Raw genomic sequence first — 72,089 nt, forward strand, 5'->3', positions numbered from 1 at the left:
TGCTCCTGCGAGTGCCCCCTCTAGCCGGCAGCCTCACTTATCTAGCCGCGCTCCAGCGCCGGTCTCCTCGCTTCAGTACGTGCGTCCCCGCCTCCTAGGGCACGCGGGTGCATGCCGCCAGAAATTTAATGGACCAGCACACTACTAATTGGCGCTGGCCATCTGACAACTTATAAATTCTCAGCCTCTTCCTATGATTCCTGCCAGATCATTGTGCTTCAATACAGAGAAAGCTGTATTCCAAGCCCTTTGCAATTATCCTGATTTCCCGTTGTGACCTTGATTCTGTCCCTGACCACAAGTTTGCCTTACAATTCTGCACTACGCCTTGGCCGCCACTGAGGACAAAGTTGCGCCTGTGGAACAACCAAGTGCAGGCTCTGGTGAAAACCGGGTAACACTTAGACTCCGGTCCCAGGTGTTGGCTTACGCCATCGTCCGGAGTGGTCCAGAGGATCTGCTACCTCTGATCCTGACAGTTATGCTACAGTTTGTTTAATAAATGTTCTTATATTACTGTTTTTATGCACTAAACATAAGATCATTTAAAAATTATAAACCATTGGAGAAGCCACAATTTCTATACATGATGATAAGGCTAAAAACTAATTTGCGGTGAAGGATGACAAAATTTGCCAGTAGCAGGCCCAAAATTCCTAGTGTCAGCCCTGGGTTGCTTGGCAATGTTGAGGGTACAGAAAAAAAAATTCCAACTGCATTGAAAAATGGGTCCATTCAACATATATTTTTTAGGTTTTTTTTTTTCTGTTCATCTCACCAGTAAGGGAAGATATAGACTTCTATGCTTTTCAGAGTAAACACCAAATCCCCCTAAACGTGTGAGCTAGACACTAGAGCTTCCTTTATGACAAAAACTAGAAAAGTTATTCATAGCAATTGGCTTCAACTGTGCCATGCTTTTGCTTACAAAAGACGACAAAAATCAATATGGTAATCTGTTATGGTCAATGTCATATTTCTACAAAAATAGCACAAAAAAAGAAAATAAGGTCTAATGGCTTAGCAACCGCACAGTTATTTTCAATAACAAAAATATTGTGTGAGAATTACTATTACACTTGATATTTTACAGCAACCTCAAGATTGTCAATTGACTAAATATGTAACATCCACTGATAATAGATAGGAGCAATGTTAATGGAGAAACACACAGATCATTTATTTAAATGATAGATATTTCTGGATTCTTTTAAATAAGAAGTCAAAACCATATTTCTAGTTCATACACATACAAATCTGATGGATATTAGTAGATAAAAATAAATGAAAACAGGGACACACTGTAAGTAATTCCAGACTTCATGTATTTCCTCTGCATAGTGCCACGTGGAGTTCTTAACATCTTGCTGGCCAGCTGTCACTTTGGTATTATATTTCAACTGTTACATTATACAACACACTTATTACTTATTCAGACCCATTTTTTTTCAGTTTTGTCAGGGAGGTAAGACAGAGTAACCCAAAATACTAAGTGCATTGCAATCAGCAATGTACCTGACCTATGAGATTGCATGTAAAGTTTAGTAATTGTACAGCCCGTGCTTCCTTTATTGACTTTAGCGCTGCTAAGGCAATCAAAAATTGCCTATTACTGTACTGTACTATACTATTGTCATAGTATACATTGGATATGTTTGGCTCCAGTTGATATGCATGAAATACAATATTTAAACATGTTTACTGTATCATATTACACTTCATATGCTGTAGTACTACAAATTTGATCTGCACACTGATCAAGTTACAATGTAAAAAAATGTTAAGTTTTATCAAATTTATATGTGGTCCACAATAGCTCTGAAACTGAGCATGTGATAAATATAGCAATAGATGAAGTGGTTTATGTTCATCATCTGTTATGACTATGCTGACAATACAATAAAAGCGCTGTGAAAGGTTGCTGATAGCCTCCGCTGCAGTACTACTACGGTAGATTTTTTTTCATTTCCGACGCTCAGTTGCTCTTTTACTTTCTTTTTTTTCACCAGAAATAGTAACATATAACACCATTATCCTCAACATCAAGTCAAAATTGATGCTGTGAGCGGAATATACTGGTTACTCAGATACAAATAAATATCTATAATGGAGCATTGAAGTGGAACATGGTTACTATGGACACTAACTAGGAAAGATTCTGAAGGTTGCCAAGATGCCTGGAAACACTATGAAACTTGGTAACCATAGCAATCTGAACTTGAAGACAGGAAACAGAGATGTATATGTATTTTTCTTCCTTCTCTAGTTTTGTAATTTGATGTATGAGGGTTAGAATAAATAGTCATAAATACAGTTTGCCTCTTATGTAGCAGAGATACTTTACAGAAGAGTTCACATGTGTATATTGTATATCTCAAAATGTCATACAATGCTGAAAGATGTACAGTACCAGGTAAATTAATTCATGCATTTTCCATTAAAGGTATTGGCTGTGTAACATTTTGGTATGCCAAAAGATCATGGATTCTGATGTGCAGATGGATAGTCTTGCTTGTCACTCTGGAAACTGTAGTTTAAGGGGTGAACAAATATACTTCCATGTTTGCCCTTAGCATCTCTGCCTTAGGCCTAGACTGGCAGGTAGGAATAAAGATTACCACTATGCTTCAGTTTTCCATCTTTCCCCAAATCAGCATATCTAAATGTAACACAACACATGGGCTCAATATGAGCAACTGAATGGACACTTCCTTTAATTGCTTGGGTCTGCCTTTATTTCCAGGTGTCCAGGGCACCTCCAAAACCATAATAGTTGCTCTGATTCACTCTCGTCTTGTCTACTGTAATTCCTACTCATCAGTCTACTAACCGTTCTTCTAACCAGATTCTTCTTTCAATCCAGATGCTACAAGGATGCCTACAGTCAGTGTAATACCCTGCACTGATTGCCCAATACCTTCCAAATAAAGTTTAAACTAATTACTCTCATCCACACAGCTCTCCTTATTTCTGCTCCGACCTACCTCTACTCCCTCATTTCAGTCTATCCCTCAAGTCTGATCTGCCAATGATCTTTAATTCAAATGCCCACTTATATTTCAAGGAATATTCCAAAGCTGTACCAATACTCAAGAATACCCTACCATCAGATTAATACCTTGACACCAAAGCTTCAAAAGTGCTCCTAAAACCCATCTCTTCAGGCAGGTCATTTTCTCCAACTGCTTGTAGCCTCAACTTTATTTTCTCTAGCCAATTTCTATGTACTCTATGTCCATATCAGGTAGACCGATTTGTAAAGTTCTGTGCAGCGCTGCGTAATCTGTGTGCGCAAATTATTATGAATTATTATTAACTTGTCATAGTATGATGGGGGAGTCCCAATTGCAAGGGAAGGATCTATCCCACTTGCCACATAGAGGGGGGAGGAGAAGCAATACATGGACTTTTCCACAGAGCTGTTGGCAGTCCTCAGAATCCTACAAACATGGACACAAAAAAGTAATTCCAAAATACAGATCGGGATGTCAGGATGCACTTACTCCCATTCGAGAATCCCTGCTTCATTATGTCCATTTCTGAGCCCCAACCAAACTGGAATACAGTCCTGGTATTGGCCTTTCTGACAATGGCTAATTGGTGGCCATGCCTGTGTGGTGTACAGTACTGAAGCACAGGTAGCATTAAAAATAGGACTTGTGCTGCAGAAGTGATAGTGGCTGGTGACAGGTTCATTCAGCATTATTCATTTATTTAACCATTGTATCCCTTTCAAAAAATGGCTGGACTATTGCATAGTCACCAAAACCTTCTGCGTCTCCAATACATCCTGATAGACTGTAAGCTCTGTGAGCGAGGCCCTCACTCCCATTGTTATTACTCAGTAAAGTCTTATTTTATTTGTCTATGTCTCTCATAATCTGTAAAGCGCTGTGGAATACAATGGCTTTGTAGCAAAATAATTATTTTTATTTTTGTAGTGGAGATATAAATCTTCATATATGATCAGTTTTAGCAAACAGCCTCACAATGTGATGCCCGATGTGTTGGAACCCCACATTGGTTCATAGGGTTTTTTAACATGCTGGAAGTTGAAGTTTACATGCAGTTACTGACTACATGTTCCATTGACTATAGTACTAATTACAACTGAAAAACAGCTGTGGTCACAAACTGCATAGTCACTGGCTGTTAACCCCTTAACGCTCTGCGCCGTAGCTCTACGGCGCAGAGGTATAAGGAGTGTATGAAGAGGGCTCACAGGCTGAGTCCTCTTCATACAAGGGTGGGGGTTTTTGCATATTGCAGAAAACCCCCACCGCTAATAACCGCGGTCGGTGCTTGCACCGATCGTAGCTATTAACCCTTTCGTTGCTGCCAGCAAAGTCGCCGGCGGCGTTTAAAAGCAGTATATGGTAGAGGCGATCTGACCATCTAGAGTTAATGTACCCTAGAAGGTCTAAGAAATAGTGGGAAAAAGGTATCGCCGCGTCCCAAAATGCCCGATCTATCAAAATATAAAACAGTTTACGGCCGGCGGTGACCTCCGAGGCGGGAAATGGCGCCCAAATGTCCGAAACGTGACTTTTACACCTTTTTACATCACATAAAAAATGGAATTAAAAAAAATTATTAAAATTTCGCACAGACCTCAGAATGGTAGCAATGCAAACGTCGGCTCATTTCGCAAAAAATGCCACCTCACACAGCTCCGTGCGCCAAAGTATGAAAAAGTTATTAGCATCAGAAGATGGCAAAAATTTTTTTTTTCTTTTTTGTACACATTCGTTTAACTTTTGAAAATGTATTAAAACACAATAAAACCGGTATAAATTTGGTATCATCGCGATCGCACTGAACCAAAGAATAAAGTTTAGGTGTTATTTTGAGTGCACAGTCAAAGTCGAAAATACTGAGCCCACAAGAACGTGCCACAATTTTTCCACATTTGGATTTTTTTTCAGCTTCGCAGTACACGCATGTTAAAATAAATAACATTACGGGAAAGTAAAATTTGTTACGCACAAAATAAGCCCTCACACAGGTCTGTACACGGAAAAATAAAAAAGTTATGGATTTTTGAAGTTGGAGAGCGAGAAATGAGCGGAAAAACCCTGCGTCCTTAAGGGGTTAAATTTTAGATGGGATAATCATATGCCCTTGTTCACCATTTTATTTGCTTCAGAAATGGTTGTGCCTATATGGCTCGTTAAGTAGTGGAGGAAAATATAAGTACTCTCCCATAAAGTTAAAGTATATTCCACCAGATACCCCTCTGATTTCTTAGGTTCCACTCAAAAGGGGCATATCTCCACCTATTCACGAATACAAATATTATATATGTCAGAGCTCGCAAATTCTTCTGATGGAATCAGGTTTCAGACTTCTGTGCCTGAAAACCACACCCAGAGTTGCCTTTGATTGACAGCTCCCTTTCTAACCTTTGGGAAAGCAGGGTGTTTGTTTGAGCTCATTCTGTATGCAGCTGTGCTTTGAATGATGGACAGTGCTGGAGGCAGTGTCAATTACTCCCTTATATTCCGCCTCCTGTGATCTCTAGTGCACTTGCTATTCTGTGTATTGACTTCTGCTTTGCCTACCGACCATTCTGTTTCCCATACGATTCTTTACCTTTTCTGCCGTCTTGGTTTTGACCCGATTTGTTCGACTCCGCTTGTCTGTCTGTTGTTTGTCCCTTAGTGTCGTTTATCAAACAGTGTGACTCCACTTTCCCATCTCAGAATTGTGTTGGTTTCTGGGTACCAGTGTAAACACTGGTCTATTTCTGTATTCAGGTTACCACTTATCGGACGCTGAGTGCAGTGTGAGCCGAACCGGCATCGGGGAAACATGGGGTACCAGTTATAACTAATAGCCGGCACCCCAGTGTAACACCCGCAGACGGAGTAAGCTCGTTAAATACCGCGGTCAGCTTTGGGGGGGGGGGGGGGCTTTTCCCCACAATCATCCCCAGTGTTGCCTGTAAGAACTGCCTGTAAGAGCACGTCAGTGACATCTTACAGGCAGAGTGTCAGCTTATGCAAATGCTGACACTGCTAATACCCTCCAATACATCAGTATTGCAGAGTATTATCACGAACAAGCAATGATTGCTTGTTCATGTCCCATAGTGGAAAAAAAGTAAAAAAAAAAAGTTAATAAAATAAAGAAAAATCAATAAAAATGCCCAAAAGCCCCATAACATACAGAGAGACATATAACCCAAAAAAGTCTAAATCATAACACAAACCCGACATATATAGTATCACCGCGTCCGTAGAATAACAGTAAATAATTATTGAACCCGCACGATAAACGCCGTTAAAAAAACCTGTTAAAAACCCTCCATAAATTATGGATTTTACCTATTCAATCCCACAAAAAATGCTGCAAAAAGTGATAAAAAAAAACATATGTACTCCAGAATGATACTGGTGCAAAGTACAACATGTCCCGCAAAAAACAAGCCATCAACCAGCTCCGTACCCAAAAGGTGTAGATTTTTCCCACATTAGGGTTTTATTTGACAAATTTAGTAAAACGTAAGAAAATATATTCATGTATTGTATCTCCGTAATCGTATCGACCCATAGAATAAAGATAACATGATTTTTAGGCTATACAGTGAACACCAAAAAAAAAAAAAAAAAAAAAAATTTAAAAATCCAGCACAGAATTGAAGCTTTTCTACTCCTGCCTTAATAAAAAGTTCCTAAATTATCTACGCGTGAAAAACGCATTGAAATTGAATACGCGCGTGAAAAACTAAGACACTTAACAAACACTGACTGAAAACTGATTACACTCTGATGAAAAATATGCGTTTTTCACTGACCAAACCCTGACGTGATCTGCAACGCAAGTGTGGAAGGGGCCTAACAGTGTTCAAAAGTTATAACCATATAAAGCGACGCCATACAAAATGGCTGCGTCCTTAAGGGGTTAAATAAATACACAAAGGTTTCACAAACTAAAATATACTGTAGCTAAACACAGGAAAAAGCAGGAGAACTTCCAAAGACCATATAGCAATATGAACACCACATAGTAAATGAATATAAAATGCATAATCCAATCAAATCAGGGCCTGGCTTGACTTATCAAGGGGTACATTTACTTACCCGGTCCTGTCGCGATCCCCGATGCGGACTGTCCGACGAGGATGAAGTCCGGCGCGATTCACCAAGAATGTGTCGCTTCGCCGCTGAGGTCCGCCGGAGTTCACCTTCTTCTTTCCGGTGTATGTCCTGTGACACAATTTGAATTTTAAATCCCGCGCTTAGTCCGAGTCATTCGGGGATGTCCAACGGCCAGGCCCCCCCCGATTTGTGTCGCATGACAGTCTGCGCCAAATTCCGATCGCGTGTGCCAAATTGGAAATAGTCGGGAAACTTGACGGAAATGCACTCCGCGGACCCTTAGTAAATGTGCCCCAATATGATTGAACAACTCCTTTAAGTGTTAGGAAAAATATACATTGTAAACAAATCTGCAGTCATCTTAAAAATTCTAAAGTTAGAAAAAAACCCTTTAAAGGACCAAATTGTGACAAATTGTAAGTTTATTTTTGGCATGTTCACATTTGTAAATATCTAGAATGTTCCAAAATATTTCATTATTTACATAAAAAGGAGCCTTCACTCGGTTGTTTTTAAACATGAACAATAGGAAAAGGATACCTTGATTCTAAATCATTCATGGCTGGTTGAACAATAAATAAAAAGCAAATCCACTCATGTTATATATACTTGAGGGAGACCATTCTTGACAAGTCAGGTCAACTGTGCTGCTACATACAGATTTATTCTAGGAAATTCCCATTCTCAAACATTTAGAAGCTTTGTTAAATTTAGAAGTAATTTTGGGAGTCAAAGGGGAAAAAGGAATGTTAAAATATTAGATTAATATTGTATTGTATTTAATGTATCTTAGTGGGAATGTATTGTCAATTTTAATTTGGCTCATTAAAATCAGATTCAAAATATCACTTTTATTTCCAGTTCCATATTTGGATAATGATTATGGGGTTTACATCTTATTTGTGATCTATTAACAGATTTTCTTGTAAAATCTTGCGTTGACCACCTACAAAGGGGTTTTCCCACGAAGGAAAGTTAGGCCCTATCCACGGGATAGGGCCCAACAGTGCAGAGACCCCCGCAGATCGCTGACGGAAATTGCCGAGTGCCACGCTTGGTGATCTCCATCAGCTCCTTATAGATTAATGGAGCAGAGTGGTCATGTGCAGCTGTCTGTTCCATTAGTCTGAGGAGTGACAAGGGGTCAGATGGACCCCTTGTTTTCGCGATCTGCGGGAGTCTCAGTACTGAGACCCCCATTGATCAACAAGTAAAATTTCCTTTCTGGACAAACTCCTTTGAAGGAAATCAGCAACTCGAAATTTTTTTTTTTTAAAAAAAACCCCTACAAATACTCCTGACACTCCGGGATCACCTACAAAAGAAAGTTATAATTAGTAACACAGAGCGTGGAGACAAAATGTCCAGTGCTCCGGGCTGCTGATTATACACTACCCTGCATCTCCATCAGCATTGGTGCACTAGGCAACGTCAAGCGAGAGGGAGGTGCGGGCTACTGCATAATTAGCAGCCCGGAGCACCAGACATCTTGTCTCCAGATTCTGTGTTGCCAATTATAACTTCCTTGATCTAGATGATCAAGATGAAGAGGAGCTTTGTGAATAGTTTTTTTTTTTGTAAGTGCTTGATTTCCTTTAACTCCAAATCTTAGTATCCAATACAAATTGTTCCACTGATTATGGCATAGCTTTTTTTCTAGTTCCCAACACCCCTAATAATCTTTATATAGCATTATCAAATACGACAGTGCTTTACAAATACATAATCAATGTGTAACGGGTGCTCCTGTGACCCATATCAAATTTGTGGATGCTCTTCTGGTCTCCCAGCCTCAAGAAGCCCCTGGTCATCTACTCCGTCCATGGCCAAATCCTCTCTGATTCAGTCTGGTACCGCACTTCTAAGTGCTACCTCGCTCCACGTCTTCCCTCCTGTTGGGTCTTCCATGGCTGCAGCTCCACGCACCTGTGCTTAACTGGAAGATGAGGGAGATTCTTTGTTGGGGATCTGATTGCCAGTCTCACTGTATGGTGATTTCTCATTCAGTACCTGTCTCTTTTGTGGTTTCCAAGACTCTGGAGGGTCTCCCAGCTTCCTTTTCAAGATGACTTTGCCACTGCACTGTGCCTACGACTGCCCTGTTGATCTGCTGCTGGGTATGTCTCCTCCTCGCAGTTGGGCGTACCTACTCTCTGTTCCCGAAACCATAGTACGTAAATCTTCTTCTCTGGCTGGCACAGGCTTCTTCTTTATGACCAAATAGTATGGGTTACTCAGTCCATGTATAGACTATCGCGGTCTTAATAAAGTCCCCGTTAAGAACCGCTATACCTTACCATTGATCACTGAACTGTTCGACCGCATATGTGGAGCCAAGGTCTTCTCCAAACTGGACCTACAACCCCATCCATATAAACAAAGAAGACGATTGGAAGACCATTTTTAATACTTGTGACGGACACTTCGAGTACCTGGTCATGCTTTTTGGACTCTGCAACACACCAACAGTCTTTCAGGAATATGTCAACAACATCTTCAGGGAATTGCTATAAACCTGTGTCGTGGTCTATCTTGACAATATCCTGGTGTTGTCAATGGACCCTGAATCCCATCTGTCCCATGTAGGCAATTCCCCAGACGTTTCAGGGCCAATCGCCTCTAGGCCAAACTTGAGAAGTGCTAGTTCCATCCGAAGAGTCTTCCCTTTCTTTTATTTCTGACAGGGGCCTACAGATGGCTACTGCCAAGTGGTCTGCAGTTCTTCAATGGCCACGCCAAGAAGACTACATGCTATACAGCCATAGCCACAAGTTTTGAGAATGATACAAATGTTAATTTTTACAAAGTCTACTGCATCAGGTTTTATAATGGCAGTTTGCATATACTCCAGAATGTTATAAAAAGAGTGATCAGCTTCACAGCAATTTTTTTGCAGTCAATATTTGCCTAGAAAATGAACTTTTTCCTCCAAAACACATTTCAACTCCATTGCAGGCCTTCCTTAAAAGGAGCAGCTAGCGTTGTTTCAGTGATTGCTCCATTAACACGGGTGTGGGTGTTGATGAGGACAGGGCCGGAGATCAATCTGTCATGATTAAGTAAGAATCCCACCTCTGGACACTTTAAAAGGAGGCTGGTGCTTGGCATCATTGTTTCTCTTCTGTTAACCATGGTTATCTCTAAAATCAGGTGCCGACATCATTGCATTGCACAAAACTGGAATAACAGGAAAGACTATTGCAGCTAGAAAGATTGCACCTCAGTCAACAATCTATCGCATCATCAAGGAATTCAAGGAGAGAGGTTCCATTGTTGCCAAAAAGGCTCCAGAGCGACCGTCTCTTAAAAGTGTTTCAGCTTTGGGATCAGGCTACCAGTAGTGCAGAGCTTGCACAGGAATGGCAGCAGGTAGGTGTGAAGCAAGGCCTGGTGTGAATGACGGCAGCAAAGAAGCCACTTCTCTCCAGAAAAAAAACATCAGGGACAGACTGATATTCTTCAAAAGATACAGCAAGTGGACTGCTGAGGACTGGGGTAAAGTCATTGGGGGTCATTTATTAAGGGCCCGATTCGCGTTTTCCCGACGTGTTACCCGAATATTTCCGTTTTGCGCCGCTTGTACTTAAATTGCCCCGGGATTTTGGCGCACGCGATCGGATTGTGGCGCATCGGCGCTGGCATGCGCGCGACGGAAATCGGGGGGCGTGGCCGAACGAAAACCCGACGTATTCGGAAAAACCGCCGCATTTAAAAACCGAAAATGTGTCGCATAAGGACCGCTTACCTTCACCTGGTCCAGCTCGGTGCATTCCGGCGCGATGAGTTTACTTTCAGCGCAGCAGCGCCACCTGGTGGACGGCGGAAGAACTACCTTATTAAATCCCGGCCGGACCCGAATCCAGAGCGGAGAAGCCGCCGCTGGAACGCGAATGGACCGGGTAAGTAAATTTGCCCCATTATCTCTGATGAATCCCCTTTCCGATTGTTTGGAACTTCTGGATAACAGCTTGTTTGGAGAAGACTAGGTGAGCGGTACCACCAGTCTTGTCTCATGCCATCTGTAAAGCATCCTGCAACCATTCATGTGTGGAGTTGCTTCTCAGCAAAGGGAATCACCTCTCTCACAGTCTTGCCTAAAAACACATCCATGAATAAAGAATGGTACCAGAATGTCCTAAAAGAGCAACTTCTCCCAATTGTCCAAGAGCAATTTGGTGATCAACAATAACTTTTCTAGCATGATGGAGCACCTTGCCATAAAACAAAAGTGATAACTAAATGGCTCAGGGAACAATACAGAGATTTTAGGTCCGTGGCCTGGAACCTCCCCAGATCTTAATCCCATTGAGAACTTGTGGTCAATCATCAAGAGATGGGTAGACAAACTAAAACCAACAAATTGTGACAAAATGCAAGCATAGATTGTGCAGGGATTTATTGCTATTAGTCAGGATTTGGTCCAGAATTGCAGAGGTCCTGAAGAAGAAGGGTCAACACTGCAAATTTTGACTTGCTGCATTCACTCATTCTAACTGTCAATAAAAGTTTTTGTTACTCATAATATGATTTCACTTGTATTTCTGAATGTGATAAAAACAACTGACAAAAACGCATAAAAAACATGATATCATGTTAAAATATCATATTTGTGTCATTCTCAAAACTTCTGGCCATGACTGTACTATGTCCTTTTTATACACTGGAGCCAGAAACTGTACACAATATTCCATGTGTGGTCTGACCAGGGATTTGTATAAGGGCAAAACTATGTCTTTATCATGAGAATCAATTCCTCTCGATACATCCCATGATTTTATTTGCTTTAGCAGCAGCTGCCTGGCTCTGGTCACTAAAATTAAATTTACCCTCCACCAATACCGCCAAGTCCTTTTAAGCTCCAGGTTTTACCAAGTAATTGACTGTTTAGAACATAATTATACTTTTTCTTTTCATGGCCTAAGTGCATAACCTTACATTTATCTACATTAAACCTCATCAACCATTTCTCCGCCCACTCCTCAAGCTTCCACAAATCCCTCTGTAATGCTAAACTATCGACCTCAGTATTTATTACTTTACACAGCTTAATATCATCTGCAAATATTGAAACTTGACTGTGTAAACCCACTACAAGGTCATTAATAAAAAATATTAAAAAGAAGTGGCCCCAATACTGACCCCTGTGGTACTCCACTGGTAATGTCAACCCAATCTGAGAATGTGCCATTAATGACGACCCTCTGTTTTCTATCACTAAGCCAAATACACAGATTTTACCCTAGTCCCAGCAGTCTCATTTTATGTACCAACCTTTTATGAGGCACGGTGTCAAATGCCTTTGAAAAGTCCAGATATAAAAGATCCACAGGCTCCCCCAGATCCAGTCTGGAACTTACTTCCTCATAGAAACCAATCAGATTACTCCGACAGGACCAATTTCTCATAAACCCATGCTGACGCTGGCTTATAAGGTCATGTACAGTGAGATACTCTAACAAACCCCTCAAATATTTTCCCCACCGCAGAAGTTAGACTCACAAGTCTGTAGTTTCCAGGATCCTTTTTTGCATATTGGTACCACATTTGCTATGTGCCAGTCCTGTGGAACATTACCAGTCCTCAGTGAATCTTCAAATATCAAAAATAACGGTCTGTCTATAACGGTACATAGTTCATGCAGAACCCGGGGGTATACGCTATCTGGCCCCAGTGATTTTACTATCTTAGTGGTTGCGAGGCGGCACCGTTTCCAGGGTTAAACTGTTGACATTCCAAAGAAAATTTACATTATTCCTCATCGTGTCTTCCACCAGGGGATTTTCCCGAGTAAAGACAGTTGAGAAGGCGACATTGAGTAGATTGGCCCTTTCCTCATACCTTTCCACCATGACCCCCATGTTATTCCTAAGAGGGCCCACACTCCCCGTTTTTAGTTTCTTAGCATTTATATACTTAAAATAATTTGGGATTATTTTTGCTCTCCCTTGCAATATTTCTGTCTCTGTTTTTGCAGCCTTTATCTGCTTTTCACAGGATTTATTTTTCTCTCTAAAATCCTGTAATGCCTCACAGCTCCTTACAAGACTAGTTAGTCACATTGGCTTTTTCTTGTTCCTCTTATGCTTTTTTCCCCATATGGTATGTGTTTCTCTCAGGACTTAGAATATGTGAGAAAAAGTCCCAATTTTTTTGAGGGGGCCTTTGTCTTTGAGAACATTGTCCCATTTTATGCCTATAAGGTCTTCCCTTAGTTGCTGAAAATTTGCCCTCCTGAAGTTTAGAGTGTTGGCTACCCTTCCCCTAAAGCTCTTAGTAAAGCGTAATACAAAATCAACGATGTTACGATCACCATTATCCAGGTTCCCCCCCAACCTGTAATATTGATACCTAGTCAGGTCTGTTGGTTAGGATAAGGACCAGCAGTGCCCCCACTCTTGTTGGCTCCAGGACTAGTTGCAACAAGCAATTGTCTTTTGTTGTCGACAAATACCTACAAACTTTGAAGGATGTGGAGGTTTCTGCCCACCAGTCAATATCTGGGTAATTGAAGTCGCATCCATTTCACTTATCAGCATTTCCTCTGCTGCCTCCTCTATATTTGAAGCCTTATAACAAACCCCTAGTAATATTTTATTATTCTTTGTCCCTCCCCTTATCTCCACCCATAGGTGACGCAAATGAAAATGTGGAGTCCCTATGTCATCGTGCAGGACAGGCTTGAGGCAAGAATTCACATATAAACAAACCCCTCCCCCTCTTATTTATACCCTCATTTCTAAAAAGACTATAACCATCTATAGTAACAGCCCAGTCATAGCTACTGTCAGGCCATTTCTCGCCGATACCCACTATATCATATTTGTGCTCCAACATTAAGAGTTCCAGTTCCTCCATTTTGTTTGTGAGGCTTCTGGCATTTGTATACATACACTTTATATGCAAAAGGTACAAAGAATCTCGGCACTCACATGAAGCCACCAGGTTTGGTTTAATTAAATTTCTTCCTCTTTATTCACATCTCCGGAACAACATACAGTTACATCTGTGCGTCTGATCATGACTAAGACGCACAAGCATCGAAACGCGTCGATCTTTTAAGCTGTAACTGCATGTTGTTCCGGAAATGTGAGTAAAGCGGAAGAAATTTATTTAAACCAAACCTGGTGGCTTCATGCGAGTGCTGAGATTCCTTGTACCTTTTGCCGATTTGGGACCCAGCGGTGGTCTTTCCTTTTTCGTGCACCAAGGCTGATACCAGAGGACTGTGGACCATCACACTGTGGGGTGAGCTGGACACGCACCTGTTAGGGTGCTATCTGCACATGTCTTACACTTTATATGGTTTTCCCTATCCCTTTTGTTCTTATTTCCCCCCAATCTTATTCCAGCCACCCTTCCTCCCCCATGGACTATGACTCTTCCCAGCTCTCTATGTACACTGTCTTTTTGCTCTCCCCCAAGTCTGTAGTTTAAAACACTCCAACTTTTTAGCCATTTTTTCCCCCAATACAGCTGCACCCTCTCCATTGAGATGCAGCCCATCCCTACTGTAGAGCCTGTAGCCGACAGAAAAGTCAGCCCAGTTCTCCATGAACCCAAAGCCCTCCTTCCTACACCAACTTTTGAGCCACTTATTTACCTCCCGCTGCCTTTCTGGTGTGGCACAGGTAGTATTTCGGAGCAATTGACCTTTGAGGTCCTTGACCTGAGCCTATGGCCTAAATCCCTGAAATCATTCTTAAGGACCTTCCACCTACCTCTTACTTTGTCATTAATGCCAATGTGGACCATGACCGCTGGTTCTTTACCAGTCCCTCCTGTCAACCTGATCCACAACATGCCGAACCCGAGCACCCGGCAAATGAGACACTGTTCTTTGTGACCACTTGCCCTGTCTGTTACCCTAATAATCGAATCTCCCACTACCAGCACCTGTCTGACCTTGCCTGTGCTCCCATTGCCCTTCTTACTGGAGGAGACAGTCCTCTTGTTGCTAGAGGCCATGTCTTACTGCAGCATTGCTACCCTAGAGCTGATATCCAGCTCATCCGCAAGCCTGGAAAACGTCTTGTTGTGCACCAGATCAGGACTAGACTCCCTACAACTCTTCCCTCTACCCCGCCTTCTACATGTTACCCAACTAGCTGCCCCCTCACTCTGCACCTCCATACTTCCATCCCCACACCCATCTTCCACAGAGAGTTTGTGCTCCAGGAGCAGCAAACGTCGCTCCATATTGTCAATCGCCCGCAGCCTTGAAACTTGCTCATCTAGATCCAGAATCTGGGCTTCCAGATGAGCAATTTTCACACATTCCACACAGCAGTATTCCACCCTCGAACGGCTGTTCAAGGAGAGCATACATGGCACAGGATGTACACTGTGTAGCAATGCCACTTATGAAGTCCATTGTTCTAATGGGGATTACAAGAGAAATATACATTATATACAGAATTTACAGACAAAGTAACACAAAATACAGCAGTTACCTGCTAAAGTCCCTCAAACTGAAGTCCCTTAATCCTAACTCCCACTTTGGACACTGCACACACTTAGGATCAATGCACACTCACTTTTCTGAATGCTCTGAAAAAGGTTATTTGCCACAATAATCTGCTATGTTCACTGCAACAAGATCTGGCTGATGGATGAAGCAGATCTGTGTGTGCTGTGCTTTAGTGCTACCAACAGGGATATTTTAATTGGTGTAAAATATAGGTTTTTTTTCTCAAATCTGGCGTGCAGCCTATAGTGATAAATGTCTTAGTCTGAAAAATACGGTACTTTATAGGAGACCGACTTGCTAATTGCCATTTCTACCCCTTATCTGTTCCACTTCCACAGCAGCAGGATTCACAATCCATGTTAATTCATAAGTGGACAGGTTGATGTCACAGAAGTTTAATTGCAACCGGGCGAGCATACCACTGTGCACTGGAGAGGTGGTGACCACTCTCCACGGCCGCACACGCAGGGAAAGAGAGCATGCTCTATCTTTTCCCTGTGTACAGCGTGAAATGGTACTGCTGCCATTGCTGTCTATGGGGGCCTATATACATACATATACATCCTCCAGACGGCCATGTGAATGTACCCTTAAGCCATGTTCTTTTACATATTCCATGCATAAGGGCTGTCACAGCTAGAATTTATCTAAAAGGTAGCATATGATAAATGGTTATAATCTCCATCTACAATGATAGGAAAGGATTTATAACCTGGTCTGATTGGAAAAGTTCCCAGAATACAGGAAGAGAACTAGCCATATCAGAGGAGAGTTATCAGAATTGTCAGTGCAAACCAGTCATCAGAAATTGGTCCAAAGCCACTACCTTAATATTGTCAGGTCCCGCAACACCTTCTAGTTAGTTTCTTTCATGGTCCAGTGTGGTGGTATCATCCAGAAAGTCAACTTTGAAGTGAGATGTGAAGAGTGGTTGTCAGTGGCGTAACTAAGAATGAGCCTCATAGCAAACTATTGGCTGCCCCTCCCAACCACAACAGCCCCCTTCATTAAATATGTCCAGCGGTGGCCTCCCCTCACTAATAAACATATATACTTACCCTCCAGCGCTCCCTGCATTAACATATGTACACACACATATACATATATAGTGCTTATATAATCACATACAAGGATACAGGCACATAAACATATGTATTATACTCCTCTCCAACTGGTTCCAGCGCTGGTCTCATAGATAGCAGGCATCAGAGTTTACACAGAGTGCCCGCTATCTATATAGGGTATAAACTTACCTGTAGAAGCCTTCAGTCTTCTCCAAAATGCAAGCTTGTCCTCCGACTCCTCCAGGCTTCACCCGTGTCACAACAGTGGGAGTGGAGGGCTGCGGCGCATGTGTAGTGCTGCCCATTATAACACAAGTTTTGCAAAATGCGCATCCCCAGGGGCGGGGGAGTTGTTGTGCTACCATTCATTGGTCATCCAAGCGCACGGTGCACCGAATTTGCTGTGCACCACGAGCCGGCTGCTACGGTTATAGTTTCGTCACTGGTGGTTGTATAAAGTTATGGTGGTGAAGAAACCTACCACTACAAAAAAATGGTCATTTTGACCTAATCATACCTTTACCTTGGGGTGACATCACCGAGCTATCGGAAAGCACTGGCACACGCGCAATATATCTTAATTTTGCATGGCCAAAATACTAAGATCTATCTGCCTTAACAAGCCCACCTCCAGCATCAGCTTACATAGCCCCAAGGTAAAGTTATGTTTAGGTCAAAATGACCATTTTGAAGTGATTCTTTAAGGTGGGGAACTCTGAACGTCTACTCCATTGTGACTGACATCATGCATAGGACTTCAGGGGATCTGATTATTGGTGTCACTGGATGCAGTCCCTTCGATTACAATGCAGGGGGCTTTCTGAGGAAGAGCTTGAGTTTAAGTGTTAATATCTCCACATTGACTTAATACAACCAGTTAACATCTCACGTCCATTCTGGATGATGCAATCACAATGGACCATGTAAGAGACCTAATCTGGAACCTAATCTGGAAGGTGTCTAGTTGCTTAGCAGCATAAGGTAGTGGTTTATTAGGTCAGTTTCTGCTGACAGGTTCCCAATTTCTTACAACCGTTTATAAAATAAAAACGGAGCTCAGATTGGTTGCCACAATCAACTAACACAACTTTGCTCTCAGACACTTCTGATGCATCTCCCCAGATACATATATTTACTTACTGACAGTTTGGGGCGAATTTCCTCATTTGTTCATGAAGTCGCCCGAATAATTCTGAGGAAAGCCCAGTATGGTCACAGCTTCACCTATTCCCTTCAGCTGTCAGTGAGGACGGGACATTCACATTATCACCACACATACACACGGACACCGAATCCCTTTCACACCGTCACGCCTGACACAGCGCAGCTACAGGCCGCGCCCCTAAATCACTTTCAGCCGTTAACATTCAAATAAAACATCTCCTCCGTTCGTCGCCGTTTATAAACACAGGGCGTGGTGACGTCACGTAGACAGCAGATTTCTTTAACTCCATCGCAACCGTTCCCTTTCTGCCTGCGCTCATTCTAACATCCGGCACGTCATGCTGCGGCGGGGAAAAGGTTAAGGTGGGCGGCGCGCACGTTGCCAACCAATTGCGAGCGAGAGGCGGGGCGCGTCCGCTTGCTCAATCCGGGTTCTGTGGAGAGTAGAAGGCTTTTACCCTTGGGGTGTAACCATAGGCTTTGCGCATGCGCGGTGCTGTTCCGTCGTCATCTCGGTAGAGGAGACGAGAGAAGCTCAGGGGAAAAGCAGCAGCAGCTACAGCTGAGGACGCCGGAGCCCTGGGAGGGAGCGTCTGGCTGGCTGGCTCCTCAGCATCATTACCCTCATCTAGTGCACCGCCTTCCCCCCGGAGACCCCGCGCACGTCCCGCCTGCGGCCGCTCATTGACGGCTGTGTCGCCTGCTGGCCCCCGCCCACCCCGGCCCAGTGATCTGAGCAGAGCGGCGCCGCTCCCGGCTTTGTGTGTGCGCAGAGAACAGCAGCGCTGTCGCCATGGGATGTACGCTGAGCGCGGAGGACAAGGCGGCGGTGGAGAGGAGTAAGATGATCGATAGGAACCTGCGGGAGGATGGGGAGAAAGCCGCCCGGGAGGTGAAGCTGCTGCTCCTAGGTAGGTGCATTCCGCTAGACGTGTCCATCTGTCCTCCAGGTGCGCCAGGCCCGGACTGACAGCTGCCGCTGCTCCATTGTCATGTATGGGAAGGGTGCGGCATTGTCTGCTGGATCTCCGGGGTGCGCCCATTGTAGCATCAGCCTCCGGTCCTGGGAAAGTTCTGACGAGTTTCTAATGGATCGGATTGACAAGTGCTGTCAGGGACCTCCTGCTGTCAGAGATCTCAGTGTGGAAGTCACCCAGGAGCATCACCTGTATAACCAGTACAGATTTGTGGCCCACACAGAAGGGCAGTGACAGCTATGTGGTTACATGGAAGATAAAGTGATGGCTAATGACTTGTGTAAGAAGTTACACCATTTGCCTCTATCCTTGGTGTAACCAGATCTCTTCTTGCAGTCATTGAATGAGATCCTGGTAATGCATAGACTATTACAGACCAGATCTGTGTCCATTCCTCACATCACCAGGACAGGTGTCGGACCTACAGGCTGAGACAGTCTGATTCACAAGTTACAAGCAGAGATCTTCAGCTGAGAGGAAGTGATTTATAAATCAGGAAGCTGTAATTTCTCCTCTTCTTTTCGCTCAGTGTTTTTTTTCCATGTTCGTTGGTCTTGAGCAGTAGTGTATCTGTAGTACCTACGCTTCATCTCCTGTAGGTACTTCTGTTTATGTTGTCTCTGTATTTAAGACAACTCTCCTGACAGCAAACAGCTGTGTAAAGTTGCATCTAGCCAGTTCTGTCCTGCACAGCAGCCACTGCCGGCAGTATATAGGATATATACATGTCATCCATGCTTCCCGTACCTCAATCCATCACTGATGGGACCATAGGAGAAGGAACTGGCAGTCCTGTGACTTGTGGGCCGTTCTTGAAGGTTTCAGGAAGCCATTGTTATCATGTAGTGCCAGTTGGCATCTGCCAGCAGCATATGGGGACCATGGTAGCCCTTGTGGCAGTGTTTTTCCAGGAGTTCATGAAGGCGTAGTAAGGAAATAATCAGTAGCACATTTCCTCTGTTACCAGGCAGCGCTATTTAAAGCATTGTCCACAGATTTACAATATCCTCTCTTTGATTTTCCAACGCCTGCAGAAAGCAACAAATGGCTGTACCCCCCATGGAGGGGGGCTGGTATTTACCTGCCAGGATTTGTGAAAATCCTCTCCTTTTCATGAGGGGAATGATGGGAGCTGGCCTCCTGTCCATACAAAAATTACTTGTGTTTTGCCTGTGAATTGCACACCCATGTATGTATGTATGTATGTATGTATATATGTAAACTTCTCTCATTGCTTGCCTAATGGTAACTGGATCTCGCGTCACTGGGGATTTCCAGAAGATTTAGAAATGGCAGCTTTTACAAGCACTTCTTTAGTTTCCGTCTTTTAAGATGAGGTTGTGCAAATCCAGAGCTGTAGTACAGTAGGCATGTGGCAGCAGACCCCTGGGTTTAGCTCTTCTTGGCAGTGTAATAACGTTCAAATCAGTTTCCCTTTTTTCTTTTCACTACAGGCGTCAATTTGTATATTTTATAATTGTAACCCCAGCCAGAATTTTTTTTGGTCTCTGTGACAACTGGATTTTAATAAGAACCAGGAATAACAATAAAGCTTAATTTCAGACAACTTAGATAGCTGTTACAGCTGATCATTGTAGCCCAAGGCTAAAGTACAGTAATTTAACAATATCCAGATGTTTGTTTGTAACTAGGGGTCGTCTGTAAGTCAGGAGTAGGGGACCGGCTGTATTTTATATTCTGTTTTGTGGCACATGTGGAAATCATTACCCTTTCTCAGCAGTAAGGGTTAAAGACATCCTTATGTAGAGAAGGCATACTGTACATGTTTATATGAGCTGGTCCATTAGAGCTAAACATATCCCAGCAGCCAGGGAGCCAGTGTAGATGTTTACTGCTGGTGTTCAACCATTTGGGTTTTCTGTTATTTATGAACATTCCCTTTTGGCTCCTGGAGTGTCCTGACTGACTTCTCAGTCTATTCACAGAAAAACTTTAGAAACAGCTAAAAAATAAATTTTTATTAATTCCCTTTAAAGGGAATTAATAAAAGTTATTTTTTAGCTGTTTCTAAGATTTTCTGTGCATTTTTTTCATATAATTTTCTTGGAGACAATTGTATTCTGCCCTGCTTACGGGCTCAATGTCAGTCGCTGTGATTTTTATTACTTCTCATTCTGCAATAATTTTACCAGCAAGTATATTTGTATGATCCACAGGCATGGATGTATTAAAGGAACACTCCATCCAAGCTACTTTATTGAATAATGGCTGGTGCAGGGCCTGAAGAGAGGAGCAAGACTTTCTCCCTGTCTTCCTAGAACCTTGCTAGGACCTAGAGTCATGCTCCTCTTTTCAGGCCCTGCACAAGGTATAATTCAATTAATCCGCTTTGACTGAAGTGTTCCTCTAATTGGTCTCTTTGGGGGAGATTTATCATACGCCGGAGCTCCGTGCACCAGCATTTGAGAATGCAGCACCGCCATGGTAGATGCCATCGTGCAGGAATGCCAACCCACTCCGCCAGCAGTCTCCCCCTATGTGCTGTGATCCCTGCAAATTCCACTCTTAAACTTTTAAGGTACCTTTTCATATTGCGTAATGAGTGCAGGATTTTCCCAGCCCTCAGGAACTGGTTTCTGATGCATTTTAGGAAACTGTGCGGTCACACATGGCGTTTTTAAATGCATTGCAGAAACCCAATGCATTTGACTGGTTTGAAAGGGTTTTTTCTCATTGCTGGGTGTGTAAGTAGCTGTATTTTTACTGCTGCTTACACTTCCAGCAAGAAAGAAAACCTCTTTAAAACCAGCCAAACGCATGGTAACACGGAAAACGCATGTGGCTTACTTAATAGCCGGTGTTGGTGTGTTCCAATATTTAACTGTAGACACATTTTCCCAGATTTGTTCTGCTTCTTCCCAAGCTTTCCTACTACAGACTGCTCAAACAGTGTTAAAATCTATACTGCAAATGCACAAGGTAAAAGCAACTGCAGTCAATTAAAGGAAACCTACCACCACAAATCAGAACAGCAGGCCTGCGCGGTCACTGCTCCGAAGCCGGGGCTGCACAGGCGCGGGCCTGCTGTTCTGCGCATGCGCAGACGGCAGGATCGTCGGACGAGGGCGCGCAGCTACGAGCAGCTGTGCGCCGAACATGGTGAGTAGGAGGGGTAAAGTGGCTACCGGGGCGTGGAGTAGCCGCCTCGTGTAACCTCAGATGTGGCTACTCCACGCCCCAGTAGCCGCATAAGTAAATTAACATATTAGGGTAATAAAAGTTTACAAAAAAGTGCGGGGACGTGAGGATTAGCCCTTAAAAGGGCTATACTCACGTCCCATTGATCCACCTACCACCCGATCTACCTTTATAGGTAGATTTGTGGTGGTAGGTGCCCTTTAAAGCTTCCAACTTATTTTGAAAACCCTGCAATAGAGAGTAAACGCCACACATGAACAGACAAGTTAACAACCCATACAAAACATGGGCACAGCACCCGCTTCGTCTAGACCACAAATGCAGGGCAGAAACGCATTACAGATTCCACGTGTGACCGGACTGTCGGGTCACGTGGCCAACCCTCATTGAAAGGATGTCTTCAGTTGTTTTTCTCTCCTACCTCTTAGACAAATACCCAAAGTGCTGCCAGCCTTTTTGATGTTTTACTTAATAACTAAACTAACTTAAAAGTAAAGTGAAATAAGCTATACTGAAGTGGGTATATACATAGTCCTAGGCTGGCATCATGGGATCAGAATTTACACAAGGTTCCTTGCCTATCGCCATGTACGAGTGCAGACGTATAAACTTTGTGTGTTCTGTTCAGTCTTCTCGCCAGGAATGTATTTGCTGTCTGACTTGTATAATTCCACAGATAAACTTTGTAGTAATGATGTTTGGACACAAACTGAAATAATCCCTTATCAGGCTCCAGCTAAACTCCTTCATTTCTGTGTTGTCAGTGTGCATGCTGTGGCAGGAATAGAGGGTGTGATTGCCAGACCTTGTGGTCACATGTTACAGCCGACAGATCAATGCTAATGGCTGAGCACGGAATCTGTACTATGTCAAATCTAGCTGCTAGCGTTACATTTTTCTCTCGGCCATTGTCCTTCTAATGTTTCATGCACAGATGAGGCTTCAACTTTAGTAAAGTTTTTGGAAATTATTTTGTATTTGTGGTTAGTAGGCATCATAGCTTGGCAGGGGGCGTATACAAGTAGTATGTCGAAGTGAGAAACTGACCATCTTATAGAGGACCTTTCAGTACCCCTAGCCCTTTTCATCAAGCGTCACTTTACCTGTCAGGGGGACAATGCCCACCCCCCCAGATTGCCACCTAATTAGAATATTGAGGCTCAAACTAACCAGTCATTGCATTATAGAAGCTTTGGGTGTAAACCAGACAACCCCTTCAATGTTTTCCCTTGCTAAGGAAATAATATGTTCTAAGGCACAAATCATCAGAAACCAACCCAGAAGGCCCCAGCAGCAAAGATTTGGTTTACATTAGGTTCCCACAGCTGTTTACTATGGAAGCCTCTGACCGTCTGATGGATCCACTTTTGGCACATACCAGGTTGTCTGATGGAGGCCACTAACTAAGGGGGTTATTTTGATGGGCCAGCAGTGTGAACAGAACCTAACCACATTTTCTACCTGAAGGTTAAGGGTATAAATATCTGATCATTAAGGGTGTGTTTAAACATACCGTTTTTCAGATACAGTTTTTGATGTTCAAACCAGGAATTGAGTGAAAATAGAGGAGCAGCATTTCTATTATGTTGTAACCCATTATAATCCACAGCGGAGTTTGGCTTTAAAAACAGCATCTGAAAAACTAAATATGCAAGCTTTCTTGCATGCCTTCCATGGAGGAGGGGACAATAGCAGGGCCTATTTTATATCTACAGCCTACTGTTAGTTGTTTGAAGACTTTTGGCTACTTCACACTTACTCATTGATACAAAGTCAATGTGCCCACAGTGATGCCAGCTTACAGCAGCTGTACACACCATTCTTAATTTGCTAAACATGAACTTCCCTACCCTCTGCGGAAAATAGTAACATTGTTATGAATCTTTGTCTTCTGACATGAAGTGAGCACCTTAAATAATAATTTGGGTCCTGTTGTTTTCCATCAGGCGGTGTGTTGTAGAGACTGTTTGTATATACTACACCGGAGTGTCTGAAATGTTCCATGCACTTCTACACGTTGTGGTTGGTTGAGTAAATGAAGTAACCAGTATAACTGGAAACGGTGCATGCTGTGACAGATTTTTTGACTCTGTTTGTCCTGTATATGATGAACTTGTAATGAACCTGACATTAGTATTGGACATTGTAAGAGATTTACCGGCCCCCTTTACAAGTAATGTCCTATTTATCTGATATGTCATAAATAGTTGATCAGTAGAGATGCAGTCCTTGCTGTACACTAGGACAAGACTTGGTTCTTGCCAAACCTATCACAGTATCTAACAGATCGGGTGCTCTCTTACCCTCACTGATCAAATTTTAAAGGGGATGTCCAAGATCAGGTGCTTTTAAATAAAGGATCGAAAGGTCAGGGCGGTTGCATATGACTCTGGTACTAAGGGCGCTGTCAAATGTTAGGAAAATGGATTGTGTAGATGCAAAACACTGGGTGCCAATCGCATGCATGTGCATACAAACGTGGGCTGCCCTAGTGCACAAGTGATTCAGTTACAAAACGGAATGGAAACGACGATGTGTGACTGCACATTATGACATTGACGGTAGTGGCAGGACAGGTGTTTTCTGCATAATTCTGCAAATACCCACCATGTTTGTTGAGGGCTCAGCCCCGAAACCCTCTCCATACCAACCTTTGCTGCTCAGTGGCCGCTCTGGCTGCGGAGGGCGGAGACGTTCAGTAACACCATATAGATGTGGGCATAATTACCAGAAGATGGGGCCAGAAGGTGTGTCTGTGGCATGCATAAAAGGACAAATAAGTCGGGTTCCACGCCGCAGGAACCTATCATCGTGAAAACCTTACCATTCTGTGCCTATTTTGGGTTTTGCTACATCGATTGGCTCATTTCACCACCCAGTAGCCTTACAATGGGGTTGTCCTGTGTGAACAGAGCCCTGATTATTTCTTTAGATTACTGTACGGTGGGCGATACTTTCCAGAAAGCACAAGCTCTGTGCGGACAGCAAAGTTCTGAAAAGCCATTATTTATGTACACAGCTACTTTAGGTCATGATGTTGAATATGTACTCTGCAAAGTGCTGTGCAAGAGTAATGTATAGATTCATTGTTACCGACTAATGTGCTGTATCTTCATAGAGGATGGTGTTTCCTTGTTATGTAGCAGCCCTTTTAACCCATTGCTTCCCTTTCATTTCTGAAACGATTATCTGGCAGATTTTTTTTTTCCAATCTTTAGCTTTCTGCCACTTAATCCTTAGGCTTCATGAAAACAAAGCTGTTATTTGGGCATGTGCTAGCCATTGTTTCCAGAGCAAGCACACTTCCCCGGGTCTTTCTATGGACTCTATAGGCCCGCATAAATTATAGAGCAGGCCTGTGACCCAGGAAGTCGTCTGCTATTCCTTGTGGGAGCTCACCCACTGATAACACACGGGCCAGAAACAGTGGTCCTGTAATGGGCATAACTGGTGTTACACAAGGTATTTACAGGAAGCCTCTCTGACACGGCAGGAAATGCTCCCTTCTATGTCGCCTTCTCGCACATCATACTGTTCTCTCCAGGCTAGGAGTGTGGTGAGCCACAAGCTCTCTTGTTATGAGGAGGAGGAATTAGATGAAAAGCCTCAGTATCAATATTTAGTAAAGGGTCACAATTCTTCAATCCAGAGATCTAGCCACCCATCTATCAATGCTTTGCTCATGTCCCAATGACAATGGAAACTCCCATAAATCTATAAGCTCATGGGAGCAGGGCCATCATTCCTGTTGTATTATAGACTACAGTAACATGATTAACAAAAGTAGTGCAAACTGTATTATGTGCAGTTTGCCTTTAGTGTACACAGTCTTTAATTATTTGGCGCACCCTGTACTGCCCAGATCTTTTTAGGTACTACTTTAACCTTTAGCACAATTCTTTCAAGTCACAGTGTTAAATGTGTTTCAGACGCCAACTAAGTACTAACACGCCCCTTTAGGCGCACATTTTTCTATCATGTCGGCATAACTGGCGCAAACACTTCTTAATCCCTTCCCGCTGCACCCCTTTTTCAATTTAGCGGTTTTTCATTTTTCGCTCACCACCTTCAAAAATTGATTACTTTTTTATTTTTCCATGTACAGAGCTGTGTTATGGCTTGTTTTCTGCGTAACAAATTGCACTTCAAAATGATTGTATTTAATATTCCATGTCATGTACTGGGAAGCGGGGAAAAAATCCAAATGCAGTGAAATTGGTGAAAAAACACATTTGCGCCATTTTCTTGTGGGCTTGGATTTTATGGTTTTCACTGTACACCCCAAATTACTTGTCTACTTTATTGGTTGGTTCGATCACGGGGATAACAAATTTGTATAGGTTTTATAAAGTTTTCATACATTAAAAAAAACGTTGCCATCTTCTGGCGCTAATGACTTTTTCATAATTTGGTGTATGGAGCTGTGGGTGGTGTCATTTTTTTTTGTGACTTTTGATGATGTTTTCAATGCTACCATTGACTGTACAACCTTTTGATAACTTTTTAAAATTTTTTATATTTTTCAAAATGGCAAAAAAGTCCCATTTTTTTTTACTTTGGGTGCTATTTTTCGTTACGGGGTTAAACACAGTGAAGGAACGTTGTATTTTGATTGGGCATTTTCGGACACGGTGATACCTAATGTGTTTGATTTTCACTGTTGATTTATATTATCAGTTCTAATTTTTAGGTTTTTGGTTATTTTATTTTTTTTATTTTTTTCACTATTTTTCAGACCCCCAGGGTACTTTAACCCTAGGTTGTCTAGAGTGACAGTATATGGGGATTTTCCTCCTCATTCACATTGTAATGAATGGGTTCAAACGAGACAGCCTCGGGTTTTTGGAAGACCCGAGGCTGTCATGGCGACCGATCGCCACCCCCCGCCTTTTTTTTAAGCCGCCGGTGCTAGCACTGATCGTGGGTGTTACCAGTAAGCCTTTGCTGCAATATGCAGCTAAGACTTACCGGCTATGGAGAGGGCCTCGGCACACACACAGCACACTCCACTCCGCTCCACTACACTACACAGCACACACTACACTCACACAGCACACACAGAACACTGCACACACTCACCCGGCCTTGCTCTTAAGTCCCGACATAAACGCAGCCAGCTGCGGGCAGGTAGAGATGGAGCAGGACAGGGAGCAGCAGCCCCGCTGTCCACAGGTCTCCCGGTGCCTGCGCTCTCGCTCCGGAGCGCTGCTGACACAGATCACTGTGTCACGTGTCCCGCTGAGCGGCCCGGCGCGTGCTGTGACCGCGCTACAGACATTTACCTCTTTTGCAGCGCGCGCCGGGCCGCTCAGCCTGCGCGCTACAGGGAATAATTGCCAAGCGTAACTTTACGCATGGCAATTATTTTAGGGGTAATGGCGCCTCATTGCGCGTCTATGACACGTGGTGAGGCGTTAATGCGACCTCTGATGGGAGGTTTCCTTTAAATACATGTGCAAGCACCAAAGACGTTTTTTCCTTTAAATACATGTGCAAGCTGCAAAGTACAACAGGAAATTGATGCAGCCAGTGTCTCTAATGTATTTAATGTTATTAATTCAACCCATTCACAACTGCCCTGTGGCTATATGTGTCCTATTTGCACATGCCCCGTGCAGATTGCGAGTAGAAACGCGTCGTGACCGTGTCAAACGCGATGTAATTAGGCAAATCTCCTCTTCTCAGTTGCTGTTATACCTTTGAAACTGTATGTATTAAAGGAAACCTACCACTTGAGCTGGTGCCGGAGCTTATTTTCGTTAGTGTTTTAAACCGCGGTATCGCGGTTTAAAACACTTTTTAAACTTTATAGCCGGCGCAGGCAGGTACGCGCTCGGCGCTTACCGTGCGCGCGGCTACATAGGAAGTGAATGAGAGCCGCACGCATGGTAAGTGCCGAGCGCGTACCTGCCTGCGCCGGCTATAAAGTTTAAAAAGTGTTTTAAACCGCAATACCGCGGTTTAAAACACTAACGAAAATAAGCTCCGGCACCAGCTCACCCTGAGCTGGTGCCCGGTATTTCCATCAGAAACCTGCCACTACAAGTGGTAGGTTTCCTTTAACAACCACTAAAAGTGAGTTAACTCCCGCCATTCACTTACTGTTTGTGCTGCAGAATATGATGGCGCTATGTAAATAATAATTTATTCTTTTTATGTGTGATCAGGACAAAATGATTGTCAAAAATCTGTGTGGAAATACCCTTAGTCTGTTTTGTAATGCAGACTTAGTCTGGCACATGTTGCCGCTCTGTAAGCTTCCAGTTGTTACGTATGCTCTTGCTCGTAAAAGTTTAGGGAAACGTCTTGTCTATGGCAGCTGTTTGATCTGTTTGTTATGTGCCATACATCTACGCAAGTGTGAAAAGATTTTATTTCCAAAACAATGACTGTACTTGTGTGAGTATGCTGCAAGATTTTACATTTCCACTTGTCACCGTATTTGCATTGGATCATACATCGGGTTTTTGTTGTATTTATTTGCATGTTGCCATGAACAAGAGATGGATTTTACTTTGTACTTTACTCTTTCTAGTGCTCTGCCAATTTAATTGTGGTTGGGTTGCAGCGAGAGAACTTAAAGCTTTGAATCTTATTGGTTACCTCATTTCATTGCATCTTCTACAGTTTTGAACTATTGAAGAACTTGAATAAAATGATTTGGAAGAATCCCAAATTGTGCTATGTAAACATGAGGCCATGGTTGTATAGGGCAGAAATCCCTGTACAGTGAGTGAGATGATTGATGGGTTGCAGTACAATGCTAGTGCTATGTGTTCTTGAAGCTACTTATTGGCAGCTTTCAATCCGCAGTGAACGGCGATGACATGAAAACATCACTTTTATCCAACAATGAGTTTGGTAAAAGGAAACATACAAATGTTGAAATCGTCAAAATAGCATGAGGTAGAGGAAAGCGCACAACATGGTTGTATGCCGGAGCCGGACGGAATTCATACTGTTCTGGACAGCTTTGGCTTCCTCTATTTGGTAATTTACTTGTTCACTTAGTAGTATGCTCCTTTAAATATTAAATGGGTGACTAAATGCTGAGTGTTTTATGGGCTGTCTCAGTCATTTATGAAGTCCCAGTAGATCCAGTGTGTGTCCTAAAAGCCACCACATTGGGCTTTTTCCTTCATTATCCATAGCAACCCAGTTTTGGAAAAATGAGGGGCGTGATATGTGAAGGGGACATTGTTAAAAATATTATATTATAGATTACAGTTCAGGGTTGCTTTTTTTCGCGATACTTTGAGTCACATCCTGGTACAGTGCTGGTATTGTGGCTGTTTGTTAGGCCTTAGGCCAGCGGGAAACAAACTGGCCCATATGTTGGTTCAGTCCCTTGGATTTCACACTGCATTGGTTAAGAGTCTTTGCATCATATTTCTGTATGATGCAAGGACTCCTGTCCTATGCAATGTGTACAGTCTGTGGGACTTTACCAACATACTTAAAATAGGCTGTTTGTCTTGTGGTCTTCATAGCTGTATCATCCTCATGGCCTGAAGTAATGTGCTCACATGTAAGGTTTGACTATGTTGCACTTGTAGCATTTTGGGTTTTTGTAAAGCCTACTCTGGGGATTTATCAGTTTATATACAAAACCTGTCTGAAAACAGGTTTACAAGCCTCGATTTAGTTTCTCAGACAAGAGCTGGGAATTGCGACTACTACATCCTCTATGCGTGTCCTGTCGGCGCATTGCTTCACACTTGGCGCCAGCATATGATAAACGTGCCCCATTGCCAGCACATGGACAAGTCTGCAGTCTGTATAAGAGCTTTAGGAAGCTTGAGTGGTAAAAATGGACCTGAAACCTGTCTGGGTATATATTAGTTAGCTGAGTCATTCTTGTAATATATATCGGCTGGTAGGTACACCCTGTTAGTGGCGCAGTCCAGTCTTGTTTAGTGGCACATGTCCATGGTGATGGACTGAGCGGAGATGGCTGATTAAATATTAAGTAGCAGATAACAGTAGCCAGGCAACGGATCAAACACGGAACTTGCTAACATTTGCATCAGTGCCTAGTATATGTAACTAGACTAGAGGTCCTGGAACCTCTGATGTAGTACTAGTAGTTGTCACTAATCTGTGCATCTAGCCTATAGGTAAAATGTGTGGTGAGGACTAGTTTTGTTGTAGAGTTGCGTAGATAGCATCTATTGTCACTGACAGTGTAATGTAGGAAAGCATTGACAATGCCCTGCACAGCATGTTCACAAGACTTTTTTTGGACAGTGTGGCCCTTTACAGAAGGGGATGTAATGAAGCAGTCGTTTTCATTTTGTGTGGGAAGTTGACACTTAGAAATGCCAGTCTTGTTTATGGCACCGGTTGTTATTGGGTTAAATCATGCCTAGTGAAACACACCTATTTTTGTGTGCCAGTATCATGCCCCGCGGTTACAGCAGCTTAATTAGACTTCATATTGATGGCTATTGTGAAAGAATATCCTCATGTTAATAAAACAATGTTGGCCATTGATGTACTTGTGTCCCCGCTACCTTGAAATGTCATTAGAGTTATAAATAATGTGCAATTCTGGGAAACCTAGGCCATCCGGATCTCTCCTGGATTGTGCTATATACATAGGGTCGTGAACATATACACATATCCAATATACAGAATGTTACAGAAGCATTTAGTCACAAATCATTCCTCAGTCCCAAATACAGGCAGTCCCCGGGTTACATACAAGATAGGGTCTGTAGGTTTGTTCTTAAGTTGAATTTGTATGTAAGTCGGAACTGTATATTTTTATATTTTTTGGTCTCTGTGACAATTGGATCTTATAAATGTTGGGTTGTCATAAGAATTAATAGTAACACTGAAGCTTCATTACAGACACCTCTGATAACTGTTACATCTGATCATTGTAGCCTAGGACTAAAGCACAATAAATTACCAATATTCCGAGGTCCGTTTGTAACTAGGGGTCGTATGTAAGTCGAGTGTTCTTAAGTAGGGGACTGCCTGTAATCTGCAGTTGCTATAAAAGCGTTACTACATGTTTGACAAAATGTTGTTTTTCATAAGTGCAGATAATGGTACACTTTTTAATATACTTTATTAGATCCATATATCTGGCTCCTTCTTTTACCACAGCCTTTCTTCCTTTTCTAAGCGTTTTTGGTATAAATCGGCTCCCTGTCCTGTATCTGACAGATGAGAAATAAAGCAACAAATCATTGTGATGTGTAATGACTTGCTTTGCAGATAGTGCCTGGATAGTCTTATCTCTTTAGAGAGCTCTATTATCGAGGGAAATCCTCTCTAGGTATGGAAAGTGCTAGGCCCAATGTTTAGGAAGAGTGTGATGGAAACTAGAAACACAAGGTGTCTGAAGTTGGACCATGCAGTGCTCACTGCACAGCACAGAGAAGCTGACTTGCTTAAACAAAACCTTTCACCAGGATTTTTTTTTAGCAGCTAACAGGTTTCTACCATTGCAGTATGAGTTTATTTAAAGGGGATTTCCCACAAATTCAAGTTAACTTGCTGATCAGTGGGGGTCTCCATGATTAGACCCCCACAGATCACGAAAACGAGGGGTCTGATGGGGTCCCACGTACCTCAGTCGGACCCCTCGCCGCTTTGGGAGATTAATGGAGCAGACGACTTGTGGATAGGGCCTAACTTGAATTAGTGGGAAAACCCCTTTAACATTACCTTTAGCAGCATGTGGTGAGTCCTGGGGAGGTTGACAGATGCAGCCTGTGTTGGCCCTTTCTCCTCCAAATCTAGCTTCCATATCCCCTGCCCCCATTTCCTGTCATGTGCATTGAGCAAGCAGGGTAGGGAGAGGGGAGGTATGGAATAGAGGAATAGTGCATGAGGAGACGGACACGCACAGGCTGCAATGGTCCTTCCCCCGGGACTCGCAGCATGCAGGGAGCCGGGTAATGTAAAATAAAGTACTGCAATGAGTCAGGATTCTAAAATCATCACAGGATAGGCTATTGAAACCTGTCTCCAGCTAAAAATGACATTCCTGGTGACAGGTTTGTTTTAATTGGGCATAAAATAAAGTTTACTATTCTATCTTAAAATAATGAGAATAAAATCTTAAAGGGGTTTTCCCACGAAGGCAAGTTGGTCCTCTCCACGGGATAGGGTCTAACTTGCTGATCAGTGGGGGTCTCAGTGCTGAGACCCACACAGATCGCTTGAGAACGAGGGGACTGACCCTCAGACGGAGGAGCAGACGGCCGCATATGACCGTTCTGCTCCATTAATCTCTATGGAACCGACTGAGATTGGTGATTTCCGTCAGCTCCATAGATATTAATGGAGCAGAACTGTCATGCACGGCAATCTGCTCCATTAGTCTGAGGAGCATCAAGGGAGGGGTTGGTCGGACCCCTCGTTCTTGCGATCTGCGGGGGTCTCAGCACTGATAGGGCCTAACTTGCCTTCATGGTAATACCCCTTGAATTGCTCTACTTGTGCTTTAAAGGGATCCGCTCGTTAAGCTTCTAAGCTCCTAGACAATGGGTTACTTTACCATGGGTCTACCCTCCTCTCCTTTAAATGAATCTGTAAATTTGTAACCTGTGGAATTAAATATTTATAGAGTTGGAAAACACTATGGGTGGAGATGAATCAGCAGTGTCTGGGGTAAATCTGTTCTAGTTGCCCATTGAAACTAAGCAGAGTTCAACTGTTGGAAAATGAATGCTGAGCTCTGATTGGTTGCCATGGGCAACTAGAACAGTTCTATTCTTACACTTCTGATAAATGAGTTTTTATGTCCTGGAATAATTCATGATTGAAAGCGAAACCCTGGGTCAGGCAGAGACGCCAAACGTGCACTGGATTTTATCATAAGGCAGTGGTGGCGAACCTATGGCACGGGTGCCAGAGGCAGCACTCAGAGCCCTTTCCGTGGGCACTTGGGCCATCCCCCATCACACCAGACAGGACTCAGAGAATCTTCCTACAGTTCCAAACAACTTAAAAGATGCAGCTTTCAGTCATATTTTGATACTGACTTAGTTACTTGGGACTGTAGGAAGAGGTAGAATGTGTAGATAGGGATGCAAATTACCTTTGCAGGACCCCTTGCTGGCCCCATGATTTTCTGTGTACAGAGGAACACTGGAAAGAAGATAAAATGATGCAAATTTTCCATCTTTCTACTGTGTTGCTGTTCTCAGGAGGCTAATATGATTGAAAGTTGTTGAAGAACATGGAACAATAAGTAACTGCTTTAATTTTTGGTTGGCACCTAGCGATAAATAAGGGGAGTTTTGGGTTGTTTTTTGGGCATTCGTCCACTAAAAAGTTTGCCATTGTTGTCATAAGGCCTTTTTTATCGTTTGTAAATAGATGGAATAAATTGGATAATATCTCTACCAAAAGGTATTGCTCTGTTTATTTGCTAATCCTAATAGTAATCCCTTGGTGAGGAATCTACTGCATGGAGAGGTCCATTCGGAGTGGAAATGTAATAATCTCTGTATGAGTGTTTACTCACTCCGAAAATGTGTAACCTGTGGAAACCTGTCTATTTATCTGATTCATTTGAAGGAAAGGAGGATAGCTCTATGGTTTGCAGCCTTGGATACGTATTAAGGTTTCTATAAGGACACGCACTGCAGGATTACAGTTTTGGGAACAGAAGACTCCCTCCACATGCTATATGTTGATCCCTGTGTAGATGGTTCTGTAGAGATGTGGACTCACCAGAAGCACTTCTCTGAAAATGAGCTTGTGTTCTATGTAGAAAGCTTGAAATGAGGTCGCCCAAGGTCATGTGCGCCTTTTTGTAGTGGAGACCATTTCTGGGTTTTGTGCCCTTTCTACAGTCCAGTGACTTTTATTGGGCCATTGGCATTCTTTACAGCTTGATATGTTTATACGGTGGAGCAGTGCAGCCATTAAATAGAATACAGCTTAGAATACTCATAGAGCAAGAATAAACCTGCTGCCATATTCCTTTATTTACCTTTGTCACAGTTTACTCCATTTCACAGCTTTTCTTTTAGCATCTATGGTGCTTAACCCCTTCAGGAATGAGTGCCATTGGAATGCTTCTTATATTAAACAGGAGAGTCTCCCCATTAATTTGTGTTTAGATGTTTTACAGAAACTGAGATCTTCACTGGCATCAGAGGGGATGTGTCCTGCTCATCCGGCTCCTCCCCATGCCTTCTGTCCCCTCACTATTGAGCACTTCACATCATGTGACCAGGGTGATGTCATCTAAGGTCCTTTAACCAGTTACATTTGCACCGTTTACGTCGTGTATTTATCTGATCATTAAATCGCAGCAACCTCCATGGACTTCTTCTCTTCTTCCCATCCTCCACAGAGGCATGCTGTGGCTTCATGTGATCAGATACATGCATGAGGTAGACGTTACAAATGTAACTGGGTAAAGACCTCAGTTGACATCACCCTGCTCACATGACATGAATGTAGCACAAGGCAACATGTAAGAAATTTGACACAATATTTCCTTTAAAGAGAACCTACCGCCATGATTCTACCCATAAAGGTAAAACAGGTGATAGGTGCATGTATTGGACGTGAGGATAGCAATTTTTAGAGCTAATCCTCACGCCCCCACTATCTTTTTAAAATCTTTATTGCCGTAATAAGTACATTTTCTAAAGAGGCAACTGGAGCAGCCGGACATGTGGCTACACGTTCCATCTACCCCACACGCCAGTAGCCTCTTTATTCCTCCTACCCTGCCATCTTCGGCGCACAGCTCCTCGTAACGGCACGCTCTTGTCCGAGAAGCCAACGTTCTGCGCGTGCGCGGAACACAGGCCCACGTCTGCGCGGCCACTGCTCCGAAGCTGCTGCGCATGTGCAGAACTCCGGCTTCTTGGACGAGGGATCAAGATGTCAAGGTAGGAGGAACAAAGAGGCTACTTGGGCATGGAGTAGCCACAATGTGTAGCCTCATGTCCGGCTACTCCACGCCCCAGTAGCCTCTTTAGAAAATTTACATATTGGAGCAATAAAGATTTTAAAAAGATAGCGGGGACGTGAGGATTAGCTCTAAAAAGGGCTATCATCACGTCCCATACATGCACCTACCACCCATTCTACCTTTATAAGTAGATTCGTGGTGGTAGGTTCCCTTTAAGTAAACAGAGCTTTATATGTCTAAAGTTGAATATTGGCAGATGATCCATAAATACTAGTTCCAGGCAGCAGCATGACCTAGCAGTGAGACTTGTCAATCAGAAACGATGAGAAAGGGCAATGCTAGAGATGTGAAGAGACCCAAAGCTGTCTGTTAAAATAAGGGGGTATGCTTCACTGACAGCCTGGGAGAAAAGTATATATAGAGTCAAGTATGCTAATTTGTTTTGGGCGTAAAATTCTGGTGACTGGTCTTTAACGGAAAGTTGATGCTTATGTCTGTCTTTGCTTTACGGCTTTTGTTATGAGCAAGATTGACCAGGAATAGTGCTAGGTTGGTGCATCAGAGACACAGCCGAACACGGACATCGCTTCCGGTCATTTCTACCCATGATTGTTATTCCAGATACCTCGCCTCCTGCTTCATGTACGACGCTCATCCGTTCAGCCTTTAATAATAGTAGTAGTAAATAATAATAATAATAAATGCTTTTTTTTATTTCTTCTGTTTTGAAACCAAAAAAGTGGAAGACTGAGATTGTTAATGATTTCGATTATATTTAGATAATATTATGTCTAACTTCAGCGTGCTCATATTGCAACTGCCATGTAAGACACTGCTAAGGAGAAAAAGTAAAAACGCAAACCTCTTTTTGAATCTCGTTCATACTTTTAAATGTTTTAATGCAGCTGGTGTTGAGCCAATGAATAAACCTTGAGGATAATACTCGGTACGTTCTTGTTAACCTGCTTATTTTGTGGACATACCGTGTGCATTTGTGTGCTCCCAACAATGAGCAATCCGTAAGTGGGTATGGACAAGTCTGGATGTCCCCTCTCATTATTGCTGACTTCATATCCTGCTGTGTAACCAGTTTAGCTGTCAGTCCTGAGTGCAGTCCTGAACTATATTGTATCATATTGGGGTTTCCTACTTGTACAGGTATTATTAGGTGTATAAATAGCCTATTACATGTATGTATGTGTCTATGCATTGCTTCACCTGTTGTGTAATGCGGCAGACATTGCATAATACTTTTTCTAGTAACAATTATCTGCAGTGCATTGTGAGTGATGCATTTTAGGAAGACACTTTAACTAATATCCTAGTTGAGCTATACCCAAAAACACAAATTTAAGGTAAATCTATGCAGATTTTCATTGTTCAAGAAAATATACTATCAGAAATCTACCTATTAAGAGTAGATCTGATGGTAGGGTGCCACTTACATTCTAAACTTTCTTTAGCTAATCCTAGAATACTAAAGTTTAACTAATATGCTAATTTCAGGCAGAGGTAGCCTCTCTGGGCAGCGGAAGCAAAGGCATCTCCACGCCCCAGTAGCCTCTGCTGGTGGTAATGGTGGTCTCTCATTGAAAAGCCTTTACCTTTTTGTGTGGTTAGATTTTGATCACAATGGCCATGAATGCAGACACTAAAATGTAAGTTGCTCTTTAACCCCTTCCCGACGCGCGCCGTACTACCGGGTCCCGGTGCATGGAGAGGGCTCGCGGGCCGAGCCCTCTCCATAGCCGGATAGTCTTTGCTGCATGTTGCTTACCGGCGGCTTCAAAGAGATTGCGCCGCATGGCGATCCGTCGCCATGGTAGCCTCGGGTGTTACGAATACCCGAGGCTACTTCGTTTTACCCCATGCATTACAATGTGCTTCATTTTAACCCATGCATTTTAACCCATGCATTGTAATGAATGAGGAGTAAAATCCACATATACTGCCATACTGTAGTATGGCAGTATATGATAGGATGAATCAGACTACCTAGGGTTACCAAATCAGACTACCAAATCACCCCCCCTTCCCTAGAACTGATATAAATAAACAGTAAAAATCATAAACACATTAGGTATCGCAGCGTCTGAAAATGCCCGATCAGAAAATAGCGTCCAAAGTCGAAAATGGCATTCTTTTGCCATTTTGAAAAATCTAAAAAAAATAATAAAAAGTGATCAAAAGGTCGCACAGTCCCAAAAATTATAGCAATGAAAACGCCATCAAATTTAGCAAAAAAATGACACTACCCACAGCTCCGTACACCAAAGTATGAAAAAGTTATTGGCGCCAGAAGATGGCAAAATAAAAAAAAAAAATTTATACAGGAGGTTTTAATTTTTTTAAATGTATGAAAACATTATAAAACCTATACAAATTTGTTATCCCCGTGATCGCACCGACCCAAAGAATAAAGTAGACATGTCATTTGCGGCGCATAGTGAAAGCTGTAAAATCCAAGCCCACAAGAAAACGTCGCAAATGTGGTTTTTCACCATTTTCACTGCATTTGGAAATTTTGTCCCGCTTCCCAGTACACGCCGTGGAATATTAAATACCGTCACTATGAAGTGCAATTTGTTACGCAGAAAATAAGCCATCACACCACTCTTTATGTGGAAAAATTAAAAAAGTGATAGATTTTTGAAGTTGGTGAGTGAAAAATGGAAGTGAAAAAACTAAAAAAGGCCAAGTCGTTAAGGGGTTAACCTTCTATATTGTAATTATTTTATTGTGTTTTATTAGGTGCTGGAGAATCTGGAAAAAGCACAATTGTCAAACAGATGAAGTAAGTATGACTACATTCTGACCTAATACTATACTATCTGTATGTGGCTTTCGCTACGTATAACTGACCTGATTCTTCTGCTTTAGGATTATCCATGAAGCAGGTTACTCAGAAGAGGAATGCAAACAGTACAAAGCTGTGGTATACAGTAACACCATCCAGTCCATCATTGCCATTATTAGAGCCATGGGCAGATTGAAGATAGACTTTGGAGACCCTACAAGAGCAGTGAGTGTTCCTAACGTGGGATTTATGTCTGTCCGTTATCAAGAATATCAGTTGGAGGATCAAGTCATCTTGCAAAATATAAGATGCCCTAAATGTCTACTTGCACTTTAGTTTCTTTTTTAAATCCACTATCTTTACATGTGGAACAAAGTGTTTGTTTTTCTTTCACACTTTTGTCTACCAGCAGAAAGGAAGAAAAAGTGCAAAATAGGCTGTAATGTCTCTGCATTGTACTGCAATGTACTGTGCCAGCTTTTTCCAACTTGTGTTATTGCCATTTAAACCTAACTTAAAGTGGTTTGCCTGTGAACGACAGTTCTCAAATCCTGATCCCCTAGTTATGTTAACACCATTATGTTAAAACCATAACTTTTAACCCCTTGGTTGCAATTTTACTCAGTGTTTTTTTTTTTTTTTTTTTTTTTTTTTTTTTTTGCAGCTTTTGCTCTTATCACTGCATATCTGCTCACTATAAGATGCAGCTGTATGGGCAGGCACAAGCTGAGTAGACCCTTGATTCATGTGTGTTATGCTTGTGTGTGAGATGCTGTGTGCTTAGAGTATCATGGTATAGGGTTTAGCTTCACTTTTATTTGGCCTCTGAAGATTCTACTAATGTCTGACACCTAGAGAAAGACGTACGGATCAGAGTCATGAGATGGATAAAAGCAGGGCCGGCGCCAGCACTGGGCATATCCGGGCAAACTGTACATAAGGGATCCATGGGGTTGAGGGGGGCTGGATCTAATGAATCCATAGGGGTTCTATTTGGTATGATAAACTAGGAAATACTTTAGGGAGCAGAACTGAAATCTTAATGCCGCCACATGAGTTCACTGCAAAAGGGGCCTACTGAGACTGTCGCCCAGGGGCCTATTGAAACCTGGAGCCGACCCTGGGTATAAGACTCAAATGATACAATCAGCTCTACTATATCACCTAACCGAACACACATTCAGCACTGCTATTCTACCCCCTTGCTGTTGAAAGTTCCTCTGGCTCTAGTGATCTCTGCTTCAAGCCAAAGTCCAGCCAGCAGATGGGAAATCCTTGCATCATATTTCAGTATAATGCAAGGATTCCTAAACTGTATGTTGCATGCAATCCATGTGATTGTCCTGATATTCGGGCGAGTTTCCACAGGCTAATAATAGAGCACAGTATAGATCAGGACGTTCAGCAAACAGTATTTATTTATTTTTTTTTTTATTTTAGGAATATTAGGTGCTGCCTCTGGCAGGGTTAACTGTTGCTGACATGGGGGGGGGGGCCTTCAGTTGGTCCCAGACTGTTATAGCAACGCATTGGTGTCCTCCGAGCTTGGCACTGAGGGTGCTGATGCAGGGGGGTAGAGTTATAGATCTTCTTAGGGCGCTGCAGAAAGTACTTAGCACAACGTTTAAGGCGCTAGATGGCAGTGATCAGTGAGTGTGCTGACCGTGGCTGCTGCGGCAGGAGCCCGTTTCCAGTGTATGCCTGGTCCTGCTCTGAAACCATAGGCTCTGGTTCTAAGCCTGTGTGATCACCCCGACCTTATAGTATATCATAGCGCACTAAAGCTGCACTTGCCACTACGTATTATACCATTTTTGTGCGTGCAGTGGTTAAAGGCCAATTATCCAATAAATGGAAAAGAATTGTTCCTTCTGTTAATGGTCTTTGTTAGTTGTCAGTGTGGGCTTTATTCGCACTAGTTCCATAACGTTTAATCCTAACACCGCCATGAAAGCTTTTTAACATTTAAGGACTAGGGTTTTTTTATGCTGCAGCATAGTCAATTTCATAAACATCAGTTTTTTAAATTCTTTAGTGTTTTTTGATATTTGGAGTGCAAATTCCTTGCAATGTGCTTATCAGAAGCTACTGTTTGTATTTTCTATCACAATGTATCTCGGCTATTTTATAGCTGAAAAGTAATTTAGTCTACATCACTCTGATTTCAGAGATTGTTTTTCCTACGTACTTGCTTTCAGGTCAGATTAGTTAATCCCACTAGATAAAAGCAAATAAGTTTTTCCAAAACACATTCTCACCACAAAGTGCAGCAGTGAAAGAGGTTGGCCACTTTATCACAGTACTTGAGACTAAGAGACCATCTGACTGCATGTTTCATTAGTCACTAATTTTTTGCTGAATATTAAGCATCCCTACCAAGCTTTAGGGAGCTGTGAGCTCAAGTAGCTTTGTACCTACTTATCTCATAAATGCCTGTTGTGTCTCAAGAAAGATGCACTTTAAGGTCTGTTTGGCTTCCAAGTGTTTCCAGTTTTTCATAATTCTCCCCATTTCATTGAAGACTAAGATGATGTAGATTAACATAGTGTCCTAGTTCACAATAAAAATGCTTTCTGTGGGTTCCAGTTCCCTTCATCCCTCTCGGACTTCTGTCTGCCCTGTGGTTGTCTGTTACAGAACATGGCAGTGTCCTTCTGGCATACTGTGTCCAGAGTAGTCTGGGAAGAATCAAAAGGGAATTTGGAATATTACTTGTTATTGTGAATTAGAGGGTTTCTTTAACACAAAAAAAAAATCATAGTAAAGTCCATGTTAATATCTGTTTCTTGTAAATCTCCAATGACCCATAAATATCCTGCTTTCTCTGTACACAGGACGATGCACGTCAGCTCTTTGTATTAGCCGGAGCTGCAGAGGAAGGTTTTATGACGGCTGAGCTGGCCGGAGTCATCAAGCGTTTGTGGAAAGACGGTGGAGTACAGGCCTGTTTTAACAGATCGAGAGAATACCAACTTAATGACTCTGCAGCCTAGTGAGTAGATATTTCCCACTAACAAGCTCCATTTTATTATCTCTCACATTCTTAAAAAGTACATTGTGTACAGATATCTGGTCTAGACAGGGGATTGCAAATTTGACCCCATTTGTCTGTGTTGTGTACACATAACCTTCCACACAAACAGTACACAACAGCCATGAACTTGCCAACATCCTATAATATATGTATTATTTATTAATGCATTTTAACATTTTGTTTTGTGCAAATATGTACAGTGAATGTAAAGCGGAATGCTAGGTTCTTCTCTTACTGAGAATCATTTGTTCCAAGTATATAGTGTGTATATATATATAGTGTATATATAAGGGTACAGGTGGTCCCCTACTTAAAAACACCCAACTTACAGACAACCCCTAGTTACAAACGGATCACTGGATATTAGTAATTTACTGTACTTTAGCCCTAGGCTACAATAATCAGCTGTAACAGTTATCACAGGTGTCTGTAATGAAGCTTTAGTGTTAATCCTGGTTCTTATGACAACCCAACATTTTTAAAATCCAATTGTCACAGCGACCAAAAAAATTCTGGCTGGGGCTACAATTATAAAATATACAGTTCCGACTTGCATACAAATTCAACTTAAGAACAAACCTACAGACCCTATCTTGTCCGTAACCCGGGGACTGCGTGTATATATACTATGACGAGTAAATACCTGACAATTGTTTCTCTTTATGACATATTGACTTTTTATCCCCTTACCGACATGAGACGTAGTATTACGTCACCTGCCGGCTGCAGTGTATGGAGAGGGCTCAGGGCCCTCTCCATACAAGGTAGGCGTTTTTTGCATATTGTAAACCCCATAAATGACTCTGGCAAACGTGCCACTACCCTGGATCCGATTGCCAGTCTTCTGCAGATCTGAGGCAGATTTGTTACAATGAGTCATTTGGATTACAGTGCAAAAAAATCTAAGAAATGGCAAAAAAAAGGTTTTTTTTTATATTTAAGTTTTACACCACCAACATTTACCTGCACCGTAGTATGAAAAAGTAATTAGCGCCAGAAGCTGGCCAAATGAAGAATTGTTTTTCTTCCAGGTTTTAATCTTTTCTAAATGTATGAAAACATTATAAATCCTAATATAAATTTGGTATCCCCATGATCGCACCGGCTGTAAGAATAAAGTAGACCGTTCATTTGGGCGCACAGTGAAAGACATAAAATCCAAGCCCGCAAGAATACGGCGCAAACATGTTTTTCACTATTTTTACAGCATTTGGAATTTTTTTTTTCCGCTTCCCAGTACCCTGGCATGAAATATTAAATAGTCAATATGAAGTGCAATTTGTTATGCAGTAAACAAGCAACCACACATCTCTCTACATGGAAAAATAAAAAAGTTATGGATTTTTGAATGTGTGGAGTGAAAAATAAAAAAAATTAAAAAGGGCCTCAATGTTTCTTGAATTCTGCATAAAAATTCTTTGAGGGTTGGCCTGAACTGACCTTTCCTGAGTTCAATAGTGTCACAAAAGACAAGCAAGTCTTCATAAGATACCTTCAGCTGCTGACTACCGGACTGAGGATGAGGATGATGATGATGTAACTGGACTATAGGACATTAGGCCAGGAGAGGACATCCTAGCATGACTCTCTTTACATGTGATTTTCTCACAGATCATTTATGAAATGACATATTACTGTGTCATACTAAATCACCCAGAATATAGGACATCACTGTTATCCTGTCTCTGTCCTGCTTTACAGGTTGGTGACTGTTTTAGGCCCTGTAGGAATATTCACAATTGGATCAGAATTTCTTTTAGCCCACCAGTGATGTAAAAATAAGAGAGAATCTACACTTTGGTTTTTGCCTTGGAGCAGTTTGGCACCTTCCTGCGTGACCTCTGTTGGCAGGGCTCCCCTAATACAGGCTGCAGCTGTAACAGGAGTGTGCTTCTATATGCCAGAGGCTGGCGGTGCTGGGAATGAGGTGAATCTGATTTATTTTTTTACACCACTTGGGGCCCATAAAATTTCTGATCCTGGACAACCCTGTTAATCTTCATGACAAAATATACAGTTACTTTTCTACTTGTATATAGTACACTTGTTTACAGTATACTCGTACATAGGGGGGCAGAAGTATGATGGTAGTTATAATCTTGTAAATGGGGGCAGTATTATAGTAGTTATATTCCTGTACATAGGGGGCAGTATTATAGTAGTTATATTCTTGTACATAGGGGGCAGTATTATAGTAGTTATATTCTTGTACATAGGGGGCAGTATTATAGTAGTTATATTCTTGTACATAGGGGGCAGTATTATAGTAGTTGTATTCTTGTACATAGGGGGCAGTATTATAGTAGTTGTATTCTTGTACATAGGGGGCAGTATTATAGCAGTTGTATTCTTGTACATTGGGGGGCAGTATTATAGCAGTTGTATTCTTGTACTTCGGGGGGCAGTATTATAGTAGTTATATTCTTGTACATTGGGGGCCAGTATTATAGCAGTTATATTATTGTACACGGAGGGGCAGTATTATAATAGTTATATTTTCAGTTTGTTATTATAGTCTGGTTTGTGCACTGTATTGTAGTCTGCTCTGGGGTTTGTTACTTATTAATGCAGTACTATGCACTAGTTGTTTCTTGGGGGGCTGTACTGTGGCTTTTGGTGCATCTATGGTTTTGGTTAATAGTGCAGCCCCCTGAAGCGTAGCGGTATGACACTGCATCCCTCAGACAGCAAAAGGTTGTGCACCTCCGTCTTGTCCAATGTGTAAAGGCTGCTACCCAAATCAGCTCAAACGAACAAACCATCGGTAAACCTGGGCTGTTTAAAAAGAATATGTAGTTTAAAATATTTATTATTATATATTATAAAGCTGATTTGAATTTTAAAGAAAACTGATGGAAACTGATATGCAAGAAGGTCCTAAAGCAAATAAGCTCCATTTTTCCTTTGCTATACGTTTTCACATGTGTTTTCTGTAAGTGGGAGGCACTCTTCTAGGAGAAGCCAGATATTATGGTCGGGTTAGTAGCTAGTCTTTAGAGTTGGCAGGCTGATGAACACATCTGTCGGCACACTCGCAGAACGGGTGAGCTGGCTTCCACAGTGGCTTTATTAGAAAACCACTTAGCTCTGAACGTGACATACCAGCTCTGTGTAATCTTTAAGGAGTCCACCAATATGATGTAGGAAAAAACAAAGCGGAGTGAAGTCAGAGGCAGCTTTATATAGCTCTAGTAATTCTGTCCACCCACTGCTTTATTTCTGTCACCATATTATTCCTATGACTGCTTCATGATGCATTTTCACTTCTATAAATAAGTGCAAGAAATATGTGAACAATGTTGAAGACCATCTCTGGAAGGAAGCGAACAAAGCCCTTGTTATGTCTTGTGCAAATGCTTTCTTCATGCCATTTATTATAATATTCGTAGCCTTTATCTATGTGAATGTTTGATTGATACAAGAATAGGAACATTGGTTTGGCAGCATTGTCTGCTGATATTTTACATCTTGGGCAAACATATGTGAATACACGCTGGCCTCACACATATAATGGACTACCATTATATGTCTGCACTGAGATTAACTGCAGACTTCTCTTGCCTTTTATCTCCAGGGGTAAAAATCTACCTAGCTGCCACCCATAACCCTTATAACTTTGTGTCCGGCCTGCTTTATATACTGGTGCCATACTGCGCCTGCATTGTGGGAGCCTTGCTGTATTAGACTCTGGGGTTGGGTGTGCTGGTCTTATTTGCTTATGATGGATGATCCTAATGGAACCCTTAACACATGCACACGGTAGCCCAAGTTTGTTGTCAGGTTACTAAAGGTATCAAGAGCTCTTCCTGCAGAATGCATTTCTTTATAATGTACTGTATTTGTCAAAAAAATGTTTATTCATGATTGTTTTGTAGTCTTTCTTGCAGTAATATGTTGTGAAATTCATTGCATCCATTACATGGTATCATTCTAAATTATATCATATCCTGTCACTTTCTGATTTGGAAATGGTAACCTCAAGTGGAACTTGACCCTTTTCTCATATGATTTTCAATAAAATATTCCACATCAATAAATATTTACTGTAAATATATTTTGTATATGAATGTATATAAAAGTATGTTGCACACTTCCGTCACACCGGTTTGGGTATGTGGTGGAGCTGTTGTGTTTCCGTGGCTTTGGGAATAAGTAACCCACTGCTATTTGTGCATTAAAAGACTTCTTTTCTGTTTTGCCTCCAGTTATCTCAATGACTTGGATAGGATAGCACAGAGCAGTTACATTCCAACTCAGCAGGACGTCCTCAGGACCAGAGTGAAGACTACTGGCATAGTGGAAACACATTTTACCTTCAAAGATCTGCATTTCAAGTAAGCCTATATCTTTTTAAGAATGCCCTTCAGATAATACAAATCCATCTGAAGGACTATACGTTTTCTATTACATCTATAACCTATGCCCGCTGCATTTACCTGGCCTATTACTACAAGGGTTTTCCCACATATTGGGGACGACATTTTACTAGAATATGCCATCGTTTTGTTAGCATCCCCCTAGTAAAAACCGTATGGGGAAGGGGGGGGGGGTGAAGTCACATGGTCAGCAATTGCGACTTTACTCCCCCTTATGCCTCCTCCACGTCATGATAAATCTCCCCCTGTATTTTAGTGTTTGGGAAGAGCGAAACTACATCCATGTCAGTAACAATGTAAAGAATGTTAGCATTTCTAGGGTTATTTTTTAAGCTGACAATGGTGCCTTGTTTTGCTTTTATGAAATGTGAGCTTTATTGCAGATCATCTGTCCAAAGTACAAGCAGATTTTATGTGTTCTCAATTGTTTGCGGACCAGTTTGTCTATTACCAGTAAGATCCAGATCAGCGCTCTCAAGTGCATTCTGTATCTTTATTGAAGTGTCCCTGACTTTACAAGTTGTGCAGGACACCTTCAATAACTAAACTTATACTGCAGTAACTGGTAGAACCACTGCTTTCACCTGATGATGCCGTTTACATGACACAAGTTAAAACTATGTTATGATCTAGTGTGGAGTAATGCTAATAAGAATCATTCTGTAACATTTTTTTAAAAGGTAGATCACCAACTGTCGAAATTTGCGGCAAAAAAATGAAATGCCATGCATCGTATTTATTAAAATGTTTGTCCAATTTTTGAAAATAATTGACATTGCTTGTTTAATGTAAAAATAAAATAAATACAATTTTCCAATATTCTTTCTGTATCATTTCATTTTCTAGATCTCTGCTTGCTGTCTTTCTATAGAAAGCTTCTATGCACACCAGCCCATGAGCATGTAATGTAAGGGACACAGGAGCTCACTAGTATCACAGAGAGTAATCGGATCTGTGTGATACTAACGAGCGGTGCACCTGTGTGACGTCATACGGCCAGGGGTATAACAATCTGTAGAACTGTGTGACTTCATGTGACATGGAAAGATTTCTATTCACAGGATGTAAACAATGAAGCTTTCTGTTAAATGACAAAGCAGAGATCTACGTAATTGATTTAAAAAGTATATTGGAAGAATGAACACCTTTTTCTTTACACAAACAAAATCAATTATTTGGCGAAATTTGGCAACCCTTTTTAGGATTTTAGACATTCAGGACTAGTACAACAAAAATTGTAATTGGAAGTTTCATAAATCTCACACTTTGATTGAATGTCCTTTGCCAGCCTGCAGTTGCATGTAATCTGGCATGTAGCTCTATTTGCTGTCACATACACATACACATTTGAACGTGTTATAAGGTGACTGGATGTGATAAAATGTCATCATGGAACACTCAACCTCACAAGACAGCAACATTTTTGAGACGGGAAAGTAAAATCTGCATTAAGAAACACAGCAGGCTGTAATCTGTGTGGAGGATTAAAGCCAGAAATGCCCAAGTGAAATTGCCTACTAAAAATATATTTTGATTAGTTCAAATGCGTAATACAGTATGTAGATGGATCCCTTGAGTATTCCAGCACCAGATAGAAGAAATTCTGTTATTCAATCTGCTGTATCTTGTCAACTTGAAAAGAGGCATCTCATATGTTCCCGTGGCTTGGAAGCTACACGTTTTATAACTACTTACAATAGTTTATGGCCTCCTGCACAAAAAGTGTTCAGTCCGTAGAAACCTACAAAGATGCCCATTAAGAATTACAGGCCAAATGCAGGCCAAAAAATTTTCATTAATATTATACACCTAGAAAAAATGGTTCTCACACAAATTATAAAGGTCATTTTTATTATACCATGTACACTCGAGTATAAGCTGAGGCACCTAATTTTAACACAAACTGGGAAAACCTTTTGACTCAAGTATAAGTATATGGCGGGAAATGCATTGGTCACAGCCTAAACACAGTATATAGCCAGCCAGCACATGCCCCCCTAGTAAATAGCTGCTCCCTCCTAGTGTATGGCCAGCAACCCCCTATGCCCAGCCTATTAAAAAAAAAAAAAAACTCACCTTCCCGACATCCCCACATGTCTTCATCTGAAGATCCCTATCCGGGTCCCTGTACGCTGCCTTCACATATGCCATGACGTCAGCCGCGTGTTGACATCATAGTGTGTGCCGATAGTGGCGCATACACTATGATGTCGGCAAGCTGCAGTCGTCATGGTGTGTGCGATGAGCAGGGACCCGAAGACAGAGCTGAAGCTTCAGAAGACTGAAGAGGACCTGCCGGGGTGTGCTGGAAAGGTGATTAGAGGGTTTTTTTCATAGACTCGAGTATAAGCCAAGTAAGGGTTTTTCAGCACATTTTATGTATGGTATAGTCAACATACAGATATACAAAATTCCTTATTATAGATACTTGAACAGTTAATTGCAAAGGAGGGCGTAGGATGAAAAACAGTCACTCACAGTATACAAAGAATACATAAGGCCCCAGAGAAGTACAAACCTTCGAAGATAACCAAAAAATCCTATATAATGCCAGTACCAGAGGTACCTTGCTGTTTCCATAAAAGTACAAACGTTTGTATGCATGCGTTTTTAGTTGTTGTTTTTTTTTTGTTTTTTTTTTTGTTTTACATTTCATTGTTTTCTTTCTTTCTTTCCCAGACTAATCTCCAATATCTAAGTATGTTTTGTTTCATTACTTTTATTCCTGCCTTTTAGGATGGTAATTTTAGCATAGTCTCCATATTAATCCTTTAGGATTTTAAGTGAAATATTTCCTATTTGACGTGGACATCTCATCAGTACCGAAAACAGCCTGTACTAGATGATATACTTTTAGGTGTATGCTCTTGGGTTGTACTAGAATGTCTCAGCCGAAAGACTGGGATTCTGTTTAAAAAAAAACCAAGGAATTACAGGTCCATGTGATGTAATTGGTATCATAGCTGAGCTCCACTGAAGTGAAAGGGACTGGGTTTGGCACTATTTTTAGAAGAAAGTGGCCAGGGTTCTCTAATTTAGCTACTGCGCTTTCTTATGTTTTATTGAAAGCACTATTTGCCACATTTTAGTTAACAGATACTGAAAGTACTTGTAAGGCAACAAACCCATTTGTAATGTGTAGAACATCCTCCTGTAAATAAAATATGTGCAATGCAACAATCCCATTTGATTGTAAATATTCAGAATGACAGTGAGCTCTTTAATTTAGACTTGGCATTCACACTGACGTGTCCACATCAAAGATCTAGTCTGTAGTATGAAACCCTCCTTGATGGTATGTGGAAAACACTGCCTTTTTCATTGTGTAACATAGATGTAAAATAGACATGTGATTTTTGGAAAACTTTTGAGGAATTAACAAAATTATTTTTGTTTTTAAAAACTTCAAAGCTCAGATTCATTGGCACATTTAGCGATGACTACACTGATCCTTTTTTCATTGCGTTTATTTCAGGATGTTTGATGTCGGCGGCCAAAGATCTGAAAGAAAAAAGTGGATTCATTGCTTTGAGGGAGTAACTGCAATCATTTTCTGTGTGGCTTTGAGCGATTACGATTTGGTCCTCGCTGAAGATGAAGAGATGGTAAGTGTGAAGGTTTAAAAGGGCAGTCAATAGTATCAACATGTCTAAAAGTATGTGCTGGGAGTTTTGCCTCATACTTTTCAGCTGCCTTCAGTTGGCTTTTGATTAATATTTTTAGTAATCCCTGATATGTCCCTTTTTTTGATTGAAAAACTTGAATTGTGAGCTGTAACACATCCAGCTATGTATGTATTCAAGCAGAATGCAGGCTTTTCTTGTAGAGGAAATTATGCAGTTAACATACTTTAAAGGGCTATTCTTGTCTGGGCATTCACATTCAGTTTCATTAATCTTCCATATATAAACATTTCTTCAATTGGATGTTATTAAAAAAAAATGTTCCTGTGTGAAGATAATTTCTCATAAATGTAGTCGTGTTGTCCCTTAGAAACGAGATGGCTTCCCCGGATACGACCAGCTCTGCTGGAGTGATTGCACAAAGAAACAAATTGTTTATGTATATGAAATGTCTGGGAGTTACTGCATCTCCCGCGTCCGTCCTCTGGTAATGATTGCTGAAGCCAGGTGGTCAGGCAGGGCTCAGTAGTGCATCTGGCCACCGCTGCCAGAGTGTGACGTGGCCGTATCCGAGGAAGCTGATCTGGTTTCTAAGGGACAACATGACTATATTTATGAGAAATTATCTTCACACAGGAACAATTTTTTTTATTAACATCCAATTGAAGAAATGTTTACATAAGGCAAATGAATTTAATTAAATGTAAAAGCCCAGATGGGATTACCCCTTTAAGGATGAGTTCACACAACACAGGTACTTGTTCATCAATGTAAGGTTGTAGGAGAGACTACACAGGAATTTTCTGTTCATCCCGATGAGTGATTGTCATCAGATCTCTATAAGGCTGCAGTCACATGAACATATGGTTTCTCCAGCCCTGTATTCCCCAGTGTATGAATCCTGTATAAGTGACTTTTTTTTTATCCTTATGTCTCTGTATCCATACCGTATCTGTATAAAATGCTATGGGCTGGCAAACGATGGATAGCTAACTATTTCTAAATACTTTACGTATATATACAGAAGAATATAGTGCACAACCGTACGCAACCTGTATTTTATAAGTTCCCATAGAATTACATGGGGCATACAAAACAGAAATGCATGAGAAAATAGGACAGGCTCTATATTTTTATATGGCTCGCGTACGTTGGGCAATAAAGCCATGTACATGGATGGCCCTCTTGCCCATTGAACTGAATGGGGCCGTATGCTACCCGTATATATGTCCGTTTTCATACATTTGTGTGAATGCAGCCTTTGATACATAAGATGGAGATTTTTTTTATTGCCACCTGTGGTCCTTGGCCTGAATTAACCATCTAGTTGACTTGGGGTTCTTGCTTGCCGCTGATTTGAAAGTTACACGTTGAAGAGCAGCCCATGAATTTGTAAGGATGCATGTGGTCAGAAGCATTTTTGTGACCTTTTTTACTTCAGTGTAAACTTGTGCTTCAATCCCTCATCCTCAAAGCTCCATGTCATAGATGTAGGGCCTAGTGGACTTCTAAGCTTGTCCAATAGTTTTTCTCCTTAACAACTTCATATTTGTATGCTAGATGATTTCCCTATTAATGTCTGACAGGAACACCAGCAAATTAACATCTTAGGTTTCTAAAAGACACTTGAACTGTATTTCACAAATCTGAAGAGATCCTTGGGATTTCTTCTTGGCTGCTTGTAGTTTTGCAGGGTTAGATGGTGCCACACCTTGCTCTGGTATTGCACTTCAGCTCTATTGGGGAGGGTAGAGTTGACTTGCAATACTTCTATTTTGCACTACATCACGTGCATTTTGTTCTTTGAGGGCTAGAATGAGAAGTTTATTAGTAACTGAAGTTATTCATGGTTACAAGGCCCTGTAATGTTACATTTCTACGGCTCAGGAAAATACTTTTTTGCCTGCACCACCTTTTGTCTCCTGGTTTCTGATCTGCAATTTATTTTTTCTTGTTTAGAACCGCATGCACGAAAGTATGAAATTATTCGACAGCATCTGCAATAACAAGTGGTTCACAGATACCTCTATTATCCTTTTTCTAAACAAGAAAGATCTGTTTGAAGAGAAAATCAAGAGGAGTCCGCTTACAATTTGCTACCCGGAATATGCAGGTGCGTCTCTTTCGCCCTCAAAATCAATCTAATCCAGGTAAAATACTAAAAGATCCCTCATTCCTTTGTTCACCTTTAAATGTGGTGTTATTGCCCCTTTTTTACAGGTTCAAATACGTATGAGGAAGCTGCTGCATATATTCAGTGTCAATTTGAAGACCTCAACAAAAGAAAGGATACAAAAGAAATCTACACCCACTTCACATGTGCGACAGATACCAAGAACGTGCAGTTTGTATTTGATGCAGTGACAGATGTCATCATAAAAAACAATCTCAAAGACTGTGGCCTTTTCTAAAACATGTCATTATATGGTAAGAGGATTCGATGTTTAACAGGTAGACCCAACCATGCAAAATATTGCTCCACTATTCAGCATTTGTCTATTCAATATAAACAGGCAGAATTCCTTATTAAAAAAAGAGAAAAATGTCCTCTTTTTTTGGTATAGATCTGAATTGTAATAGTAGGAACTTGTTAGATCAAGTGTCGGTCACCTGAGCTGCCATTGCAAATGTGATCCTGGCGCAGCTTACTGTTTATCTGGACCGGATAGTACAGTATGATAGATCATATGGTTTGTTCAGCTAATATTGTGTTGATTTGGGCCAGTACATTGCAGCATATTGGTTATTTTTACTTTTTTTTTTTCCCCTCACCATGTAACACAGGCTGTAGGGCGTCACTTTTTTGCCAAAATAAAACATTCCCTATCGGCTAAATGAAAAAAATCCTATAAGCCCACTTTACTGCACAAAAAAAGTGCTACTAGAGCCACTTAAAGTTAACAAATAATTTCAGTATGTAATAAATCCTGGCATTTTCCAAGTCTAACAATGATTATATCTACTCTCTTTCCTGTAGATTGCATTTGACTTCACCCTGTTATAGCTTGATGGCTTTTGGAGTGATTTAAGACTCAATGAACGGCGGACCAGTACTGTACTTTGCCAGTTTTATTAGCTTTATTTATGTTCATGTCTTGTAAATTTTCAGAAGTAACTGCTATTTACTAGGCCACACAATGGAGAAGGTATCTTGATTGTATGTATACTGTAATTGTAGGAATGTTATTTGTACAGACATTGAACAGAATATTTTAATAATTTGAATTGTTAAAAAAACCTAAAAATCCTCTGTTTTATGAAATGCAGTTAGAGGACATTTTTTCTCGCCTGTTTAGGTTATTTAAAGAAATAATGTATATTTCCCCCCTCCCCTCCTTAAGCATGCATGCTGCCTTATTCTGTGTTCTGCAATGTTTCCTTGCAAGCCTGTAAGATATAAATATATATAAGAAGCAGAATGAAATCTGGACACCTTACAGATGCACAATCCCGGGGCATGTAACACAGAATCATCCTGAGCCTTCACTGTGCATTTTTATTATGTAATAGTTCTCTTGTGCATTGCCTTACAGGTGGTGCCAAAACTGCATTTTTTTATACATTTAAGAAACAAATCTTTTATTTGTAAATAAATTTTTCCAGATGTTTGTCCAAAACATTTTGTGGGCTGCTGAAATGCAGACAAACATTTTGGGAGTTATTACCTAATTCTTGTTGGAGGAACCATGTATGTACGTGGCATGCAGACCATGGCAGTACTTTGTATAGATGAGTTAGTCTGGCAGTAAATAAATTCCACGTATGTGCTACATTTTAGAACACCTCAGCTTTTCCATTGCAATGTGCAGCCGATGATGCTCCATTTATGCCATTTTGATGTTCAGCTTTGTGATGCTGTCTTTGTAGTTGCCTTATTTTTCACTTTTTGTCTTACAGTCCTATCATTCCCTCAACCTCTTGGGTGGTATTATGTTGTAGCCTCCCCACTGGAAATTAAGATATTCCGAAAACTTGTGATATTTTTTTTTTTCCTTAGAGGTGAAATATTCCTCCACCATTCTAGCCATTCTAATTTCATGTGGTTACTCTCACTAAGAAATCCCGTTGGACCACTTTTTCATAAGATCTTTCCCCTTACCTCACTGTGGGTTGACTTCACAATTAATCCATGAAAGTTGTGTTGCCTCATATTTACCCAGAATTCACAAGTAACTTTTTTTTTTTTGTGTTGTCCAGAACATGTAAAAAAGAACATGAATTGTACTCGTTGTTACCTTCATTAAAGTTTTTGTACTTCACTATACGGAATGAATTCTTGATGATTTCATAATTACTAAGGTTACAGCTGAATTTGTGCCTTGAATGATTTATTATTTTTAATTTTTATTTAAATAAAGTATTTGGCAGACAACCTGAGACATTTGTGTAACAATGTACTGACAAAAAAACATCACAATGTATATAATAGAACACAGCTTTGTAAAACGTTGTTAATCAGTTCCCATGTAAACCATGTTGCTAATGCATCCCAATAAACCTTGCAGTTTTTCAGATTTTAGATCTGATCTGTTAAGTGTTTAATATTAAGAATATGATATAAGAAATGTTGTACCATTTTACGTGAACTACAGTTTTGTAGTAAAAGTACAGTTTTGTTAATATTAAGCTAAAGAAATTTTTTTTTGATCTGGCCCTAACAATATGCAGTGTTCTCAAAATCTACTGTATCAGCATCCCATGACAGCAGATGTGAAGAAGGAAATATCTGTGGGGCAGTCGGTGGAGGGGACAGGAACGCCCCATGCTCGCCCGCTCCACTGGCCACCGCGCCCCTCTACACCCACATGGCTTGGAGGTGGCGTATTCACGATTCAGCGTTCTGCAATGTCTGCGTCACTTTTGTTCGCTGGTTTTTACGCAAAACTATGCCACGTCCAACCTGGTGTAATTCTGTCCGCCGGCCCCGTCGACCACCCGATACATTGATAGGCATAAGCCTTTCTATCTATCCGGCAACAAGGGGGGGGTGTGGCCACCATCATACGCTGGCGTATGATAAATCTCCCCCACAGTGTGGGTAAAGAAAGTATTCAGCCCCTTTAAATTTTTCACTGTTAATGTTTTTTTTTTTGCTCATTAATAATACTCTTTTATATAGCACCATTCAAATCCATAGCGCATTACAAATTCTGGGGGACATATACAAGTATAATAAGACATAACAGAATAAGAAGTCAAATGAAACAAATAGGAGTGAGGGCCCTGCTTGCAAGAGCTTTACAGTCTGAGGATGAGGGGGTGACAAGAGGTATAAGAGTTTGTATAATGGTCCAGCCATTTTTTTTTTTTTTTTATAAGGGGATGGAATAAAAATGCTGCTGCTTGAACGAGCCATCAGCCACCATATTATATACAAAGTCAGTGGGACTGCAGAAAAGCATTTTCTGGATAACAGACTGGGATTACACAGAATTGGTTAATAAAGAGATAAAGTTGCATGCAGCTAGCGAGTGTGAAAAGTCTGATTAAATAAATGAGTTTTAAGAGAACATTTGAAGCATTGGGGGTTGGGTATTAGTCTGATAGACCGGGGTAGGGTATTCCAGAGAATTGGTGCAGCTCTGGAGACATGCAGGGGAAGTTTGGATTTAGGAAGAGAATAATCTAAGATCACTGGCAAATCGAAGAGCACGGGTTGGACGATAGACTAAGAAAAGAGTGGTAGGGGGGTGCAGCATTATGAAGAGCTTTGTAGATGAGGGTTATTAATTTAAACTGTATATGAAAGGAGACTGGCAACCAGTGAAGTGACAGGCACAGACTGGAGGCACCCGTGTAGTGTTTAGTCTGAAAGACGAGCCTAGCTGCTGCATTGAGAATAGATTGTAGAGGAGAGACCGATAAGTAGGGAGTATTCTAGACGAGTGTGATTATTAAGTGTTTTAGAGTAGAGTAGAAGTCTGACCTATTTTTAAGCAAAATTCCTAGGGGTTATTCTGGATTCAGAAAAACAATGTTCCTTTTTACCCCCATAAACAGACGCTAATTCTTCACTTAGAATCTTTTCCAATAAAGAAGATCTGCACCATTCCCTCAGCAATGAGTCTACTAGGGTCTCTGACATCCTGCATTCAAAGCGTAAGATGGTGCCATACCAGAGATGGAGTCATACCAGATCTCTTCAAGCTCAGATTCTGTCAGTATGGGACGAGCCATTTACATTTAGAGTTAAAAACCTTCATCCCTTACAAAGCAAAAAGAGATCTGACCTGGTGGAAGAAGATGGAAAAACTCCTCAGAGGGGTATTTTGGGAACCCAATCTGGATGTAGTCTTGCGCACAGATGCCAGCCTTTCAGGTTGGGGAGCACTCCTGCAGGGCCAATGGTAACCGAGTACCAGAGACACATCATTGAATTTCAGGGAATTGAAAGCTGTTTGGAAAGTGGTCCGACAATCTACATACAGGATAAGGAATAGACACATCCAGATAATGTCAGACAACAGGACACTTGTTGCATATCTTTTACATATCTTATACCTTCCAGCCATATACTCGAAAGGTACAGAAAACAGGAAAGTGGATAACTTGAGTGGAACCCCACGAATGGGCCCTGAACCCAGAAATTTACCATCCGATAACATTAAGATTTTGAAATCCTGGAAAATGTGGATTTATTTGCATCTTGAAGGAATACAAAGATGAAAAATTTCTGTTCTCTAGACCCTAGAGATGAGACCGCTGGACTGGATGCGTTCTCCAAGAAATGAAACATTGACCTGAACATACTCCTAGTCTGAAGCCCACTCAACCTGGGCATAAGGAAGAGAGGTGACTCTTCAACAGATATGTCAAGTGACCAGGAGAATGTATCTCCAGGAGAATTGTCCTTCGGTGGGAAGATTCTCCAGGCGGTGATCCCTCACCGGTAATTCAGTTTCTGTAAGTTCACCATGACAGCCCCCGATTCATCCCTCATCTACTTTTTCTTATATTAATATGGTGATGGGATATAAAATTTGCAACCTTTTACTGGTGTTATTTGGAAGGCACTGATGTGGGGTTGCTCAGGAGGGAAATGTACTCTCGACTTCCTGTCCCTGCAGGTAATAGGAGCAACCTCCAGGTGGGGCTGTCATGGTGGGTTTACGGAAACCAAATTACTGTGAGTCTAATTCTCATTTTCTGTTTTTAGATTTAACTAGATTGTCATGATACAAGGGGTAAATTTAGACGGGTGCATCACTTTTCCCAACCTGGCACAACAGAATTACTAAGATCGTGTACTCAAATAAAATCTACATCATGTCTGTCCTGGTGAAGATGTCAGCTATGTTCTGTACCTGTATCCCAAGCCTAGACTGTAGTAAATTAGTGCACCATTTAAAAAAAGTGTCATGTAGGGTTCAAAAGCCAGACAAATTTAATAGAATTTAGGCTTTTTCATGTTATGTACAGCAGAAAACTGCAGTTCAAGGCATGAGTAATTCCCTCTAATATTCTTACAACATATAAAGCAACATAGGATAAGGAACTTAAACCATTGAGCAATAAGCCATTATTTTTGTCTTTTCTCATCATTTTCATTTCTCTTTCTCTGGCAGCTTGTCCAATAGTTTAAGTTTCTCATGTTTTTCTGCTTTATATACTGCCATATGTACTTTGTATAAATATACATGTAGATGCAACAATGCAGTCTAACCTGTTGCAGACCAAAGATTTTTTTTTAAACCTAGACCTATGGACAAGGCAAGAGGATATCCTCTACACCTAGAATAGAGGCAGCTTTACCTAAAATTACTGCTATGAAAATGCTGCCAGTGAACCACACCTCTTTTTGACTGAGTGCTCAGGGTGAGATGTATATAGACACAGAGGTGACGGGAAGTCCTCTCCCTGTCTACTTCTTGTCCTTGCATGAATGCTGTCCCTCTCGCTGCATGGTGTATTTAGCAGTGAGCACTGTGTAGAACACTGAAGTTCTTCTCACCATTTCACACACCCTTTGGGAAATGATTTTACTTGAATCAGATTTAAGCTAGGACCTCTTCACTGCACTTTTCAACAAAGGCACGGGGGCAAGTAAGGTTTATGGAGCCTGTTCTTATTGACAGGTTCCCTACATCTATTACCAACCTTTTCTACTATGATCTTTTTGTTGGGGAGATGTACTGTTTACAGACTCCTCCTGAGAGCAACTCCTTATTGTAACAAGATATAATATATTATTTTGCAAAAGTATTTGGAAACCATATTCAGAATCGGATTCTAACCTCTTTTCATAATATCTATTCTCACAATTCACAGCTAGCAGAATACTGGAGGGTGAGTGTGCCCACCATCTCCCACACGTGTCCTGTAATGCAGAATTTCCCAAAGACCGGTCTATTCATTTAATCTCAGAGCAGGATGAGGCAGGAGCAGCAGTGGGAGGTGCGAGAAGAAAAATCGCTGTCTGCAAGTCTCCAGCCAGTGGCCAATCCTGCTTTTGTGAGTAGAATCCCTATGGCCAGGAACCAACACTACTGCTTCAGTCACCACCTGCTCCTCCTGTTACACCTCAAGCAGCCGCACCAATCTCACCATCACTATTCATCCCTCCATAACAGTGTGTCACTGTTGACCCATTTAGATCTTGGTTCCCAGTAAAATTAACATGTACTATTGGGCAGCACAGTGGTTAGCACTACAGCCAGCAGTGCTGGGGTCCAGGGTTCAAGTGCCATCCAGGTCAACATCTACCAAGAGTTTGTATGTTCTCTCCATGTTTGCTTGGGTTTTCTCTGAGTCCTCTGGTTTCCTCCCACACTCCAAAACATACTGGTAGGTTAGACAGGGACTGATTTGGCAAGCTCTGTGCAGCGCTGCATAATCTGTGCACTATATAAATAAAGGAATTATTATTATAATTGCTCTACTGGTCCCTGGGGGGAAAAATGGTTGGGAACTACTGCTGTAATGTGTATGGGTTATGTTGTTAACGTTTCCAATTGTAAATGTACTGGTACGTTCACACAAACGGTTAGCTTGCGGTTAGCACACTTAGTCTTACCGTAAAGTGACAGTGGATGGCAAAATATAGGACATGTCCTGTATTTTAGTTTTACGGCACTGACCCTGCGCCCCGCTATGGAGAGGGGTGAGGTGAGGCCTGGCCGTAGGCACGTTCTTGTGAATGTACCCTAAGGCTGATAACTTATTCGGATCCCTTCTGATCTAATGATCCTAACCTTTTTTTCCCCTGAGAATGGTCTACCAAATAAATATACCTTAGATGGTTGGAAATTCCTGTCTAAATTGAAGTATCAGCTGGATGTCATCTTTATTATAAAGAATCTTTCTGCTACTCCAAACCTAGACGTCATTGCTGCATTCTGTCATCTACTAGTAGCCTACGTGTGTATGAAATTTGCACAGTGTATTCAGCTGCTCTGTAAATGCACAGTTGTTTTCTGAAATTACATATGCAAAATAACATGATTAAAGGAACCTACTCCCTTTGGAGATCTAAGATACATAGAAACCGTCCTAGGAGACTCAATGTTTCCTTGTAAACAATCAGTTAGGCATGTAAAACTGATATTTTTACGCAGCTGTGAATCGACATGTACTTTAGTACACACAACAAAGGAAGAGACAACAGCCACTCTCAAGGACTGGAATATATGAAGGTTCAGAATATTCATAATATTGATTTACTATGGTTATTTATTGCACCTCATAGTATTTCTTAAAGGAAGCAACATGACTAGAACAAGCGATACAAGATGTCATTAGAGCGAAACAACGCTATTATTAGATTTAAAATGTAGTTTCCCCCACCCCTCAGGGTAAGGAGATGTTCCTCAAATGTGCGCTCTGCTATTCTCGCTTGGATATATACTTTTAAATTTGAATTAAATGTTACATTTTTTTCTTAATCTTGTGCTTCCTGTTATCAGTCAGTTTGACACTTATTACTCTTTTCCTGCATAGATGATGTGAAAAATAGAACATCTGTTATGTATCAGTGACCAGATTGTATTTCTGTCATGTTCTTTCTTCCCTTTACCCTTCAACTAATTTTATATTCTACAAGGTTTATTACAAGAAGAAAATATTCACTCTTTAAAGGCAACCTATCATGCTAAAAATGTAAAGTACAGACAGGCTTCCAAGAAGTGCGGACCATATGATATTGTATGTCCTGAGCTAAAGAGGACTCCCAATGTCTTGGCTACATACTGTGCTGGGAGTCTTTACAATCCTCACAATATGGAGCTGTGGCATCATACAGGATAGTGTTCAGACCTGGAAATATCACCATCATACAGTCTATGGGGAAGAATTATCAGTGCTTCTACACAAGTTTCTGGCATAAAGGCACTGAAATTATTGCAAATTCTAGTGCACCGAAATAATTAGCGATTATTATCGCGACTTTGCCATGCGGATGTTGTGGGTCCTTGGGCAAGGGGCATTCCTGCCTGCATACTTTTTTAAAACATGTCTCGTAATGTAGACCCTGGGGGTTGTGGCCTTTATCGTACACCAATGCACTATTCATTTCCTCCTATGTGTAAATAAATGTTTTTGTTTTTTTTTTTACTTAAAAATGTGTTCGCACGAGTATATGCAGCAGTTGTTTACTTATTCAGAAACCGACTACTACAATAATGTTATTTCTCTCATACATGTAGGTAAGAATTTATATGAAACACCGATGATTGCTTTTTGATCCTACACTGTGTTTGCAGAATGTGCCTCCTTGAAGTTTAATTTTAGATCTAAAGTAAAAGTACTGGGAACGACATCAACATGTCAAAGTTTTTTTTTTTTTGAGAATCTAAATTATCGTTTCATACTCCAGCCCTAAAAGCAAGCTGCATGACCAAAGCAAGGAACTCTACCACCCCTGTAAAGCCCAATCACAGAGAGACTAGGGTAGCCCTTCTGGCACATTAGCATAATTGTAAAAGTTGATTTTAGAAGGAAGGCCATGGATAACAAATATAAGATGATTAGCACAGTCACTGGGGCAGATTTATCAAGCAGTCTGAAAGTCAGAATATTTCCAATTGCCCATGGCAACCAATCATAGCTCAGCTTTCATTTCACCAGTGCTCATGAATATTTTAAAGGCGAGCTGTGGGCAATTGGAAATATTCTGACTTTCAGACTGCTTGATAAATCTGCCCCACTGTGTCTGGATGTATGAGTAAATGATGGTAGATTTCCTGGTGGAAAGTGGTGGTCGATCATGGTGATCATGACCACTGTTAAACGCTAAAACACAATAATGTCACTATGCAATGTGCAAAGCTTAGTACATCCTCCAATAAAACTCCTGTTAATCCTTTTGAGGGTTGGTAATCCTCTTTCAATAAAACTATGGGATTTATTATAGTGACAATTAACCATTGAGCATCCTGGTCTATAAATATGATCCCATAGGCCTTAAACCTACAGCTATAGACAGTCTGAGTTTCCCTTTCAGCATGCACCTAGAGATAACACCACTAGAACTGCTGTGTTAAACACATTTTAGCAAAGAAGTTGCTTTTGGTTATTTCCACTTTTAAGGGCTTTTTACTAGCTTGTGGCAAAATACAAAGCGTGACTCATTGTGTAAGCGTCATTGTATAATTTTAAAGAATTTTGGTCTCATCTTGACTAAAAGGAAGTTATACATGCTTTGTAGTAACCAAAATAACATGGTTGGCAGAACTGTCTTAATTTACATTTTAGCAAATAAAAATATTTCCCTTTCACTATGACAGCACCACCTAGAAGGGTGTTGCATTCATTGCAGATGTCTCCATTAATTCTTGTACTGCGTACAAATGGAGGATTTCCTAGCCATGTCTAAAGTATCTGCAACTGCTCAGGTAAACTAACGACCTAGCCAGGACTCCCAGTCATGTATGAATGTGTTGGGAAGGAGTCATTAAGGGCATTATTAAGGATACCGTATATGAAAGATGTGAGACCCTTAGTGGATGGACCCTCTGTGCAGAGCATTGCAAAGGGAGTGGGGAAAGGGGCTGACTCAGAGCCTAAGAGGGATTAAATAAAATGCCTAACTTGACAGTAAGAGTATTTCCCTGAGAACAAGGAATGGTGCTTCTCTAACAATACTGAGAAGGGGAGGAGTTTCCTCTTGTGCACTGGTCCAGCAGATCCTTTAGCTGGAAGGTGCCCGCTTTTAACCAGGCTTTAAACCCAGGCGCTGTCAGACAGTTGTGGAATAAAGAGAATCGGTGTAAGAAGTGAACGAAAAGTGACCAATGAAAACTGAAGCCTACATCTCAACCAGATGTTTCTAGTAAAACCCATAGGCCCCAGGAGGGGAATCCATGTCATAGTTGCAGTTTGAAAAGGTGCTAACCATAATTTTTCTAATTCTGTCCATGTATTATAAGCATATAACGTACACCATGATGCTATGTGTCGGAGATGACCAGAAAAATACTACATCGAGATACACTTGCCTTCATCAGTGCCTTAGAGATCCTATGTCTCCCTCCAATCCATGCAAAATCAAGACACACAGGCCCACATTTATAAATAATTCCTCTCAACTCACTGAGGAAGAACATAGAATCTCTTTATTAGAAAATGACTTCGCTGCAGCAATGAACAAACTAACAGCGGTCTCTGCAGATTCAACTCGTTTGGCAGAGAAAATGGTGTGGTTGCCCAAAACTTTCCCAACCTCCCAATTATCTCAGGTCTTCTAAGACCTTCTGCCACAACAACTGGGTCTAAAAGGGTCATACAAAGTGGAGCGGGCGCATAGAATAGGCCCACACAGAGCGCCACGTGCATGACGCTCTCAATGACAGGGGAATATATGGTCTAGCGGAGCACTGATGGACAAAGGGGAGACTTTATGTTTTTGGTGGCGTTGCGTTTCTATCAGATATCTCTTGATCGGCGGCGAAGTTCCTCTTTTTTGCAGGAAAATGTGGAAGTCACCGATGGACCGATGGAGGTGAATATACACCATATTCTTTACTATGTTTTGCTCAGGTTTAATGCACTGTTACTGTTCTGTTTTCGTTCCATATAGTGTTTAACAGAAGACCTAGGTCACATTGGGATAGAGATATAATATCATGGAATGTTAAGGGGCTTAGGTCACCGCAGAAGAGATCTATGGTTTTACGCCATTTACATAAGCTGAAGTCTGACGTGGCACTAATAGAGGAGTCTCATTTGCTCAGTACAGAATCAGGACTGATGAAATGGTTCTAGGTTTTGGAGACGATAAGAGGCTCAGGTTCCAGACAAAGGGGGGGTCCTCTTACTTGTTAATAAATGCTCTGCCATTACACTACGCACGTATTCCATTTTGGAAGATGACCGGGTATTGCATGCTCTCTTAGACACCCCCATGGAACAATTGAGCTTATATAATGTATACGCCCCCAACCATGATCAACGCCCTTTCTTTGTTAATTTCACAACAATTTTGGCTCAGGATGCATTGCCTCAAATAGTCCTGGCTGGAGATTTTAACCAGGTTATGCATACTGCGGAGGATAGGACAGGCCCGGGCCCAGGATCACAACCGGTATCGCGATCTAACACCATCTTGAAGCTACTAACGACTGACCCTGGGATGACGGACACATGGAGATTCCACCACCCTGACAACAGGGAGTACACGTTCCACTCGGCTGGGCATCACACATGGTCTAGGTTGGACTACATCTTTGTGAAGGGGCCACTGCTGTGGACACGAAGGTGGAATAAATACTAATTTCAGACCATGCACTGACGTCCGTGTCCATAATGGACACGTCTAGGCTAGGGACAGACTTAACCTTCTAAGGATGATTCCTGAATGACTGTTGGACAGAATATGAGCTCTCGCAAAACGGTCGACAATTAGAACCTAGGGAACAGTACGCTGAAAGTAGTCATGCCCTTAGGGAAGCTTACACCATATATTTGTCACACCCCACCTCAACACATTTAGAAACGTGGAAGACAGTGAGAACACAACACAAAGCTTTGTAAGAAAATCAGGAATCACAAAACCGCACTAGATATGAGGCCACACTGTTTAGATTTGGAAATAAATCTGGGAATATCCTAACAAATCTAGCTAAAGGCTAGACTTGAGTCAGTCACTAAGAGCACAGATAAATAGACTTAAAGATACAGATGGGACAATGCGTGAAGATCCGAGAGATATCCTATCTATTTTTCAAAAATTTTATTCAGATTTATATGCTGAAACATTGACATTTGATAGGGACAAGGCAGAGGGCTATCTATCTAAAATCACATTACCCAGGTTTCTGGAGGAAGACTTGACGTCGTTAAACTCAGGAGGGGGTAAAGGGGAAGATCCGGACGTTGAGACATGGGAAAGCAGTGGGATCGGATGGTTTCTCGGCTGGAACAGTGATCAGATAGCGGTGCCTCTAGCTAAATATTTCTATAGCATAATGCGCGGAATGCAGATCCCCTCATCCACAAACACAACACACATAATGGTGTTGCCCAAAGCTGTTCGAGCACCTTTACTGCCCAGTTCTTATAGGCCTATGTCGCTAATTAATAAAGACTTAAAATTGGGGGCCAAGATCATGCCTACACTAATAAGCCCGCCTCAGGTAGGGTTTCTGAAGGGCAAAGCGGTGGTAACCAATATCCGCTGCGCGTTGGCGGTGTTGGATGTGGTGCCACACCAACCACTGTCGGCGGGCAGTTTGAAAGTGGAAAAAGATTTTGATAGAGTCCGCTTGCAGCGGTTGGATCTGGTCCTTGACAGATTTGGGTTTCGGGGCTTGTTTCGTACTTCATCGGGGCCTTATATACTGACCCAAGGGCGGAGATCCTAATGTCCGGCTTTACGTCCAGGGTTATAAATCTGCATAGGGGAACGAGACAGGGGTGTCCCCTGTCACCCCTGTTGTTTGACCTAGCCCTTGAACCATTAGAGTTGGCGCTCCGCTCCCCTGCCATTAACAAAGGGATCGGAGTGGGAGACAGCTGGGTGAAAACCACTTATTTTACTAATGATATTTTGATGTTTGTATCAGATCCATTGTGAACAGTGCCTCGGATCTTGACACTTATCGCAGAATTTGGGGAACTATTGGGTTTCAAGGTGAACCCAAATAAAAGTGACCTTCTTCCTCTGGACCCCCTCCTCTTTGCGGAGCAAAGGGCAATAAAATTAATGGGAGTTGCACTTGCCACTAAAAACATAAAATACCTGGGATTGCATATAGGCAACACATCCTCATCGCTATACGCGCTCAAGTACCCACCGTTATTCCAAAAAATTAAAGCAGAACTTCTTCGATGGAAACTCCTACCATTAAATATTTCAGGCAGAATACACTTAATCAAAATGATTACCTTTGCACAGTTGTTACATCCCTACAGACACTACCTCTACTGTTGAAAACTGTGGATATCAGAGACCTGAACAAGGCTTTTACTAGGTTTGTATGGCAGGGAAAGAGGCAAAGGATCTCCCTAAATTGTCTGACACACACCAAACCTTCAGGGGGGATGAACTTTCCTGACAATAGGTATAATCATTCAGTGTTGTTGAGACACTGGATTGACTGGATACATGCAACAAACCACTTTTCCAATGTCAGACTAGAACAGTGGTTGTTACAGAATTGCGGACTGGTAGCCATACGCAAAACTTGCAAAGATAGCAAAGCAATCAGTACTCATAAGAGACACTATAGCAACATGGAAAGCACTTCGGAAACAATTTAGGTTGTCATTCCAGCTTTCTAAACACCTTACTCAATAGTATAACCCAGAATTTGAAGTGGGTAGAACAAGTAGACTGTTTATACCATGGAAGCTTAAAGGGATCACACAGATGCAACATTTGATACATCAAACCAAACCAAGGTGGTGACTGCTTCATGAAGCCTGGCAGTCACCGCTGGCCTATGGTGCCGGGGGGGGCGGTCCGGAGGAGAAACTATGGAGAGGCGAGTGCCTCGGACCACCCCCTCATGAATACGCCGAACCAAGCTTATAGGGTTATAGGGCTATGGCAGTGCAGTGTTTGCTAGCTTTATCGGTGTGTTCAGATAAAGTTAGCGGTTTAACAATGCTTTTACTGGGGTAGTTCTAGGCAGCTGCTTACTTTAGCAAGCAGCTCCTAGAGCAGTGATGGCGAACCTTTTGGAGACAGAGTGCCCAAGCTACAACCAAAACCCACGTATATTTTTTGCAAAGTGCCAACATGACAATTTAAGCCGTAACTTATTGCTTATTGCTGTAGCACATGTTTTAATTGTATTGGCCTCCTGAATTCACCAATACAATAGAAAGATGATGGAGAAATTTGTTTTGTAGCTTCCCTCCAGGGCCCCCTGAAGAGACAGAATCAGGGGACCCAGAACAGGAACTCCAATGAAAACCCATCTCTATCCACACCGTCTCGCTCCTCCTGTGGCCCTGCCAGCCAAGGATGTCGCTTTAAAATAGCGCTGAGCATGGCGCGTCCTGGGCTGTATTGGATAACAGGAGAAAGCCTTGAGTCCTAGCTGGCTAACTCTGTTGGGGTGAAAGCCTGGGTGCCCACAGAAAGGGCTCTGAGTGCCAGCTCTGGCACCCGTGCCATAGGTTCGCCACCACTGTCCTAGAGGGTTTACTCAGGCCCCTTCCACACTAGCGTTGCGTTTCACGTCAGGGTGCAATGCGTGAAAAACTGACGTTTTTGGCTTCGTTTTTGTTCCATTCTTCCTTGGAGTACTTAGCGTTTTTGCGTTTTTCACGCGAGTCAATGGGAGACTCAAGCATTTTTCAAAGGGACCATGGTTTGGGATTAAAATGTGTTATTTAATTGAAAAATAATGTCTTCTGATAAGTTGCAAACATCTGCGATCTATTCTTCACTGTTCCCCGTGTATATTATCTCCCGACAAGTTAGCAGATGTGAAGAACAGTGAAGAATAGAATAAAAACAGTGAACACAGGATCATTTAAGAGAAAAACACAGTGCAGAACACAGTGCAGAATAGATTACAGATGTTCGGCACATCTGCTTACTTGTCGGGAGATACGCGCGGAACGGGGCGCCCAAAATAGCATGTGAAGAACAATATATATGTGTTGTAGACATCTCACTGGAGAAGTGATCGAGGGGGTGTACATCTCACCTAGGTTGCTACGTAGTGTGAGATGGTAAGTCCAGGATTGACCTGTTGCTCAGCAGTATTATGCTGCTGAGTTGTTGTTTAATCTTGCCGGGCCTGGATTTACAGGGAGTGGCAGGTAGGTTTGGTAGTGGGACTTGCCACTCCCTCCCCTCGATCCAGTTCGGGTTTTGGATCAGGTGAGCTCTGCTCCTAATCAGCCTGTGAAGGTAAAAGCTTTCCAAAGCTTACAGGTCTGGCCCCCTCTCAGCCAGGAAACAGCCTATGTGGGTTTGGAGGAAGTTGCGAACGCAGCCACTGCGGGAGCTAAAACTCACCCTGCGATATCCAGGCTAAAGACGCTGTGTTTGTGAGTGTCAGATAGGTGAGACAACCTGTTAGTAAGCGCCCAGACGGGTAGGTCTTTTGTTTGAATTTTTAAAAGCACGGTGTTGCTGTATTTATGTTTGCTGGACTGTTTATGCTAAAAATAAACGCCAAGTTTATCTTTTATACATCTACGTCTGCTGTGAACTGTGTCCTAACACACCATCCCCCGGGAAGATCCCTACAATTGGTGCTGCGGAGCGGGCAAAACGGTTGCTAGGGGCAACGGTGTGTATCAACTTGGCTACAGCTGCTTATGTCCTGGGTGAAGACTGCTACTTCACTCCAAAAACAGACAAGCGCCATGGAGGAGATGTGGAAGCAGTTTATGCAAGTGAATTTGCAACAGCAGCAGGCTCAGACAGCGGCTAACCTGCGCCATGAACAAGCAATGGCTCAACAACAAAAACTCATCGAGCTCCTGATAGCTAAGCAAGAGGCGTCTGCAGAGGCTAATCTACAGCCAGCGGTGACAGCCGCTCCAGAGACTTTTTATGTGAGACGGGCTGTGCAGCGAGCGCTGCAAAAGATGACTGCTGAGGACGATGTTGAGGCCTACCTAACTGTCTTTGAGCGTGTGGCTGAGCGAGAGAAGTTACCAGCTGCTGAGTGGGCAGAGGTCATTGCGCCCTATTTAACAGGTGAACCTCAAAAGGCCTACTATGACCTCAGTGAGCAGGAGGTCAAGGACTATACTCGGCTAAAAGCAGAGATACTTGCCCGACTAGGAGTTACCGCTGCTGTCCGTGCCCGGAGGGTACGCAACTGGAACTACAGTCTGGACAAATCTGCGAGGTCCCAGATGTATGACCTGATCCACTTGGCAAGAAAGTGGTTGGAGCCAGACACCTCTACTCCTGCACAGATCCTAGAGAGGGTCGTGATGGATCGCTACCTCCGAGCACTGCCTGCTGACCTGCAACGCTGGGTGGGACAAGGTGATCCTAAGAATGCAGACGAACTTGTCAACCTTGTGGAGAGGTTCCAAGCGACTGAGGACTACCTCCGTGATGTTCCTGCAGCTTCTTCACCTCCCCGGAGTGCCAGGTCTGTGCCGTCAGCTGGTAAGAGACTTCCATCGATTGGGGGAGTGTGGAGGGGTGCTGATCGAGGGAAAAGGGCTCAAGAGGTATCTCAGGGGCAAAAGACTGGCGATGGTCCCGGGTGGCCAAGTGGCCCTAAAAAGGACTTCCTGCCAGGGAGACCAGGCCCTATCAAGTGCTGGAGATGCCATGAGGTGGGACACGTGTCTGCCCATTGCCCCCTTACCTCTGAGCCAATGGAGTGTGACGCTAGCCGGCGTCAGTCGCTATTTGCGGAACCATCTTGTGTTGCAGTTCCTGGACTAGAGACTGAACCGCAAGTCTGCAACATTACCATTAATGACTTCCCTGTTAAGGCGTTGCTGGACTCAGGAAGCCTTGTAACCTTGGTGCATGCCAGCCTGGTGGCTGGGGACTTTGGGTCAAAAAAACACATGAGTGTGGTTTGCATACATGGTGATACAAAAGTTTACCCTATAGTGCTGGCTAAAGTCGGGACTGAACTAGGCTCCGTACAGTTTGAAGTGGGTGTGGTTAAAAACCTCATGCATAATGTAATATTGGGACGAGACTTTCCGTTGTTTTGGGCTTTATGGGGAAAAAGAAAAACCCCCGAAAGGAGTGAGAATACCCCTAAGGTTGTTGCATTACCCACTGTAAATGATAAAACTGTGCAGGATGAAAGTGATGCTTTTCCTTTACAGGTCCTGGCTGGAGAGGAGGAGGAAGCTCCTCCCACTGAGCAAAATATACCAGACTTAGAGGTGTCTAGGGTTAATTTTGGGACTGCACAAATGCAGGACCCCACTCTTAAAAATGCGAGAGAGCAGGTTACTGTTTTGAATGGGGTACCTCAGGAACCAGATGCTGAGAATAAATTTCCACATTTTTCCGTGACTAATGATTTCTTCTATAGAGTCACTAAAATTAATGATGAAATTGTGGAACAGCTTCTGGTCCCTAAGCCGTACCGGCGTCAGGTGCTTGACATGGCACATAACCATGTTCTTGGGGGACACTTGGGGACTGAAAAAACGCGGGAGAGAGTCCTCCAGAGGTTTTATTGGCCTGCAATTTATGATGACATTAAAAAATACTGCGAGTCATGCCCCACATGTCAGCTTAGCGCCCCAGTGTCTCATTTTCGTAGTCCTTTGGTGTCGCTCCCCATTATAGAGGTGCCTTTTGAGCGTATTGCCATGGATTTAGTGGGTCCCATTGTAAAATCGGCTAGAGGACACCAGTACATTTTGGTTGTCTTAGACTATGCGACCCGCTATCCTGAGGCTGTGCCCTTAAGAAACACTGCATCTAAAACAATTGCCCGGGAGATGTTTTATATGTTCTCTAGGACTGGGATTCCCAAAGAAATCCTGACGGACCAAGGTACGCCCTTTATGTCTAAGGTGATGAAGGAGCTATGTAAGCTATTTAAAATCACACCTATACGCACCTCTGTATATCACCCCCAGACAGACGGATTGGTGGAGAGGTTTAATAAAACCCTCAAACATATGTTGAAGAAAGTGGTAGAAAAAGATGGTCGTGATTGGGATCACTTGTTACCTTACCTGATGTTTGCTGTGAGGGAAGTTCCCCAAGCGTCCACAGGGTTCTCTCCCTTTGAGTTGGTCTATGGTCGTCACCCTAGGGGTCTATTAGATATTGCAAAGGAGACATGGGAGAGTGAGTCCACCCCATTCAAAAGTGTTATCGAACATGTAGCACAAATGCAGGACCGTATAGCCACTGTAATGCCCCTAGTAAGGGAACACCTCCAGAGGGCGCAAGAGAGCCAAAGTAGAATTTACAACCGTTCTGCGAGAATCAGGACATTTAACCCAGGTGACAGGGTTCTCATACTAGTTCCCACTATAGAGAGTAAATTCCTAGCGAAGTGGCAAGGTCCCTATGAAATTGTTGAAAAGGTCAGTGAGGTAAACTATAAGGTGCACCAACCAGGTAGAAGGAAGCCTTTCCAAGTTTATCACATAAACTTGATCAAATCCTGGAAAGACAGGGAATCCTTGGTGGCAACAAATCCTGGTAATAATTTGTCACAACCAATCCCTTCGGTCAAGGTTGGTGATACCCTATCAGGGTCACAGAAACAGGAGGCTAAGGAGTTTTTGCAGAAAAACAAAGACAAGTTTTCTGACCTTCCAGGGCGTACACACCTCATCCGTCATCACATTGAAACTGGGCCTAGAAGCAGAGTAAACCTCAAGCCCTATAGGATACCAGAAGCACGCAGAGAGGCAGTGTCTGCTGAGGTGAAACGTATGCTTGACCTAGGAGTGATTGAAGTTTCACAGAGTGAATGGTCCAGTCCGATTGTGCTAATCCCAAAGCCCAATGGAACTTGGAGGTTCTGTAACGATTTCAGAAGGTTGAATGAGATCTCCAAGTTCGATGCTTATCCTATGCCCAGGGTAGATGAGCTGATTGAAAAGATGGGTAATGCCAGGTACATAACCACCCTCGATCTCACAAAGGGCTACTGGCAGATTCCCCTTACTGATGAGGCTAAAGAGAAAACTGCATTCTCCACCCCTGAGGGGTTATTCCAGTATGTAGTGATGCCATTCGGGTTACATGGAGCACCTGCGACTTTCCAGAGGTTGATGGACTTGATTCTGCGTCCACATCGTGATTATTCAGCTGCCTACCTCGATGATGTGGTCATTTTTAGTCCCGATTGGGAAAGTCACCTCTGTAAGGTACAGGTTGTGTTGAATGCCATAAGTGATGCAGGGTTGACCATAAATGCCGAGAAATGTGCACTAGCCCTAGAAGAGGCCAAGTACCTAGGTTACATTATTGGGAGGGGTTTGATTAAGCCACAGTTAAATAAAATTGAGGCAATACAGAATTGGCCTAGACCCCTGTCAAAGAAACAGGTCAGAGCTTTCCTGGGTATTACGGGCTATTACCGTAGGTTTGTGCCGAACTTTGCCTCAGTTGCAGCCCCGCTAACTGACTTGACAAAGGGCGGAAAGTCAGCAATGGTGACGTGGACTCCAGAGGCCGAGAAGGCTTTCCAAAGCCTTAAGTCTTCTCTGTGCCAACAACCTGTGCTAGTTACCCCCGATTTCAGGCGAGAATTTCTGGTCCAGACAGATGCCTCTAACACAGGGTTAGGTGCAGTTCTCTCACAGGTGGTGAATGGTGAGGAGCATCCGGTGATGTACTTGAGTAGGAAGTTAACCCCGGCCGAGAAGAATTATGCTATTGTGGAGCGTGAATGTCTGGCAGTGAAGTGGGCCCTAGAATCCCTGAAGTATTACTTGCTAGGCAGGAAATTCAAGTTAGTGACAGACCATGCCCCCCTAACATGGATGAAACTAAACAAGGAGAAAAATGCAAGGGTGACTAGATGGTTTCTGTCCCTACAAAATTTCAATTTCACTGTGGAACACAGACCAGGGAAATTACAGGCGAATGCTGATGCACTGTCAAGGGTACATTGTCTGTGGGGACAAAATGCTCAGCCCTCCGGTCTGAAAAAGAGGGGGGGGATATGTAGACATCTCACTGGAGAAGTGCTCGAGGGGGTGTACATCTCACCTAGGTTGCTACGTAGTGTGAGATGGTAAGTCCAGGATTGACCTGTTGCTCAGCAGTATTATGCTGCTGAGTTGTTGTTTAATCTTGCCGGGCCTGGATTTACAGGGAGTGGCAGGTAGGTTTGGTAGTGGGACTTGCCACTCCCTCCCCTCGATCCAGTTCGGGTTTTGGATCAGGTGAGCTCTGCTCCTAATCAGCCTGTGAAGGTAAAAGCTTTCCAAAGCTTACAGGTCTGGCCCCCTCTCAGCCAGGAAACAGCCTATGTGGGTTTGGAGGAAGTTGCGAACGCAGCCACTGCGGGAGCTAAAACTCACCCTGCGATATCCAGGCTAAAGACGCTGTGTTTGTGAGTGTCAGATAGGTGAGACAACCTGTTAGTAAGCGCCCAGACGGGTAGGTCTTTTGTTTGAATTTTTAAAAGCACGGTGTTGCTGTATTTATGTTTGCTGGACTGTTTATGCTAAAAATAAACGCCAAGTTTATCTTTTATACATCTACGTCTGCTGTGAACTGTGTCCTAACACACCATCCCCCGGGAAGATCCCTACAGTGTGTGAAGAACAAATTGCAGATGTTTAAATACATCTGCAATGTGTTCTTCACACATATATATATTGTTCTTCACATGCTATTTTGGGCGCACCGTTCCGCGCGTATCTCCCGACAAGTAAGCAGATGTGCCGAACATCTGTAATCTATTCTGCACTGTGTTCTGCACTGTGTTTTTCTCTTAAATGATCCTGTGTTCACTGTGTTCACTGTTTTTATTCTATTCTTCACTGTTCTTCATTGTGTTTTTTTAATTAAATGATCGTTCGCGAGCAGGGGAAATACTGTTATTCTGGTCACCTAGCAACCCTTACGTTTAAAACGCATTGCACTCGCATTGCACTTGCAATGATTGCGAGTGCAATGCGTTCTTGATGCATCTCCATAGACTTGAATGGGGCGTGAAAAACGCGCGTGACTCGCAAAAGTAGAGCATGCTGCGATTTTGACGCGCGTGAAAACGAACGCAAGCACGTGCGTGCAAAACAACGCTAATGAAGAAAGACCCATTGAATACAATGGGACAGAGTGCAATGCAAGTTCTGCGCGTCAAATGCACGCGCAGAACTCGCGCGTGAAAAACGCCAGTGTGGAAGGGGCTTCAGGGTGACAGGTCCTCTTTAAAGCAGACGACTGTCTATTTTCTCAATTTGTTGTGTGCTGCTGGCCTTTATTATTATTTAGTAGTAGTAATAGTAGCATTAAAGAGGACCTGTCACCCGGGAAAAACACCCCCAACAAATTAGCTCCCCCTCATCCTATCCCCAGCCCCTTTATATTTATTGAATTTTTATTAAGATTTGTGTATTTATACTTAGTTT

General features: G+C 42.2%; 1 protein-coding gene across 1 annotated transcript; it reads left to right on the forward strand.

Moving 5' to 3' along the window:
* The first annotated feature begins 17,835 nt into the window (after nt 1-17,835).
* Nucleotides 17,836-52,917, forward strand: GNAI1 (G protein subunit alpha i1). Its single transcript, XM_072147254.1, has 9 exons — nt 17,836-18,706; nt 37,575-37,617; nt 37,704-37,845; nt 40,455-40,612; nt 44,860-44,988; nt 48,506-48,635; nt 50,613-50,766; nt 50,874-51,080; nt 51,631-52,917. Exons 1-8 carry the CDS (start codon nt 18,589-18,591, stop codon nt 51,062-51,064), a joined length of 1,065 nt encoding a protein of 354 aa, XP_072003355.1. The 5' UTR covers nt 17,836-18,588; the 3' UTR covers nt 51,065-51,080; nt 51,631-52,917.
* The last annotated feature ends 19,172 nt before the right edge of the window (nt 52,918-72,089 follow it).

This window comes from Engystomops pustulosus, chromosome 4 (assembly GCF_040894005.1).
Source record: "Engystomops pustulosus chromosome 4, aEngPut4.maternal, whole genome shotgun sequence".
NCBI classification, from domain to species: domain Eukaryota; kingdom Metazoa; phylum Chordata; class Amphibia; order Anura; family Leptodactylidae; genus Engystomops; species Engystomops pustulosus.

Bases quoted from the DNA above. Each gene is read 5' to 3' on its own strand.
- GNAI1 (XM_072147254.1), top strand. From the start codon at position 18,589: ATGGGATGTACGCTGAGCGCGGAGGACAAGGCGGCGGTGGAGAGGAGT. The intron at 37,846-40,454 runs GTGAGTGTTCCT...CTCTGTACACAG, and splicing joins TTGGAGACCCTACAAGAGCA to GACGATGCACGTCAGCTCTT. The intron at 44,989-48,505 runs GTAAGCCTATAT...CGTTTATTTCAG, and splicing joins TTCAAAGATCTGCATTTCAA to GATGTTTGATGTCGGCGGCC.